Source organism: Humulus lupulus, chromosome 1 (genome assembly GCF_963169125.1).
Source record: "Humulus lupulus chromosome 1, drHumLupu1.1, whole genome shotgun sequence".
Lineage (NCBI taxonomy): Eukaryota > Viridiplantae > Streptophyta > Magnoliopsida > Rosales > Cannabaceae > Humulus > Humulus lupulus.
Genome location: NC_084793.1, coordinates 51,468,088 through 51,540,176, shown reverse-complemented (window position 1 = coordinate 51,540,176; position 72,089 = coordinate 51,468,088). Strand labels below are relative to the sequence as shown.

Here is a 72,089-nt window from a genome sequence, read left to right as displayed (position 1 = left end):
AGCGTTTTGGTTGATGACATTGAATCAATTTGAATGACAGTAAATCATTTAAAGAACTGAATTCAAGTAAAACACATAAAAAATTTAAAGTAGTTCAGCCTCAATAGTTGGTAATGGTATACGCCTACTTGCGCTTTTATTAAAAAAAAAATATCTCAGATTTAAGATCAAGAAGAATAAGGTTCAATTGAGTTTCCTAAGTTTGAGAGAGAATACAACTCAATAGAGATTTTTTATGTAAAGTGCGCATAAGAAAATTATGACTATGAGAGATCTCTATTTATAGAGTCCCTTAGTGGGCCATGAGTCTTACAAACATGATCTAGGCCCTACACGGGTAGTGTGAGATTGTAATAATACAAAATATACATTTAAATATCAGTTACATAAATATCTCTCGAAATTAGGATCAATCTTATTCTCTGTCATGTCCTACGAGCAGGATCCATCTTCGAGTAGCCTTAAGTGGTCAGTAGACATTTAAGCAAGCTATAATGTTCGACCAACAATGTTTGTGTAATTTCAATCTTCTCAAGGTGGATAGCTCCCTTCTTGTTGATAGAGCACACTCGAGCAACTCCTGTATTTCGACCAGTCATTGCCAATTCCATACTGCCACATGTCCTCTTTATACGCCACGTCATCATGTCCAATTTTGGGTTAAACATTTTCCTCCGAAGTTTATCTTAGTGCGACCAACACTAGATAAACTTGCATGCTTCGACCAGTGCTGGTACCTTTTCACATTCTTACATACCAAAAAATGAAATAGCTCTTTTATAAACAATGATGATTCTTTTTGATAAAGTATGTGGCAGTTTTAGGTTTCCAAGGCAGACTGATACCTTGTTTTAGGCAATAATGATGGTCTTTTCATTTCCCCACGTTGCTGACATCACATCATTCAAAAACCATGATGAATTTTTTCTTGATGACGTTAGCTGCTCGCATGCGGGCAGGGGCTATATATAACCTTGCATTTTCCCATTCCTTTTCACCTTCTTCAGATTTTTCAAGCTCCCTCTCTCTTCAAAAACCTTCTCAAACCCGAAACTTTTGTCTTCCAATCTCTGATTCCTCAATCCGATTTTGCATCAAGATTTTCTTTAAGATCATCATACAAGTGAGTTTTTCGACCTCTCTCTTGCGATTTTTTTGCTGTAATTTTTTGCAAAATCGTGGTTGTTTTGAATTTTTCATCTTCGAATTCTTGGAGTTCTTTATTAAACCTTGAAAACTTTGGGTTTTTTCTTGAAAAATTGTAGATTTTCTAGGAAAAGTAAATGTTTGGGGAGTAGGGAAATGAACTCTAGGCTTCATGCATGTTTGATTGTGTATTGGATGTTAGGAAAATTTGTAGAATTGAAGAAAATTTCGATTTTCAACTTCTGGAAAAATAGTGAGAATTTTCCCTCCAAAAGGTAAGTGGACAAGTTTGAGAAAAAGCTTTTAAACTGCCTTTTGGATCCATTTTTATGCCTAATCGAATAAAAATTGTATTTATTCGAGCAACATACTCTATTTACGCATACATATGTTGGTCGAATAATTCACTTCCCATTTCCTTGTTACCAGATGTATGCATGTGATCACTGGGGAAGTGATTATTCAATTGATCCAGATTTACTCCAAATGCTGGTCAATGATGTGGATTAGAATCGACCAGATATTGATCTCCACCACGATGCTCCTGAAACCATTGCTCAACCTTGGGAGCAATCCCACTAATATGATTTTCAATTTTTCCCCGACCAGGAGTATCACCTTAAGGTTGATGAGTTGCACCAATGAATGAGGAAATTCCATCCAAGAGATTGGACCTATGTTGTCCATTCTGGCTGTTGATACTCTCCCAGTCAGAATCCTGACTAGTGGGAGGGCAACGAGCAGGATTTCTCCAAATATGGCCAGAGTAAAGCAAACAACTAGGAAACAAACAACTATAAACCCCCATGTCGCAAGGCAAGCAACCAATGGGAATAATGCCCAACAGCAAGGGCAAAAAAAGCAACCTGACATGGTTGCACCAGCTGTGGAGGTGACCAACACTCTTAGACTCTGGGCAAAGCTCAAGCCTCTAAAGAAGAAAAACGTTGCGTGGCATGTTGTTCCAGCAAGCACTCTTTTGAGCAAAGCTATTGGAGGTTACCCCGAGAAATACGACATCTGGGGGATTAACATGGTGACTCCTCAAGTCGACCAACGCACCAACTTGCCTGGTGGAGCTTTTAGCGCATGGTCGCGCTTCCACATACAAGCTAGCACCACACTGGTGCTCCACAAGTACTTCAGAGGCATATCTGAATACTTCGGTATTGCCCCTTTCCAAATTACTCCAAACATATACTTATTGCTTTCATCATTATATATCCTCTACCACCTCTGTAAGTGGGAATCTCCAACTCCCCACAAAGCCCATTACTTGTTTGATCTTAAGTACAATCTAGGTCAGTATGGTACTAGATTTTTCTATCTTTGCCACAGGGACATGGCCAAAGTGTTCCCTACTTAGCCCACATTTAGGACCAATGTGAGCACATACTTCAAGGAGTATTTTCTAACGACCGATCTGGTCTCAGAAAATATATCCTTTCAACAAGGAGGTAATGAGCTTTTCTTATTTATCATTTTTATTTTTCTTTTATAAGTCGATACTTAGCTTATTTTCCCTTTATTGTTTTAGGCCCATGGGAACGACCTTCTCCTACTTTGGGCATGATCAGCCAAGAAGCTTTGCTAGACAACCTTACACACGGCGAGAAAAATTGTAGGTTGTTAATGAATAATGTCAACCTTAGGTTGGTTGACCTGCTTGAGTACCACCAAACTACCAAGGATGCCACCACTGAAAGTGCTACTGGTGGAAGAGCCCCCGAGCAAGGATCCTATGAAGAGATGGAGCAGAACGAGCAGCCCTAGGCGACCCCTACTCCTACGAGGAGGAGAACAAGGGGAGTAATTATAAGGGAGCAGGAAGATGCTCCTCGTGCCAGAGTCCCATCACTTAATGAGGTTACAGGTAAGGGGAAACAAGTGCTGGTCGAGGATGAAAATCTTCTAAACATCTCATTTTCTTCTTCTGATGACGAGGAGGATATCCCAAGTAATAAATTACAGTATAACTTCACCAGTAGCTTATGTAGACGTAGGCTTTTTTATTCACCCTGCTCGAACAGTAGTGTAGATATGTGTACCATGCTTACTTTATAAATGTTCTGCTCGTTTTTCTTTTATATTTCCCTGAATTTTTCTGACATATATGCTCTTGATTACAATCATGTCAGACTCTGAGATGTTCGAGCTATACGTTTCAGCCTCTCCTCCTGCCTCGCTCACGAGAGCGTCAAAAAGAAAAAACCTCTACTAACGTCGGGTCGAGCAGAAACCAGCCTTCGGCCAAGCAGCCTAGGCAGGATCCTCCTGCTCCATCATTTTTTCTTTCAACAAGCCAAGCTCCTCTTCCTACCGATCAAACGCCTCCACCTGCGAGCAAATCTCCTACTCGCTCAACAGTTGATCCCGCCACCTCTCTGGTCATACTTGAGAAGCTTAAGACCGCGACTAACTAAATTGGCAATCGCACCACAAATTTGTCTCAGCATCACTTAAGTGCTGAGGCCTTCGCTACCCTCGAGAAGACCTCCGTGGATGCAGCCTTTGGTCGGGCTATCTCGAAGGTGTAGTCGGTAAGCACTTTGATTATTATTTCTCATGTTTTTGATCAAAGTTTGTTGCTCGCATCTAATTCTTTTAATTTTGTAGGGTGTGATGACACTCACCCACACTCGTCCTCGAGCAAGGGGAGTTGTCAATGAGCTAAAGAAGACCAAGGCCACTTCAGAGAAATTCAAAGAGGCCAATAAAAAGAACCATGAAGTCGCTAAGGAGCTCGAGAAGGATCTACATGAGAAGATGTTAGGATTAATGCCATAAAATAATGTAAAGACATTTTATTGATTTAAATAAAAGTACATTTTTATTATATTTGAATATTATACTTATTGTTTGAAAAAATTATATAATAATATCAAGAAAATTCCATATTCATTCATGAGAATATGATCTTGTATTAGTACGAGAGAATTAAGATTATACATAATGAATAAAATAGTCAGTAACATTTTAAAGTAAGGAATCTTCAATGAATGGTGACTAGTACGGTATACTAAGCATACAGGATGCAAGTGATCTAGATTGGGATTACTGGTGTGGATAGACATCTTAGTAAATGTGTTGTATATAATAGAGATTATATATGATAGTGTAACACCCTACTAATCCAGGACCGTTACACTGTGTGTTAAAAAATAGTGTTTAACTCGTTAAGCGAATCATTTAGAATTAAAAGTGTAATTAAGGTTAAACGACAGTTTAGGTTTTAAAAGTTTTTGGTCGATAAGTTGAACTTTTTATTAAAAAGGGTTGAATAGTTACAATGGATCCCCAAAAGTTTCTAAATAAAATACAAGTTTATCAAAATTACAGACTTAGCTGATCTAAGCAGAAAATTTCAACTAATGACTCCTACTCCTCAAAGTATCTCAACCATGGCAGTCGAGCAGGATGAGTATGTACACGCCGCCCCTACAACTCTCCAACTTATGGCAGGTCCAGCTTTCCTTTGCCCTTACCTGCACCACGAAGCACCTGTGAGCCAAGGTGATTGGTGTCGTATGCCGTATCAAATTTAAATGTTTATTTTATCAATCACTTATACCGGCTACTTCAGTATAGCGGTAAATAAGGGTCGAACCCATGAGGACTATGTTCAAATTATTATTCAAAATAAGAATTAAAATGAAATAATGATCAAGGATTAAATAACTAATGATAAAACAATATTAAAGAAATAGTCAAGAATTACTCTCCACCTTCGTTAATCAATCTATCCACAATCACAAATAATATTTCATATTCCCAATTAAACTATTAACCTCGCAGATAACACTTAAACAGTCAATTATCCCAGTTTCCCTATTATAATTAATTAAAGCTAAGTGCTCTTGATTAATCTTTTTTACCAAGCAATAAACCCATTAAGCATGCAATTCATTTAACCTAGGTTCTATTATTAATCACAATTAAAATACCTGTCACAATACCTAATTGCAATTTATCACTCTATCTAGAATCCTAAACTATTAGGTAAATAACAATCCTAAGGTGATAGTAGAACAATGAAAAACCTAATTAGTTGCCATCTAAACAAAATTTTACAATATTCATAGCATTAAATTAGAAAAATAGAAACACTTTAATATAAGGGATTAGAAGAATAAAATTTATGATTGCATTCAAGATCTCATGTCTAGGGTTTTGAAATAACCCTCAACTACAAAGAAAACTACTCAATAATCACAAACATAAATATTCAATAAAAATAAAGGATTTTTGTGAAGAAAAAAAAAACTAGATTGAAGAATGTAGATGTTGATGTATTTTCTCCTCCTCTACTGCTCTACCCTCTAAAATTCGCAATCCCAAGTTATTATAAAAGTTAACCCTAATCCCTTTTATAGCCCATTAAAAATTACATTCAAAATTCAAAATTTAAGAAAATAATATCGCAGGCAGCGGCCATTGATTCCTGGTGGTCACGGCCACGGGACTTTTCTGGACATACTACGTGTGGAGACTGCGGCCACTAGTCTCTGACTCCCAGGTCGCGGGCACAACCCAAATTCTGCTTGAGTGATTTTTCTTCGTAATCTTCAACTTTAAGCTCGAACCTCGGGTGTAGGGACTTCTAAAACACTTCAAACTCGTCCCAAAATTTATTTTCTCGAGCCATATCATTGCACATCAATTCCTAACCAAAAAAATACATCAAATTCATCAATAATACCTTATAAAATATTTTATGGCTTAAAAATTAAAGACTCATAAAACAAAGCTAAGAACACCTAAGAACACTAGAAATTAACATTATCTAAATGCGAAAGGATAACAAATATAATACCCAAAATGTCCTTATCAAATTCTCTCACACTTAGACTTTTCTAGTCCCTTAGCAAAACAACTAATAAAAACTAAACAAATAAAAACATAAGTAATGGTTTTGTCGAAAGCGTTAGTTGTCTCAAAAAATGATCAAACAAATACGCATAAGAAAAATTTGAATTCCGAGGATTATGCACAATAAACCTACCAAAACACAAACATTCGAATCAATTTATACATGCAAAAGTTTGTTTTAAAGTCTCATATATAAAAATATTTTCATGAAAAACATCCACTCCATAGACATTAACCAATTGTTCCCACTAATGTAAACACACATAATCAAGAATCAAAATGTCTTTAAAATCTTGTAATGTAAGGCTAAGGTTGAAGGTAGATGAAAAATGAATATTTAAGATTAAATCACACCGTAGACTATATTCATTCTATTCTTTAGATCTTCCACAAACTTCCCATACACTTCAAATATACATAATCTCTCCCTTTCCTTCTTTTCACAATGATCTTACTATTTCCCCCGCACTTATACTTTTGCAACCCCTTTTTTTTTTAATGCAGAATTTCTTTTTTTTTTTCAACTTCATTGGGAGAAATAGTATATCGTATACATTCACGTTACAATCCAACAAACCAATCCAAATTTTCCCTTCTTAAAATCCATAACCCAACCCACCAAATCAAACATTCATATAAAATTATGGTGTAATGGGTCACAAAAAGGATAAAAAATTTAAGCTGCAAAATTTTTAGAAATTGGCTTATAAAAGAAAAAGATTAGTCATTACGACTCAAAAATGGGAAACTAGGATATTCAATTTCATAGGTAAGCTTGAAAGGCCCAAACGATCCAAAGAACATGCCTTAATCATCTTCCTAATTATGTGTAATATCTGCCGTTGCATTTTAAGGGTATTTTGGTAATCTGGCATGGGTCAGGGTATTATGGTAAATTGTATGATATTATGTGTTTAATTATATGAACTATGATATGCATGAGTATGATGTATGCTTATTTTATGTGTTCTGTCAAGCAATCCACACACATTAGTTTCTTCAAGTGTTAGGGGCCAAAGTGTAATAGAAGTTATGTATTGGGGGCCAAAGTAGAATTATGAGTTTTATGATAGAAAGCGTAATTATAAAAAGTTAAAACTATTAGTTTTGGTTGGAAATTACAATAAGGGTCTTAAGTTATAATTAAGGATGAATTTGAGGTTTGCGATAGAAAGGTCAATTGGTTTTTCACGAATTAAGTCAAATTGAATAAATCAAATAATTAGTAAAATAGGTTTAGAAGTCGTATCTTTTCAGACTCTGGTTTTGCGATAGACTAAAGGGGAGACAAACCAAGAACAATCTCTCATTCTTGATCTGAGTTTTTGAGGGCTTGAGGTTTGAAGGAGATCATCAATCTAGGCTATTGAAGGGTTAGGAATCTCATAGGTGGCAAGGGTCTGAGTTTTGGTGGCTGGATCTTGATCTGTAAGTGTTCAACTTCCATTTTAAGTTTTTTTGTCAATCTAAGTTTTTGAATTTCTGAGACTGTTGTTATTGTTTTTGGGTTGATCAATGTCTAATATAGGTTTAGAGATGTTAATATCTGGATTCATGGGGTTTGAAACATGTTAGGATACCTATTTTGGGGGTTTGGACTCGAGATTTTACGTTTTGACTCGAGTTTCAAGTTTAGAAATCGCAATTGCGATCTCTGAAAGTAGAGACCTAATGCGAACGCACTACTAGACTAGTTTGCCTGGCACTCTGTGAGCGCGACCGCGCCCTGCCTAGAAATGTATATTTTTTTGAGGTTTTGATGCACCCATTTGATACAATTGGAACCTTTTTCGATTGTGGTTTTATGCAGTAGAGTTTTAAGACCTTCTTAAGAATATTTTGAGTATGAGTTATCTTTTAGAGGGACATGGGTGTATTTTAATATGGTTTTTGGTTTGGCTTGAGTTTTAAGCTTTCAATGTTATATGATATAATAGGCTCGCTAAGGATACTTGAAGGGACAAGTTAATGTGTGTGGAGCGCTACTGGACCTGAGGTAAGAAGAGTGGACACCTGCACGCAGGGTGTATGCTTAACGCACTTAAGTGTGGTAACTTTGTATGATATATTATATATTATGTTATAAGCTATACTATGAATTATGTTAGAAATTTTGTTACTAATTATATTGTGAATTGTGTTAAGAACTATGGTATGAATCATGTTATGAATTATGTTAGGAGCTATGTTATAAGTGATGCATGTTGTGTGTGACTGAAATATGTATGAATATGTGGTACGTTTGTGTGTCATGCTTATGATATGAAAATGCATGCTCACGTTACGATAAATTGCATGCTTATGTTACGAAAAATGCATGCTTATGTTAATCTGTGCTCGGTTTCACAACTAACCAGATCAGCACTGGTTTACGGCCGGAACGACACCGATAATACTTGTTATGGATTGAATATGCTATGCTAGGATAGGTTATTTTATGCTATGTTTACGCTGCACTATGGTTTGGTTGATAGATTACATTATATTATGGTTATGTTACTGGCAATATGATTGAATATGGAACTCTGTGTGATAAGGTATCGACTAGTAGTTGTTTGTTTTAGGTTGAGAAGATATGTGTTAGTTTATGTTTATGTTTTACGTTTAATGTCTTATCACTACAAGAAAAAATGCTTTTAATAACACCGAAAATGTGTTATCAAAACATACGATAACACTTTCTGATGTGTTAAGACCGACTATGTTATTGTAGGTCAGGGTACTTTACATAACACTTTATCAGTGTTATACAGATATGTTATTGTACTGTCAACGATAACACAATTTCTGTGTTATTTTAATATATAGATAAGTGTTTAATTATGTTATTTATAGTCGATTATATAACACTTTTTTTGTGTTATACTACACTTTAGTATAACACATTTTTTGTGTTATACTACACTTTAGTATAACACATGTGTTATATTAGCTTAGAGAAACATAATCTTTTTTTACTTACACAAAACTAGGAAAACAAATATGAAAGTTGAAGCCAAATAAGGTAACATAAATAGATTTTTATTAATTACTCAAATGTAATTACAATATTTAGTCTACTAGTCTAGGCTTAAGAAATCATATTACAACATAATTTATGCCCAATTCAGATTCCTTTATCACTAACTACAAAACAAGAAATGTATACAAAAATTAGTGAAATACATTCTTCCATTCTAAAGGCCTCAACTACAAATGTTGTCAAGAATTGCTCCAAAGAAATCATCTCAATATACCTGCACATTGTAAAAAAAAGTCCTTTTATTATTAAGAACATAAGACTTAAGCTAGTTTCCACCTGTAAGCATATAAAGTTTAAATTAAATTTGTAATAACTCCAAAACTTGACGAAACAGCAGGGTATAGCAAGATGTACTACTATGCAAAACAACGACTGAAGCAACAAAACATGCAACTTAAAACAAGGCTTGTGAAATGTATCAAGATAACAAATATATCACTCTCAATGATCAAAAAGTATGTGAGGAAGAATTGATTCCAGAACTCTAAATTCTGTCAATATATCCCCAAAAAAATTAAAGAATAAAAACAGAATCACACTTTGACTTCTTATACAACAAAATCATAAAGAAAAACAATAAAATAAAAAATCAAACATGACAAGAATCGATGTTTTGAGGAGACGGTTTCTGGTATGTCTTAAATTTCTGTTTCCTGTTTGTGTTCTAAACTCTTGGCCTTAGTGTCAAGTTTATGATTTTTGAAGAAAAGGTCTATATATGATATAGAAGAACTCAATCATACTTTATGCTTAATCATTCAACTTTAGTTGCAAGCCAGAAGCAAAAGAAAATCTATTTCATTTTCTGCCATCTGTTTCTTATATGCATAATGTTATGTGCTATACTAATTTAGGCATATAAGGTCTAGTACCAAGCTATAAAAACAGAGGAAACCAAAACACATGCATATCTAGAATTATCAAAGGAAGTACAACATCATAAGCAAACCTAAATGTACCAACAGAAGCAAGAGAAATGGTAGACATAACAACATCAATAAAACTAGAAGCAGAACAGAACAAGTCTGGCTTTCCTTTTCTAGCTAATTACTGCAACAAGCTATGAATTCAATTGTTCACATGCTTAATAGCCACTCTATCAGTACTCTTGCAATACCCTCAAAACCAAAGTGTAGGAAGTCATAAGACTAATAACAACCTGTTGGGTTCTTTGATCTCACTCCAACCCCCATGACAAAAATATGCTCCACATTTTTCTTCAAATGTGGATTTCTCATAAGGAAAATGGCTAAGTTTGTAAATGCTCCTATAACCATAACAGTTATAGGACCTGCAGATATTTTCTCATACATTACCTGCTGAGTAGTTGGTTGTTTAATAGGTCTATATCTCCTGCTTCCCTAAGTCATAACAAAATATTTGAGATTCATTTATGTTAGTAAATAATTTTAACAATTCATTGAGATTCAAATTTACAATGCAAAAAGATTGATTCTCCACTTCTAATAACTAATAAACCACATTCTATTCTCCTTGGAAGATAGCCAATTACCAACTCAACTCAAGAAAACATCTCTTTTATCATACATAGAATAAGCATAACAGATCAGTGGAAATAAAAGTTTATATATACCTGAGGAAGAAAAGCTTTTCTAATGCCAAAATTTGTATCAACATCCAGACGACCTCCAATACCTACTGGGATAGCTTGTCTATATCTACATCCCCCAGTGGTTGTAACACCCTGACATACATAAACTAAACACAAATTAGAGTGGCTTTTAACTGAGATTGTATGATATACATGTTATGGCAATGTACTAAGTTTTTTTATGAGGAAAAACAAAAATCAAACATGTAGAAGGCAATCAATGAGCTCATGCCTGTTCTATTATGGGAAGATATCCACCAACATTAGGAAGAATGGTACCATCTTTTAGTATTCCACCTTCGCCGCCAACTCCAACAGCGATATCATCGCGCCCCATCATGTAAAGGATGTCATAGATTTGATTCACAGAATGTCTAACATCAGTCCAGGAATTTGTGTTGATAGTCACACCCTAATAAAAAAGAAAAAGAAAATTCTTATGTGTCACTATGTTGTAAGTTGGTTATGTACTATATATGGTTCGAAAATAAATTAGCTTTTGAGGAGAGAGATTTTTTAATGAGAATTAAGAGAGCTCAAAAAATTGGAGACTTTGGGAACTAAAGTCAGAAAAAGCAAAGCAAGAAGCTTTTAAAAGTAAAAGATGTTATTATAGTAATTGGTAAAACACTAGGACCAAGTTAACTGCCAGCATTGAATTATTTGATCCGACATTATGGTCCTAAGGCCAAGAGTTCTTTTATCCTTTGACCATATATACATAAATATTAGTAGGACCAAATATTTGAGAGATTAAGGTCCAAAAAAAAGCAGGGTTTTTTATTTTACTACTTATCATCATCAATACCAGAAGAAAAGAAAAAAAAAAAAAAAAAAAAAGAAAGAAAACTCAATGACTTGTTATCAAGGATTAAAATACGTAACTGTCAATATGAAATAATCTACTCGTAATTTACTCATTGAATCAATATAGAAAGGGAAAAAAGATGTACTTTTTCATATTTGTGCTGCTGTCCAACCTTCAAGTGGCTAAAATTGAGTTGGATATACTATATTCAACTTTGTAATAGACAAATCGTGAAGACTGAAAATATTATTGTTACCAAAAGAAGACTTAAATTACCTCTAACTCAAACTCTGATCTGTTAAGCTTTAAGAGGTAGAGCAGAGTAAAGAAATCATCCGTATCAACATCTGTATCCAAGAGAATCCGGCGAGGCCTAGGCCGAGGAGCGCGTTTTGCAGTGTGCAAATTAGCTACAAATCCTAAAAGGAGTAGAACAAAAATAACCCAGCAGTTTTTTTTCAACACCATTTTCACTGTGATCATTTACACCCCAGAAAAGTATGCAGTCCTCACCAAACTTGATGAAAGCTATCAAATTCTGCTTGAGAAAAGGTTTGTGTTTAATCCATGGAACAAATAAACAAACAAACTTTCAAACCAATAAACATTACAATACAATACCTTGAATCAGATTCAATACATATGAGAAGACGAAGAAGAAGAAGAAGAAGAAGAAGAAGAAGAAGAAGAAGAAGAAGAAGAAGAAGACTGAATAGTGATTACCTTCAGTTAAAGCAAGAAAGTAGCATCCCCAGTTTGAAAGAAAGTAGCACCACCACCAGGGAATCCCCCTGCTGCATCAGGGGGTGGCACTTGTCCTTTGAGACCTTCTTCAGCATATTGATCGTATATGGCTCTCTTTTGAGGATCACTTAAAACCTACAACAAAAACCACAGAAAGAATCATATCAACAAAACCAGAAAACTCATAACAGAGCATAAGATACTGAGGCAAACATATACCAAGTGTTAGCAACTGTTCTTGAACATAGCTTTTTAACATATGGATACTTATTCAAACCCTCATTTACTTCTGGCCTAATGATTGAGATCACATCTATACACACCACTCTTCTATTATGATACAATGAAGAAAACTAAAACTTTCTAGAATTTTCCAAGTCATTAACTAGTTTCTACTATTCTCTAAATAATTCTATAATAATCTATATCATAGTCTAATTAATTCTAGGTTTCTCCCAGAACATTCTAGAATACTTTTAACAGAAGAACATCATAATAAGTGAAGCACGTTTGCATATGAGAACATCCAAATAATTTTAGAAAGGGGACCAAAAACACATTCGAAGCTTTAGTTTATTTCTTGCAATTAAGGAAAGAAATTTAAACAGCCAAAAAAAGAAAGAAAAAAAGAAAATCCAGGAAAGAATAAAGAAAATGATTAAAAGGGGTGTGAATTATTTGTAAAACGATAGAATAAAAAAAAAATAGATTTGTCTCTCAATAAAACTGTTATCATTCTCTCTAGTTCTTTGTCATTTCTGTCAATGTCTATGTCTCTCATTCTTTTTTCTTTCTTGGTTCTACATCAATAAGGAGGTTTAATTCCAATGTCAAATTCAATTAAAATGTTCAAAAAAACTGATCTATGGGTTATTACTTGATATTTTATATAGGAAATTCTAGAATGTGCTCATAGAATCAAGCATACAAAACAGAGAACTTGTGCTAGTAACAGGAAAATAAAACGCAGCCAATTTATACATAAAGAAAGCACTTTAAAAAAAAATCGACATGTCCTCCATAAGAAATCAAAAAACAATTTACAAGTCCTCTAAAGCAAACCACAGAGACATACCTACTAGCACGAACATAGATGACATACATTTTAAAAGAAATCATAAACAATATCACAAGCTATTTAACTGTAGAGTCCAAGAACTTTACTTAGCTAATTATTTAGTAGTATTATAGTATGTATAGTATTATCTTTGTTACTGTGGATTTTTGGTTCAGACCGGGAATTATTTGGACACTCATAGTAGTACTTGTAGATTTTCTAAGTTTAACCTATAGTTTAAGAATATTAATTTTAACCTAAGGTTGATTAATATGACTGATATTAAGGATTTTATTTATTGTACTATAAGGTTTAGATATCAACCAATAGGATTTTAAGCACATGTTATGAATGGTGATTAAGGATTAAGTATTTTTTAGGATTAAATTTAATAAGGAGTAAATTTTGAATGTTATAGGGTCAGTCAGCAGCTTTGAATACGTTGAGGGCTTAGTCAAGGCTGTTTACTCCATTCAAACTTAGCTAAAATTGTGTAATTTCGTGTTTAAATATTCAGCGTGTGCCGATATATCGCAGCTATAGGGGGCGATATGTCGCAGCACGTAGATACGGAAAACACGAAACGATGCACGGTCGCCTCAGGCATACTGGCCCAGGCGATATATCGCCTACAGGGGGCGATATATCGCCTCCTCCAGCATATGTTCAAACGTTTTTGAATTCTTTTCCTTTCAGCCATTCAAACTTCTTCATAAGTCCAGCATCTTTTGAACGAGTCTTCAGCCTCTGCTGAACGATTATTCAAATATTTTTCACCTAAAAAGCCATTATTTTTATTCAAGTAAAATTAAGATACTTTCATTCCCAAGCTCTATAAATAGGACCTAGTACCCAGCCATTATTCACCTTTTGCTCTAAGTTCAGAAGCTGCTAGTGTTAAGTGAGTGTGAGAGTGTAAACACCTGGTTTGGGAGAATCATAAGCTTAAACATCATAAGCTTATCAAACACTTTGGGAAGTGAGGTTCGTTAGTATTTCGGTTGTGGTTAGATTGGTCTTGCAAGTCTTTGAGGTAAACCCGAAACTCTATTTCATTTGTTTCATGTTATTTTCTTTCTCAAAGCCTTCTACTCAGTCCCCTAACCACATTTTTATTTTGGTTAGGGAATCCAAGTTCTTAAGCACATAAGTTGTGGTAAGCGTATTTCTCAATGGTTTAGTCTTCCTATTCATTTTCAATTCTTCTTCTTAAGACTCACTCTTTCTCATATGGTTTTAGGAGTGTTCCAAAAGTCCCAACTCAGTCCATCATATCCCGGTAACTTTGGTAAGGAAAATAGGATAGAATCTATATGTGTATTGCTTATGTTATCTTATGTGTTATGTTATGAAATATGATATGTTATGAATATGTTATGAATGTGTATGTTTGTAGGCTTGGGCTTATGCCCTATTTGACTAACAAGACCCCAAAAAGATTATGGGCATATGCCTACTTAGCTAGTAGGACCCCACTAATCTCATGGGCATAAGCTTGTTTAGTCTATGGGACCCCAAGTAATAATGGCCATTATAATAAGTGTATGTATTAAGTGTTATGATATGTCTTTACGTTTATTATGAAATTTATGTGTATGACTATGTGTTAGATTTTCCTTGCTGGGCATTAGGCTCATTCCTTTCTGTTTTATGTGCAGGAAAATAAGCTTTAGAGGCGGTAAGATTCGTGACGCTTAGAGGATGTGTATCGATGGTGAAGGGAGTCAAGGGGCCAAGCGTTATTCGATTCGAGGATGTAGTCTCATTTTATCTTTTTATGGTTTTATATGTACTTTCCGCATTTCTTATGTAATTCTTCTCATTTAAATCATGTTTTTTTTTAAAGACAATGGGATCCCATATCCTTCTTAGTATTTATTTGTAAGTAACTCTTATTTTACAAGTTACTCAATAAAATTATGGTATTTTCGTAAAAATGTAAGTTTATGTATAGTTTCGTTAATGGTCCAAAAAGTCTAGATTAGTGGGTCATTACATTAACTTAAGAGACGATTCATCAAAACTGTCAATCATAAGATTCCATTTTCTAAAGATCATAATCATCAACAATTATGCTAATTGATTTATTAATTAAACCCAATAGCTCATAACCAATGTAGTTTAAAGTAGTTAGCAAAATAAGAATAAAAGTGTGTTTAATTATTAGATATTTAATCTACAAAACTAGGCACTAATATTGGTATTAAAAATAAATAATTACTAGTCACTACTACTAGCATCAATTCGTAGCCTAGATGCTTAATAACTAATAGGCACTGATATTAATATTAAAAGTCAATAAACAACTTAATTAAATTATACCAATCTGAACCAAAAACCCTTCTTGCATATTTTTCTGATTTAAATATTTGGACACCTCTGTCATACCAAGACTTAGTATAATTTGGATCCAATTTCAATTTCCTCTCAAGTTTCAAACTCTAACAATAAGTTAGAAAGGAACAATGCTGCATAAATATACAGTTTAGACATTCGACTCTCACAAAAATAATTTAGCAATCTCAGAAATTTAAAGCTTACTGGTTCTCAAAAATGACATATAGAGGAATATGAAAGTTAATCTCTTTGCCATCTTCATCAACCTCTGTTGGTGCAAGCCCAGATTTACGAGCCTTCTCCAATTCAAGTTGTTTTCTACGATCCTCCCAAGATTTAAATGCCACTGAAAAACCCAATACAGTAAGACTAACAATTCATGCCAGCACATCCAAAACATCAACAATAAAATATCTTAAAATCAATTCGTAAAAAAAAATATTAAGACAATTGTGTTGTACAGTCAGACATTTCCTTGAACACCTCATATACATTTGGCTATGCCTACTCTGTTTTAAAATATGAAATGAGCATTTGTACATACTCACTACATGGATCCAGTAGCTTATAACAGATAGAAAATCTACAATTATATCCAAATATATATGTATGAATGCAGTAGCTTATAACATAAGGTCTAAAATTATGTATATATATATATCTATGTATGGATACGGCTAAACAATAATCTGGCAGCCATGGAGATGAACCATAACAGTACAACCTGGCATCATAAAGATTACTAAAGGCTCACTGCAAGTTATGAAATGGAATAAAGTAAATGGATTGTATGTGTTAGATGGGTAAATTGTATCTATTGCTGAAGCTGATGCTATTAAAGTTCAAGAAAATGAGATGCAACTATGGCACCAAAGGATGGGTCATATAAGTGAACAAGGCTTGAGGGAACTACACAACCAGAGAATTATAGACAAGATAAAATAAAATAACAAAATAAAGACAAGCATGTTGGAAATGTGCCCTGAAAGCATATGTAGTAGACATTGTTTTTTTTTTAAATAAACAAATAAATTGAATTTGTTATGCATATATTTTATGGACTATATTATTCTATGATAATATTATGTAAATATCAGGAAAATTCCTAAGTTCATGTATGTAATCTCAAACACGTATTAGTACGAGAGGATTGTGTTTGAGATAAATGAACTTGAATAGTTCGCAGTAAAATAAAGTTATGGAATCTTTAGATTAATTACTGCAAGTACGGTCCATTAGTATTATGAATACATGTGATCTAGATCCGGATCACTAGTGTGGAAGGACACTTTAGTGGAGGTGCTTTATATATTAGAGAATATATAGAACTGGACCAGATATGTTTATTAATACTTAGTTAAATACCGTTTCGAAGTATTAATTAAATATATCAACTGATAATCATATACAAATAGATCTTAATCCTGAAGTTACTATGAACTCCTGTTTATGTTATATGAGTTCTTTGATTCACTTGTTAGGGTCTGTCAAATGATCAGGCTAAAACTTTTGTTTTGGGAACTCATTAATATAGATGGCTGGGGACATAGTATACAGATATGGAATCTATACCTTCTCGCAAGAGATTGAATGATGGTTCTCTTAAGGGTTGACTTTTGGGACTGAAAGGTTATTGAGCTCAAATTCATAATTTAGTTATGAATTAACCTTCACTAGTAGAGTCAATGGTACTTAAGGAAACAAGAGATAATTAAAAGGGTAAAACGGTAATTTTATTCCCGATTAATTATGAACCATTATTAGAGGGTCAAGTTGTATGCAATTATTATATCAATGGACGCTTTATGATTATAAAGTACTCAGTAAATGAAATGTCTATAATTACAAGAGTGCAGTCTCATATTTATAGTGGAATAATCATGAGATTAATAAATTAAGATTATTTAATTAAAGAGTTTAATTAATAATCTCAAATTTATTGGAGCTTGGAATTATAGGTCCATAGGTCCCCATAGTGGGTCTATCAACACTGTTCAAGGTAAGAGTTGATATGAAGGGAAAATAGTTTAAAGACATATTTAGGAAGAAATTTGTTCTTCAGGCCAAATATGCAATTATATGATAATAGTGATTAATTAATTAATTACAAATTAGTTGTAGTTAACAAAATTAATTAATATTTAATTATTATATAATTTTCGAAATTATATTAAATAATTAAATTAAATTTCGAATTTTAATTAAATAATTAATTAATTGTAATTTTCGAAATTATGATTAATTAAATATTTATTTTCGAAAATTTGGGTTTAATTAATTAGTAGAATTAATTAAATATCTTTATTTGAGTGGGAGAAAATAATCTGATAAGTTCAAATTGAATTTGAATTTAAAAGATTGATATTTATTCAAATAATTAATTAAAAAGATAATTAATTTGAATTCAAATTTGAATTAGCTATCAGGTTGTTAGATCTTATCTGACAAAGAAATTTGAATAAATAAAATTTAAAAAACCAATATCCCTAGTGTACGCCCTAGTTTTCCCACGGGCTGTTTAGTAGGGCGAGCCTCGGACTAAACCTGATTTAGTCCGAGGCTCCCACAGGCCGGAGGCTTTATTTCTAGGACGGGCCCTTGTTAGCTCGAGGGGGTCCTGTTTCCAGCTCGCATTTGTTGCCCCAGGAGCTGAGAATGACATCCGAAGGCCACGGACGGAGCAGCTCGGGTTATGAACTGCTCCGGTCGCGAGCTTCTCAGGAAGCTCCGACCCTATGGGAAGTCAACACGCAAGATAAAGGTGCATATTCCTGCCATCACGTGTCCGATATCCCCCTGACTTCTCGGACACGCAGCAGGAACGTGCGTATTCAGACACCCACGGACGGGTTGGGCCGTGCGGCCCATCATCTCCTTCCATACTGATTAGACCACACTTGTGTGTCAGGTTTAGGAATTAATCATGAATGTCACAGATTTGATATGACAAATGGTAAGGTCACGGGATGACCTCCCTACCAACTTCCAGGTGCCCTCTCCTATAAATAAGGAGACCTTGGGAGTTGATAGGGTTTGGAAAAAATAGTCTTTGAAGAACTATATACTTTGTAAACCAAATACCTAGAGAATATCAATAATATTGACTAGTGGAGTAGAGGGATTTTAACCTTCGAACCACTTAAAAACGTGTCTTGGGTCACCTAGTTCTTTCCCAAAGATTTCATATCTGTGACGGTTCTACTTTTAGTACTAATCTCTTTCTCTTCTTCTCTTAATTATCTGTTGCCGAAGAACCGCGTCAACACCTAGAAATTAGGAAGCTACACGTTCACACACAGTCCAGGACTGTGTGTGGCGTGTAAGGGCTGGCATTTTCAGGGATGGGATTTTCAATTTTATTTGTTTAATTAATTAATTAATGGATAATTCAAAAAAATTGGTTTTTTGGATTTTTTTCATTAATGGAATAATTAATTAATTAAAAATTAAATTGTAAAATGGTTACAAATTTATTTTTTAAATTTTGAATATTTTCTGTTAAGTGAGACTGATCAGATTATTATTCAAAATAAGAGAAGTGAGTGTAAGACAACTCAGAATTTTCGCTCTGTGAAAAATAGAACGATAGTTTTCTCTCTCCCAAAAAATAAAGAACCAATTCTCAGGCCTATTCTCTTGATCTCATGAGTTGAGTACATCAAGAAGAATCACAAATAAACTATCCTTCATTCTCTAAGTGCCCACACATTTCTTGAGGTGTAGAGAACGCTTTGGAAGATCTTGGTGTGAGTGCGTGGGAGCGGCTTGGATAGGAAGATCGTTCTATATACAAAAAGATAGCAAGGACACTTGATAGGCTTCAAGAGGTATGATTTCTATTAGTATCTTATTTATGATTAATGTATGTATATTAATGGATCCGCATATTTAAAGGTAGTTTAAATATGTTACAAAAAATTTTGTTGTACACTGGGCCAACCACACCACCTTTCCGCTGCGTATTAGGAAACTCGTTCCTAACAAAACAAAGCAATAACAAATTAAGACAAAGCTTTTACTAACAAACTTTTGGATTATCAACACTAATACAATCTAATCTAAAGGAAAATTTTGTTAATTTAAGAGATGAACTCTATCTCTAAACAGAGAGATACACCACAAAATGTAAGAAACCTATCATAACTTAAAAAAACTTTCAAAAAGATCACTCATGCAACTAAGAAGTTTATGCTCAGTCTAATTTAAATTAAAATACTAAATAAGAGGAACACCTCATGTAGTTAATGACCATTAAACAAATAAGCTCCAAAGCTTTTTCAGAAGTTCAATAATGGTATCATGAATCAATATGCTTTGATTTACAACAAAAATGAATTTAATACCTATAATCGCTCTGTGAATATTGGGCTAACAATTCAGAGAAAGCAGAATGACTTTTAAGCTGCAAATGGAATTAAAAAAAATAGAGATATTATGCTACCTAAAATTTATAAAAAACTGAAAGAAAGTGAACAAGTTCCAGTTAAGATTTTAGTTAAAATGAGCCCTCAAAGAGCTTAATATATAAGTTTATACCCAAAAGTAGGAAAAAAAATGCAATATGGATTAGCGCTAGACTTGAACGCTGAAAATGGAGACAGCTAACCTCATTTTGGCATGTTGAAGTTAATATGTTAGATACTGATACAAGGCAGTACTTATAAACTAGAGCAACTAGATCCAAGGCTTTTTTACTTGCCTGAGAAACAAAAACAGGGCAGTACTCATATATTTCAGTTGAGGAAACAAAACTAAGTAGACTAGCAGAAACAGAGGACAAATATCATCATCAAGCCAAAAAAAAAAGTTCATAATCTAAGAAGCAAAGATGGGCCAAAATAGATATCGACAAAATCAAATCCAATGTAAACAAGAATGCACTGCAAACAGGTTCAAGTTACTTGATACAAAAGCATCAAAGGCATTGTCAAGTAGTGTTAAAAAACATGCATTATAAAACAGATTAATAATAAAAGTAATCTTTAAATAATTCTTCCTCTAATCTATTAACAGGTGATAAAGCAAATAAAGCATTATAAAACAAAGAATAACAAACTTAGATATTCAAAAGCCCTCAGATCTCATAAGCTAATATGTTCATTAACAGTGTACATGAGAATTCTCATTATAAGCCTTAAGAGCACTCACAATAGATTCTGTAAAATAGACTTTTTCTGGTGAAAAAGTAGAGAGAGAAAGAGAGAGAGAGAGAGAGAGAGAGAGAGAAGGCTTATAATGCAAAACCATGAAACTGCTTTTGAAATTAGATTTTCCATCACAGGGCAAATAAGCATGCAAAGAAAGTGAAAACTAACAAAAAAAAATGACAATATCTTCATATTATTACATAAGGCAATAAAATATATATTTTGTAGCTGTAAAAAGAGACCATTTTAATATATAAATGCCCTCAAAGATTAATGCTAGAAATTTCATGAACATTGAAAATTCATTAAGAACCAATCACATCTTCAAGGTTTAAACACCACCACTTCAACCATCACCTTTGGCATTCACCACCACCAACAACAAACACAGATCATCATCACCACAGCCAACATGAGAAAATAGTAATAAATAAATAAAATAATGGATCATGGTGAGTACCAAAGATGGTGAGAGCAGAAAAGATGGAGGCTCAAAATGAAATCAATGCACTTATCAATACAAAAATAAAAGTTTTCATCATCAGGCACAAAGTAATCTAGAAACAAACTAAAGAACCGTGGAAAAAAAAAATGAAAGTAATCATCAGGCCAAGGCATTGTTTCCAACATTGAGTTTTTCCATCACAGGGCAAAGGATACTACCATTTGTAAAACCCACTAACATTAAAAAGGAAAATACAGTAAAATCAACTTTACAGCTTACAAATAAAAAATCAAAGAAGAATTATCACATTTTCTAATGCTATTCTTCTTACTATGCTTTATGTCTTCCCTTTATTTTATTATGCAAAAAACACAGACCAGCTGAAAAAAACAATTTGAAAACAATACTTTTGTGTAAAGTTTCAAGAGAAACATGTACATAAAGGTAAGAAAAACGAGACAACTTCCTTGCTCAATGGAATTCAGAAAAGTAGATAGAATCAAACTTAGTGACTGAATTAATAGAATCAATTCTCATTAAAGAAGTAATGATACAAAAGAGTATATATACAGAAAAGACAAAAACAAATTACACCAACTATTAAAGCATAAACTACACAAATAGGTAAACAAAAATAACAAATAAGAGCCTACCTTTTAACTGATGTAACAACATCTCCAGATGCACTGCCTTCTGGATCCAAGACCCCGCTTACCCAACTGGTAAATGCATCAAGAAAAAAAAAAGAAAAAACAACCTCTTAGTACTTGGTGAGAATGATCAAGAAACAAAAATACTGTATCATTATTTTGCAACTTCAGAAGTTCAATCTTCCAACTTCTAGATAGCCATAAGTTATCCACCACCCAGTAAAATCCCCATCCTAAGAGAAACCAGTAAAATCCAGTAATAAAAAAGATAGAAGCAACTAGCATGAGTATCACATAAACAACCAAGTAAAGTGAACATCAAACTAAACTAAACCAAAGACAGCAATAAGCAAAGGCATTTGACATATAAAAGTACTGAAATTGAAAAGCTCCATTCAGAAAGCATCAATTTTTAAAGCTACTTACTGGGTTAGGAAGATGTTCTGTTTTGTTTTTGGTCTCACACGACCAGCTACCATCCACATTGATCAGCACAAATCCAACAAGATTCTTGACAGATACAACCACTGCCCCTCTGCACTAAAAACAGAAAAGTAACAAGTTAGTGAGCATATTTCACAATCAGAATACTAATCTGTGATTGTATATAGCTAAAGTATCTTGAAGGGATCTTGACTATATACCTCCAAAACTATATCTACATATTTCACAATTAGAATACTAAAATCTAAAATTTCTGGTAAGGAACGGTAAACTATTCACTCAAGCATCATTCAAGACAAAAAAATCCAAATATACCCCTCAACGGCGTAAGCCTTATACCCAGCCACCATTTTCTTCCTCTGCAACTCAGGATCGTTCAAGCTCCAGCTTGGTGCACACTCGGGGCTCTACAGCGGAACGGGTGTAGAATCGCGCCTGGTGGTGGCTCGCGGATGGAAGTCGCATTGGGTCAAAGGCACGCAGAAATGGGCTACCACCTGGGGTCACTTGGTTTGGGGGTTGGGTTCACGGGTGCTTGAGATTTAGAGCTTGGCTCGAAGAAAAATGGTTGTGAGGATGGTGGTTAGGTGGTTGGAGTTGAAGCATGGATTGACTTCGGAGACGGAAGAAAACGGGGGAGTTTTTCTGAAAAAGAAGAAGGAATTAGTAAAAAAGTATAAGGCACGCGGGTTCCCAAAATAAATTACCGCCCTTTTTTTCCCACACATATATATATAAATATACCATAACTCTTTTTAAATAGTATTATAATGATGTGTTATGGTAATGGGTGTTTGGTGTAGTGTATACTGTTGGGCTTTGGGGATAGGGTCCTATATGGCTCTTCTTGTTGTGCGTTAGCTCACGGGTACTCTGTGTTGCAGGTAAAGGCATAAGCATAGTGATGAGGCGATGAGTTGGAGCAGGCTCGGTCAGATGTGTGCATGTCGTGATCAGTAGACCTAAGGGTCAAAGGGTTTGCTATGTATGCATTGTTTTAAAAGTCTTCAAGTCATTGTTATATGTTAAGTTTTAATAACTTGTATTTTACCTATTGTTTACCGAGATTTTCAGAAACTATAATAATAAAAGATCAGAGAGATTAAGAGAAAGGGCTTAGGAGTTATAAGCAAGATTTTTACGTGGTTGGGGCGTTAACGAGCCTTAGTCCACGAGAAAGTTGTATTAGAACTTAGAGAGTCTACAACAATGGAGTTTTTTCTGAGTTTTAGCAAAATAACAGTATATATGCCCCAAAAGTCCCTTCTCCAGTGTTCTGTTACATGCATTTATAGGTTTACAGGAGCACTGGGCGTGGACCGGGTTGACCTGGGCCCAGTAAAGGTATAAATATTGCTGGCTTCTCTATCGGAAGCCCAATACAGAAGAATTAAAACATCAAAGAAAAATGTTAACTTTAGCCCATTGGGCCAGCCCAAACCGTAACTATCATCCGACAAACTGGAGCTTTTGGTCTGGGCATCTCGAATTGCGAGACAGATTCAGGGGACAAGATCGGTCAGAGCAGTGGCAGCACAGGTCTGAACTAGCGGCGTACAATCCCGAGGTGGCCTTTTCCGTAGGTGAAACGTGGGGGGGACAACTCCCACACTTCGCAGGGCGGAGTCAGGGTCATGGACGCTTTATCCTGCCAACCTTGAGGACTCGATCCAGGTCCATTTACCTCTGTCCCTCTTCGTTTACCATGAGCCCAGATCATCCACCAGGAGCCTGGATCGTTTACCAGGCTTCCGGATCGTTTGTACCGATCCCGACTATTATCCCCAGCCAGTTGAACCGTCTCCCGGATGACCGTCCCGGACAATTCTTCTCGGACGCCTTCCAGGCCTCGCCTAGAATTGGGCTGTCGATATCTACCCTGTTCCTTGCCAAACGGGCCTGGACTAGGCCCATCCTCAATTGGGAAGTTAGTGGGCCTGGAACGCGGTCCCAGGCACACGGCAGGAAATGAGGATAACATTTACCCCCTAAGCCTTCATCTGGGGCTGCCCGGTGGAGGCTTGCCTTGGTCCCGGATACTTTCGGCTATCTTCCCGGTTCCTTCTTAGAATAGTTGGTCCGTGGCAAGGGGGCTTCACGTGTCAGGCGACTGCGGAGCCCAGACCGTCTACCAAGGTCCGGGTTCGTTTACTGAAGTCCCGGTTCGTGATGAGGGGTACATGTGTCGCCTAGCAACTGCTGCATCGATGGCACTTGACCTTGAAAGGTCATCAACCACCTCAAGGGTCACTAGGCCTAGGCTATTGCGTCAGCTCGGACTTCGAAGCGTCCCATCCGCGTGGGGGCTTTTCATTAATGCTTCTGCGCTGAGGTGGACCGTAGGATGGGGCGAATTTGAAGAGCCTCCTACTCTAGGACGTTGGATCGAAATAGAGCGGATCCAGAACTTGAGTTGACTCATTGATGCCTTTGCACGATCCTGGACCGTCCGATGGGGGATCGATCCTATCCGCTGGATCAAAGATCAGGATCTGGGTCCTTATAAATACCCCTCAGGCATTCATTTGAAACCTTTACACTCTTGAGCCATTCTAAGAACTTGGAGGACTCTTTTATGTCCGAGCTTGCCGACGAACTCTTCCACCGTCTGCTCAGTCTGCGCCGTTGCCTTTTCCCAACAGTTCCGGCATCTGCACCTTTGCCTGAGCACACGTCTTCAGCCTGTCCGGTCAATGAGTTGTTGAACTGCCTTAGTCAGTTCAAGACTGAGATTTTGCCGTCCTTATCACCGGACAACCACCATTTTTCATGACCAGCAGTTCACAGTAAGTTCCTCTGCCATTTGCCTTTATAGAGATACAAACGTAGGTTTCCTGTCATTTTGCTTATCTGGTTAGGCTGCTAGAACTTGTTTGTGCTTAGAATTAGTGCTAGGGAGACTGCCTGGTCTGGGCCGCTCTGGGCCCTTCCGGGTCTGGATGCTTCCCGGACAAGTGGTGATGAACTGATCTAGGAGTAGCCTACCTTTTGTTCCCGATCAGGGCCTTGTGGTTCCCTGGTGAACCCGGGCCCGATCTAGAGGGGACTCCAAGCAGTTCATAAGAGACCCGCTGTACCTTAACCGACTTTCTTGGGTTTCGGTACTGACTGCTTGGTTTGTTTTTACTTTGCTCCCAGATCACAAGCCATGACATCGGGCATCACCCTTTACTCGGAGGAGGAAGTCAACAAGGCCCCTATCCTTCTTCCCAGGTCCCGGACCCCTAAAGGCAACAAATGGGAGATGAACGCAGTACCGAACCTGTTCTGGAACTACCGGATGTTGTACGTCCTGGAGAAACGCCTGGGCATAGAGTCAACTCCCAGACTCTTCCACAACCGCCTAACCAGGAAAGAGGAGCGGGCGCACACCTCCGTGAACGGGTTCAGGGCCTGGAGCGTAGGCCACATCAGTGCAGGAGCTACACTCCCGCTTCATGATTACTTCGTGCAGTTCCTAACGTTCGTGGGGATCGCACCCTTCTAGCTTCTGGCCCAAGCCTACCGATTTCTTGTGGGATGGCGCGTCTTCTACGCCGCGAAGGAGATCGTGGAGCTGACCCCCGCAGAAATCTTGTACTTCTACAAGATGGAGCTGCAGATCAACACCAAGGACAAAACCTTGGACGGCTTCTATAGGTTCAAGCCGCGGGGCAACTACCTTGCTCCTACTAGCACCTGGAAGCACCCCCCGGATGTCCGACACTACTGGTTCATGACTTCCAGGTTCCTCGTAGAGAAGAACCCCACGCTGATGCTGGATTTCCAGCGAGTGGGTAAGTGTTTTCCCGATTCTCTACATTTCCTGTCTCCCTTTTTTTTTTATTCTCACTGTATTACCTCGGGTGGCAGGACCTTTTGCCCAGACTCCTCTCACCCAGTTCATTTTGGATTGGAAGAAACTCTACTCCGAGCTGAGCATGGAGGATCTGGACGTAGGGGGTTACGTCAAAACCGAAAACCTCCGATTGATCGGACTGCTTGCGGCCCACCAAACGATCAACTCCCTGAGCCTCCAGGGAATACAATGCGAGAGAGATCCCGCTATAAGGGAGCAGCTGGCCCTGGAGCACATCAGGGACGTAGAGGCCGCGACACTCGCAGACGCAGCCAAGCAGAAGAGGGACTTGGCCCAGTCGAAGGAGGCGACCACTTTCGAGGAGCTGGAAGCCCTCTTCGAGGAGGTACTGCCGAACACGGGGACCCCTGGGGCTAGCGCATCAGGGCGAGGTAACTCACCTATCCTTTTGACTTACGATCCCTAAGTTGGGGACTTAGCTAGGGATAGGCTAGCATTTCGAGGCCTCGCGTTCGGGGCTGACGGGGAGATGAGACCTTCGTCTCCCATTCTCGCAGGCTCGGAAATTCTCATGTACCTGTCCGGGTTCCTCCAGTACGAGAATTTCCTAAACCTGGATGACATGGGGGACCAAGTCTGCTCTTTCGCGCTAGATGAATTGAGTCATGTCCGGGGCTTAGATAAGGGTTCGTCCCGGACCACTCTTAGTTTTGACTTCTTTGTTTGCATGTTAATTGTACTGACTCCTTTTCATTTGTGTTTGTTTCAGGAGATTCTGACATGTCCGATCCTGTGGACGAGATGAGGCGACTCCTTGAGATCCGGGCTGCCAAGGTAGTCAAGACCGTGGCAAACAAGGCTGCCAAGAAAAAATCCGAGGCGCTAGGCCCGGAACTCCCTCACAGCAAGGAGACGCCAGGGGTGGATCCTCGACCTGGCCAGGTTGCATTTGCCGTGGTTCCTATTACGGCCGTGGACCCAGCCACCGTCCCCAACCTTCTCGTTCAGCCCCCGGTGATCGATCTGGAGTTGGAACCTGCAGTAAGCCAGAGTTTCGGGAAGAGGGCCGCGGAGTTAGGCGCGGCGGAGGCGAAAACTGGGAACAAGAGGCCCCGGACGAGGCGAGCTGGCTCGGCTGGAGAGTCCTTCGGGGAAAGTCGCCTCGTCGCGAAGGACCTTTCGGCAACACCGGCCCTTCCCATCCATCCGGCCTTACCTGAGGAGGGGGAAGCCGTCTTGCAGGACGAGCAGTCCAAGCTTATTTCCCGGACCAGAGAGAGTGGCCGGGAAAGGAGGGATGAGACCTACAAGGCCCTGACGATTAGTCGTCAGGTTGAATTCGCTGAGCTCCCGGCGGCTTTCAGTGCCCCCCAGCCGATCGTGGATCGGCCAGCCGCCAAGACGGGCTTTCGCCCTAAGCTGGGCCAAGACACAGCCCCATTTGCGGTGGACCTACGGGATCAGGTGGGGAACACCATGTCCAATCTCCAATGGAAGCGATATGCCACCATCGCCAACCCGGACATGCTGTTCATTTCCCAAGCTCTCCGCCATCAAGCCACCGCTATAAGTTTGCTTTGCATCTTCTTTCTCCTTTTTCTTGTTCAGTAAGGACTCTTCTAACTTTGCTTTGTTCCAGGATGCTCTATTATCCCACCAGAATGCTGACTTGGTGGTCGAGGCAGCCATGAAGATGGAGACGCTCCAGCTAGAGCTGGAGGCGGCCGTGAACCAAAGGGAAGCCGCCAAGGAGGCCTTGGCCAGGGAGACAGCCCAGGCAATGGAGTCCCTGGCCAAAGCGGTTGCTCAGGCCGAAGTAGACCGCGCGGAGTTCAATCGGGTCACTTTCCGGCTTGAAGAGGCCATGTCCCAGAAAGAAGCCGAGGATGATGAGAAGATGGCCCTTCTGGAGGCGGAGCTTCTCCGAGTAAAGGCCGCAGAGGAGGCAGCCGCGACTTAGTCTATCCAGGACCGAGAGAGGGTCAAAGGTTTGGAGGCCTGGATCCATGAGCTGGACGGCTCGCTTCGCTAGGAGGTGAAGGCGCATGAGGAGACCCGCCGCGCAAAAGAGCAAATGGACGACATGATGCGCGTCATCTTCGAGGAGGCGATCTACATGGCCTGGTGCAAGGACAAGAGCATGAACCTCTTGATCTTTCTTGACCCGGACTCAAAGAGAGCCGAATTTGAGGCCAAGGAGAAAGCTGACGCGGAGCTCCTGGATGATGAAGCCAGACCCGGATCTTCACCTCGCCTTTTTTCCATTATTTTGTAATAACATTTTTACGGACGCGTATGTGTCCAAGATAATTTGTAGTGTTTTATCCAGTTTATGTTATTTTTGTTGCTTTTGCTTTTATTATCTTTTTTTTTTTTTATCACCGTGCTGAGCGTTTGATCTTGGTTCCAAAGGCCTGGACTAGATTATTCCTGAATTTAACTTGTCAACTTACTTTAATCCCGTTATCTAGGACCCAACGGCCTGGGCCATTGGGGAGTTGATAGTCATTACTGAATCTACCTGTCCAGTCTTCAACTTCAAAAATCTGATGGCCTTGGCCATCGGGGTTTGATTAGTTTATTTTGAAACCTAGACTAGGACCCGCACTCTAATAGTCGCGGGTGATGTCCTTGCCCTGGGGCATACCAGATACTTTTATCCCCCGGACAGTGTTCGTCCGGGGCAGGACCAGCCTGAGGCTTGGTCCTCTTTTTTACACCCCCGGACGTCGTTCTTCCGGGGCGGGGACAGCCTGAGGCTTGGTCCTCTTTATCATACCCCCGGACATCGTTCTTCCGGGGCAGGACCAGCCTGAGGCTTGGTCCTCTTTATCATACCCCCGGACATCGTTCGTCCAGGGCGAGACCAGCCTGAGGCTTGGTCCTCTTTATCATACCCCCGAACATCGTTCGTCCAGGGCGGGACCAGCCTGAGGCTTGGTCCTCTTTATTATATCCCCGGACATCGTTCGTCCAGGGCGGGACCAACCTGAGACTTGGTCCTCTTTATCATACCCCTGGACATTGTTCGTCCGGGGCGGGACCAGCCTGAGGCTTGGTCCTCTTTATTATACCCCCGGACATCGTTCGTCTGGGGAAGGACCAACCTGAGGCTTGGTCATCTTTATCATACCCCCGGGCATCGCTCGTCCGGGGTGGGACTAGCCTGAGCCTTGGTCCTCTTTATTATACCCCCAGACATCATTCGTCCGGGGCGGGACCAGCCTAAGGCTTGGTCCTCTTTATCATACCCCCGGACATCGTTCCTCCGGGGCGGGACCAGCCTGAGGCTTGGTCCTCTTTATTATACCCCCGGACATCGTTCGCCTGGGGTGGGACCAGCCTGAGGATTTGTCTAACGGGGTTTGTACCCCCCAGACCTTTCCGGCTGGGTCGGGACTAGGCCTGAGCCTTGCGCCTTGCCTGGTATTTGTTCATACCGGGGATACCCCCCAAGTGAGTAGAGACTGGTCTGGGGTCACTTGAGTAGAATTTTCATTGCTTAATAACATTTCTTTATGGCATTTTGTACACACCATTTTTATTATTCAAGGAATATCCCTGAGGCGTACATTATTTACAACGAAAATATAAAAATGGAACATGTTCCCCTGACTACTAATAGTATTTACGGAGATGATCCGCGTTCCAGGTTCTTGGGACTTCCGTTCCATCAAGCTGCTTTAAACGGTACGTTCCGAGGCACACTTTGTGCTGGATCTCGTACAACCCCTCCCAATTCGGGCCCAAAACCCCCACTCCAGGATCTTGGGTGGCAGGGAAGACTCTTCGCAGGACCATATCACTGGTTTCGAACCTTCGGCTTTTTACTTCAGAGTTGAAATGCGGGGCGATCTTGCCTTGGTACATCTTCAGCTGCACTTGTGACTCTTCCCGGATCTCCTCCATGAGATCTAGGGATTCCTGGAGTAAGGAGTGATTCTGGGTGGGATCGTACGTGTCTCTTCGGTGAGACGGGATGGTCGTTTCAACGGGGTTGACGGCTTCGCATCCGTAGACCATGGAGTAAGGAGTGTGCCTGGTGGATGTCCTTTCGGTGGTCCGGTAAGCCCATAACACGCGGGGCAGCTGTTCGGGCCACTTACTCTTGCATGCTTGGAGTTTTTTCTTTAACGTCCCTTTCAAGATTTTGTTGACGGCCTCTGCCTGCCCGTTTACTTGGGGCCTGGCGACCGCGGCGAAGCTTTTGATGATACCATGTCTTTCACAGAAATCTGTGAAGTGGATGTTGTCGAACTGCTTCCTGTTGTCGAATACAATCTTGTAGGGGAGCCCGTACCGATACACGATATTGCTGATGATGAAATCCAGGGCCTTCTTCAAGGTGATTGTACTCATGGGTTCCGCCTCAACCCACTTGGCATAATAGTCGATGACCATGATGGCGTATTTCACCCCTCCCTTCCCGATTGGGAGCGATCCTACCAGATCAATTCCCCACACCGCGAAAGGCCAGGGGCTTGTCATCAGGGTTATTTCTGTTGACAGGGCTTGCGGAACCTTCGCGTACCTTTGGCATTGCTCGCACTTGCGGACGTAGTCAATACAGTCTTTCTTCATGGTTGGCCAGAAATATCCTTGACGCAGGATCTTTTTGGATAGACTGAGTTCGGCTGTATGGTCTCCGCAGAAGCCTTCGTGCACTTCATGCAGGATGGCGCTTAGTTCGGTCCCGGACACGCACCTGAGGTATGGCATGGACAACCCCCTACGGTAGAGTTTTCTGTCCATCATGACATACCTGTGGACCTGGTATTGAAGCTTCCTGGCTGCGGCCCTGTCTGCTGGCAACCCACCAGCTGTCAAATAGTGGATAAGGGGTCCCATCCAGGACGCGGAGTGGTCATTAGCGTTGATCGCGGAGACTTGAATGCTTGGCATGGGGAGATGGTTAACGGGGACCAGTCTGGACAGCTCCACTTCAACATCGGTGGCTAATTTTCCTAGCGTGTCCGCGAACACGCTTTGCTATCTAGGGATCTGGCGGATGGTGTGTCTCTTGAACGCTTGCAGCATTTCTCTCGTCTGAGTCACATAAGCCGCCATTCTCTCCCCTTTGGTTTGATATTCTCCCGAGACCTGCCTGACAACCAGCTGGGAATCGCTGTAGATCTCTAGGTTCGTGGCCCCTACTTCCCAGGCCAAACGCAACCCCGCCAGCAATGCCTCATGCTCGGCCTCGTTGTTCGATGCTTTGAAATGGAAACGGAGTGCATTTTGCAACTAGTGTCCCTGTGGCGACACTAGGATGATTCTGGCCCCTACTTCATTCTCGTTCGAGGCCCCGTCCACGAACACCTTCCATATGAGCCTCGCGGGATCCGCGGGGTCATCCGCCTGGGTGATCCTGGAACATTCCATGATGAAGTCGGCTAGGGATTGCCCCTTGATTGAAACTCTAGGAACGTAGGCTATATCGAACTGACTTAGCTCCATGGCCCACTTAAGAGTCTCCCTGACGACATGGGCTTCTACAACACTTGCTGCAAGGGGTGGTTGGTCAGAACTTTTATGGTGTGGGCCTGGAAGTAAGGCTGGAGTTTCCGGGATGCCATTAGTAGACAAAATGTTAATTTTTCAATCAACGGATACCATGACTCAGCCTTCAACAACCTTTTACTCACGTAGTAGACTGGGAGCTGGGCTTTTTCCTCCTCCCGCACTAGTGCGGCGCTGATCGCGTGCTTGGAGATATAGAGGCTCGACGTCCACCAGTTTCGCCAAGATCGGCGCTCGGGCCAGGTGCTCTTTCAGCTTTTGAAAAGCCTCTTCGCACTCGGCTGATCACTCGAAGCGTTGGCTTCCCCGAAGAACATTGAAGAACAGGATGCATTTGTCCGTGGCCTTAGAGACGAAACGGCTTAGGGCGGCTATCCGCCCGGTCAGACTTTGCACGTCTTTATGCTTCTGGGGATAGGGCATATCAATCAGTGCCTTGATCTTGTTTGGATTGGCTTCTATTCCCCGGAAGCTCACTATGAACCCCAAGAACTTCCCAGAGGTCACGCCGAAAGTGCATTTCTTGGGATTCAGCTTCATCCCATACTTTCGAATGACCGCGAAAGCCTTGGCCATGTCGTCCGAATGTTTCCCGGATGTCTTGGACTTGACCAGCATATCGTCGATGTAGACTTCCATGTTTCGCCCCAGCTGGGCTCGGAACATTCGGTTGACGAGCCTCTGATAGGTGGCCCCGACGTTTTTGAGCCCGAAGGGCATGACAATGTAGCAGTATATTCCCTTGTCGGTTTGGAAACTGGTGTGCTCCTGGTCTGCTACATGCATGGAAATCTGATTGTAGCCGGAGTAGGCATCCATGAAGCTTAAGATCTCGTACCCGGATGTCGCATCCACCATCTGGTCGATCTGCAGAAGCGGGAAGCAATCCTTCGGAAAAGCCTTGTTGAGATATGTGAAATCGATGCATGTCCTCCATGTCCCGTTCGGCTTCGGCACCAGAACGGGGTTGGCCAGCAACACGGGGTACACAGCCTTGCGGATGAAGTTGATCAATGACAGCTTCTCTATCTCCAGGTTGAGGGCCTCGGCCCTCTTCGTTCCCAAGGGCCTTCATTTTTGTCGGACCGGGGTCGTGTTCGAGTCGATGTTCAATGCATGGCAGATGATGTTACTGTCGATCCCCGTCATATCTGAATGAGACCAGGCCACGATATCCTGGTTCTCCTTTACTTGGGCGATTATGGCGGCTTGGACCTCTGCCGACAGATTTTTCCTGACTTGGATTATCCTAGTCGGATCGGTGTCACTAATGCACACCTCCTCAGTCTCGTCCATGGGCTCCAGGACGCGGTCGTCTCCTATCCTCGGGTCCAGCTCATCTTCCTCCCGGACCACTCTTCCAGCGGGGGGAGGAGGAATTGAGCCGATGAATTCCTCGAAGGGTTCCTCCCGGACCATGTAGATTGGTCGGGCGGACATGTGGTAACACTTCCGGGCGCTATTCTGATCTCCCCGGACTGTCCCCACCCCTCCGTTTTCGCAAGGGAACTTCATGCAAAGATGATGGATGGAGGTGATCGCCCCGAACTCGACTAGTGCGGGCCGGCCGAAAATGACATTGTAAGCAGTGGGGCAATTCACCACCACTAATGTGCAGAACTTGAACGAGTGCTGCAACTCTCTCCCCAATGTTACGGGCAACTGTATCTTTCCCATGGGGAGTAACGCGTCTCCATTGAAGCCGTAGATCTGGGTTGGGCACGATGCCAGATCCGCTTCGGTCAAGCCAATCGCGGCAAAGGCGGGCTTGAACAAGATGTTGACGGAGCTTCCGTCGTCCACCAGCACCTGGGACACCAGCTTGTTGGCGATCTGGGCGTCTATGACCAGCGGGTCATGGTGTGGGAAATGGACGTTACGGGCGTCGTCCTCCGTGAAGGTGATAGGGAGGTTCATCAGTTTCGGGCACTGAGTCGGGGCCTGGACCAGAGCGCACACCTCCTAATCGTGGTCGAGCTCACTTAGGTAGCGTTTCTGATCTTTCCTGGATGGCCCTCCCAGGTGAGGCCCGCCCGAAATGGTGGCCACATGCCCGTCCACGCGAGGGGGTGCCGTCTTGGATGGATAAGGAATTCCAGGGCCGGGTGTTTGCGCTTCGGGGACCCCCTGAGGGGTCTGCGCCGCCTGGCCCTGTGCATATCCTCCCGGAGGCGGATATGCTCTGGGCGCACTTGGGGCTGCGGGTTGTCCGGGACCTGCCGGCAGGCCTGGGACTCCCACGAGCATCCTGTCCCACTGGTGGAGATGCCCCAGCTTGATCAGATTCTCGATCTCATCCTTGAGCTGTTGGCACTCTTCAGTCGTGTGGCCCACGTCCTTATGGTAGGCGCACCGTTTTTTGGTATCTCTTGGATTCCACCCTCCTTTGAACATGAGGGCAGGCTTCTGGTAGTGAACCGCCCTTTCTGTGGCCAGGAAGATGTTCTCCCTGGTGTCCACCAAATTGGTGTATTCCGAATAATGGGGCTCGTAGCCCCTCTTGCCTTTCTTAGCCAGCTCAGACCGATTTTGGCCCTTGTCGGACCTCTTCCCCTGGGAGGGGTTTGCACTTGCCTCAGTTCCCCCCACTTGGGACTGCTGGGCCCCGACGGGGGCAGCGCTGTAACCCACTGGTGCAGCTCCATATCCGGAAAAGGGGGCAGACTGGATCGGGGCATATCCTGAAGAGGCAGGACCGTACACTGTAGGCGTGGTGTAGGTAACCTTGGGCGTAGCCGCCAAACCTGGAGCAATCGGGGGAGTGACGTAGGCTGTGCCGAGAACTGCACCCTGATTCCTGGGAACGCCGGGGAACTGGGCTGAGGCGTCGGCGGCCATCCGAACGCCTGGATCTGAGCCTCCTCCCAGTTGATGAACCCTTGGGCCCTCCTGATGAATTCTTCTAAGGTAGTAGCCTTGCTACGCTGCATGTCATCCCAGAGGGGGGGCCTGGCCTGGATCCCGGATTCCAATGCCACCAGGCGTTTCCCATCGTCCACCTTGGTCTTGGAGGCCCCCTCGGTGAAACGTTGGATGTAGGCCCGAAGTGTCTCCGCGGGGAGCTGTTTGAGATTGGTGAGGGCACTGGTTTGCATGTCCATCCTCATGGCGGCCACGAACTGTTTGCGAAACGCCGATTGTAGCCCCGACCAGGATTGGATGGATCCTGGCTTAAGTCTCTTCCATCATTCCTCGGCGAGACCACCTAGAGTGATCGAAAAACAAAGACACTTGTCGTCATCACTAACGTGGGCCACGATCATAAGTCGGTTGTACCGGGACAAATGATCCCTGGGGTCGGTGTTCCCGGTATAGGCAGTGAGACTCGGCATCTTGAACCCCTTGGGGAGTACAGCGTCCAGGATGTGCGTCGCACAGGGCTCTTTGCCCTCCTCATCGGAGTCGGTGTCCGCTCATTCCTGCTTGCGGACCAAGCAGTCCATGACTTTTTTCAAAGCGGCCAGTTGCTCCATGAGCTGCCTGGCCATGCCATATTCTAGGGGAACTCTCTCGTTCCTCCTGTAGTTGATGTTGTTCCTAAGGTCGCCACCTCGGGGGCGGATCTTTTCCTTACGGGCTCGTTCTTTCCGAGCGTTCAGCCCATCGCGTAGGTCCACCTGGGACGTGTCATCCCCAGAACTAAGGGCGTGATGGTCCCCTCTATGCGGGCGTTCCAGGGGATTCCCGTTCACCGAAGCACTGGGGTGCAAAGACCTTTCCCGTCCGGCTTGCCCTAGGGCATACTGGGGCCTAGCATCCCACGGTCGCGTCCCTTGCGGATTGGTCGGGTGGCCCTATCCTGGGACGGGGCCCACCTTCTCTTTCCTAGGGAGCGGCCGGGGACGGGTCCCGGCTCTCGAGACGGGGGTATTTTTCCCTTGGGTTTTTTTTCCGGCCTTATTTTTCTCCCGGTCTGGGTTTCCTGGGCCTGGCTCAGGAAACTGCTCTGGGGGAGGGGTCGGCCTCACATCTTCGGGGGCTCCGGTTCTGGCCTGCGGAGCGGGCTATTGCGCTCTCGTAGGCGGGTCAGCTGGGAGATTGGTCACCGGACCCTGCATGGCTATGAATGCATGTAGGGTTTGGAGGGACTCTTGCATCCGCCGAGATGCCTCCACCTGCTCAGCAGTCCTGGCTTCCTGGTCTAGGACTTGCTGCCTCAGTCTAGTCACCTCCAGATCCTCCTGGTTAGGGTCCACTCCTGGGATCTCGGGATCCTCAGCTTCGTCATGGTATTCCCCCTCATTCCCCTCCTCTTCCTCGTAATAGCCTTCCTCGTACTCCGTTCCACCTTCGTATTCTTGTGACTCGTCAGGGTGGGATGTTTGATGAGGAGCGTCCTCAGGTGGACTTTGAGGAAGAGGTTGGGTGGGCAGTGGCTCTCCATTGCCCTATTCTGGGTTAGTAGGGTCGAAAGTGGTGTGTATTGTATTCACCATTGTTGTAGAGGTTTGATGTCAACACTAGCTTTCTCAGGCTCTCAATGAAAGCACCAAAATGTTTACCGAGATTTTTGGAAACTATAATAATAAAAGATCAGAAACATTAAGAGAAAGGGCTTAGGGGTTATAAGCAAGATTTTTACGTGGTTGGGGCGTTAACTTGCCTTAGTCCACGAGATAGTTGAATTAGAACTTAGAGAGTCTACAACAATGGAGTTTTTTTTAGTTTTAGCAGAATAACAGTATATATGCCCCAAAAGTCCCTTCTCCAGTGCTCTGTTACATGCATTTATAGGTTCACAGGAGCACTGGGCGTGGGCCGGGCTGACCTGGGCCCAATAAAGGTATAAATATTGCTAGCTTCTCTATCGGAAGCCCAATACAGAAGAATTAAAACATCAAAGAAAAATGCTAACTTGAGCCCATTGGGCCAGCCTAAACCGTAACTATCATCCGACAAACTTGAGCTTTTGGTCTGGGCATCTCGAATTGCGAGACAGATTCAGGGGATAAGATTGGTCAGAGCAGTGGCGGCACAGGTCTAAACCAGCGGCGTACAATCCCGAGGTGGCCTTTTCCGTAGGTGAAACGTGGGGACAACTCCCACACTTCGCAGGGCGAAGTCAAAGTCATGGACGGTTTATCCTGCCAACCTTGGGGACTCGACCCGGGTCCGTTTACCTCTGTCCCTCTCCGTTTACCATGAGCCCGAATCATCCACCAGGAGCCTGGATCGTTTACCAGGCTTCCGGACCGTTCGTACCGATCCCGACTGTTATCCCCAGCCAGTTGAACCGTCTCCCGGATAACCGTCCCAGACAATACTTCCCGGACGCCTTCTGGGCCTCGCCCAGAATTGGGCTGTCGATATCCACCATGCTCCTTGCCAAACAGGCCTAAACTGGGCCCATCCTCAATTAGGCAGTTAATGGGCCTTGAACGCGGTCCCGAGCCCACGGCAGAAAAAGGGGATAACACCTATGATATGCATGTAAGGAAACCGTTTATTTTTAAATAATGAGATCTCGAGTTGCATATTTTGTAAAAGATATTTAATTCATGTTTTTTTTCAAATGAGTTTCGATAAATGTTTTGTAGTAAATTATTTGCATTTTGTCAGGTCGTTACATTTGGTATCAGATCAAATGGTTTAAAGTTCCTGTACACCCTCACGATATGCATATGAAAATCGAGAAGACTCGACTCATCGCACTGTAAGTTTTAGTTCTTAATTTTGTTGTTTTCTTTAGTTTTTTTTTTATGCTTTGTCGCTGCCAGACAACACAAATTTAGTTAGGGTAGACTCAAAAATTTGTATGAGTTTTATGATGTCTTGGGATTGGTGTGATTAGAAGCCACAAGTGAGAAATATTTGGTATTGTGACTATGCAATAGGGTTGAGTGGCGATGTGTTAAGGCATCATGCTACGTTTATCGTGTTATGCTATGTTTAACGTGTCATCTTACGTTCAACGCTCCACGCTACATTTAACGCGTCACGCTATGTGTTCTTTTTAGGCATGATCGTGATGGTTTGATGTTTTATTAGAGTTATGTTGTATCAATTAGTGAGATAAGAATTTATGTTCTGTAGTTTAGATGATATAGTTAAGCTAAAATTCAAAATGAGGTAAAAGTATGGTATTAAAACGGCGTGTTGTCATGAGGTGGTTGTGGTAGCAAGTGTATGTGAGTGGTTAGACTTTACGAGATTGTTCTAAGGATAAGAATTTTATTTGTTTATGAGATTAAGTTTGATTATGTACATGAGGAAAGATAACAAAAAGGTATTAGGCTACTGGTAGACTGAGGATAGACGATAAGAAAAGACTTGTTACAGTAGTTCATTGTCTTTGGCTTGGGAGTTAGTAAAAGCCAACTTGTAGGAATTTAATGGATAAAAATGCGTTAGGTGACGTTAAGAGGAGGTTAGACGTATGTATTTGTGTGGTGAGGCCACTAGGTCCCCCGTTGACCGAAATGGTTTTAGGATGGGTGTAATCCTTTATCACCCTACACTTATGGTGTGCTTTAGTATGTGTGTTATATGTGTTATATATGGTTTGGCATGTATGCTTATTGATGTTGTACCACTAGCTTTTGTTCGGTTAGTTGTAGATTATTTTGTATGCCTGATTGTTGGTTGTCAACAATTTATGAAGTTATGCTATGTTCAGTTAAGCATGTCTTGGTTAAAAAGAGTTTGCCGAGGAAGATAAGGCGATTAGTCAGATCTTGCTACCTAAGGACAATGGGGATGTTGTTCTGACGCTGAGGAATTGTAGCACTCAAGATGAGAGGTGGAATCATCTATGACAAGTTACTCCTCAAGCGGAGGTAGAGCACGACTGAAATGCCCTTAATATTATCCTAGCCACATGGACTATTGAATGTTACTTTTTACGGTTTTAGATTCAATGATCTCCAACAATAAAGAAGATGTCGAGTTGTTGGGAGATGAGGGATTGGTTAACTAGATGGAAACCATGAACTAGTTAAATAAGAGCTTGCTGATAGGAGAAGGAAATCCTAATCGCGCTTATGATAGACACATAGGTTTTATTTATAAAGGATTTTGGTTCACGCTGTGATGCAACACAGAAAGTGGATGGGAAGCCAACAAGTACTTGGTATAAGCTTTTTCATGTGGATTTTAGGATGTATTAATTAGCAAGCTCGGAGCTTTAGTTGGAAGGTTTCCAAAGAAAGTTGGATGAACTCATCGAGTAGGACTGCCAGAGCTGGTTGACTCAAGACAGGTAGCGAGCCAAGAATCAAAAAGGATTTGATGACAATAAGGAACAAAGTTATGGATTAAGTTTAGCTCCGTAGAAGAAGCTGAAAACTAGGATGTTGGAAGAAGGATGTAATGGGAGGCAGTGGAAAGAATCCCAAAACGATGGTAAATCTTCATAGTGAGAAGGTTCACGTGGTGAAAAGCAAGACTATTAACCAGCGCATAATGACATTAAGTATGAAAGAGGATTGGACACCACTATTTTAGAAAGGATATACGAACAAGGTAGAAGTTGAAACTTATAAAGAATGACAGATATAAAGTTAGATTGATGAATATTATATTTGGAGAGTACACCGACGAAGTTTACCTACTATAAGCTCATCAATAAGGACAATATATGTATAGACGAACGTTACGAGTTTTTATAAAGAAATTGGGCATATGGTATCTTGAAATAAAGGGTAAGAATGACAAGAAGGGAGAAACACTCTGTAACACCCCAACTCCAGGGACCGCTACAGTGCACATTGCAAACAGTGCTAAACTCGCTAACCGAGTCATTTGGCCATAAATGTGTAACTAAGTATGATTAGCGGTTTAGGGTTAAAAACTTTAGTTAAGGTATAACGTTTCACTAGAACGTTTACTGTATACATTGGGATCCCAAAAATATAATTTCAGAGTTTATCATAAGAAAGTGTTTACAACAGGCCGTTCTAAGCGGCAAAACAGGGTTCAGCCCTAGTTCCACTTTCAAACCTCGCCCAAGTATTGGTCGAGCAGCTGCATATGTACACGTCATCACCTAAGCTCTCCAACTCAAGGATGGCCCAGCTTTCTTTTGCCTTTACCTGCACCACAAAGCACTCGTGAGCCGAAGCCCAGCAAGAAAACTCATATGCTCATAAACAGTCATATCATGATATCGAATCATATCTGGCATGCCTAGCTATCATAGCTCTATTCAGCATGCAAATGAGTTCAAACAGATGCTGGGGTATCCAGGATAAGAAATCCTGGCCTTCTGATTGGAGGACTATCAAGTCACTCCTAATCAGATGAGTGACTGCCAAACAAGTCACTAACCAAATGGAAGAGTGGCTGCTAGGTAAGCCACTAGCCTTCAAGCGCTTATAATATTCATCAAGTGAGTGTCGCAACACCTGAGATTCCGATAAACCATGCTGAGTGACCGACAAGCGAGTCACTAACTCAAATGGAAGGGTGGCTGTTGGGTAAGCCTCTAACCTTCAATAGGTTCTGGTAAACCATACTGAGTTACTGACAAGCAAGTCACTAATTCAAGTGGAAGGCTGGCTGTTGGGTAAGCCTCTAACCTTCAATAGGTTCTAGTAAACCATACTGAGTGACTGTCAAGCATGTCACTAATTCAAATGGAAGGGTGGCTGTTGAGTAAGCCTCTAACCTTCAATAGGTTCTGGTAAACCATACTGAGTGACTGACAAGCACGTCACTAATTCAAATGGGAGAGTGGCTGCTGAGCAAGCCACTAGCCTCCAAGCGCTTATTTCATTCATCGACCCTTGGGGTCGGTCTGGCATTAATGCTCTTTGAGTCATTCAATGCTGATAGTCAAATAGACCTCATCTTTGATGGCTTGCGTGATACACGCTAAGACCATTCTGACTAATGAGTCAGTACAACATGACTAGTGCCCAGTACCACTGCCGAACCTGACTAATGAGTCACAGCTTCACAATTGATACTAGCACCCTTGCCAAATCTGACTAATTAGTCAGTACCATGCACAGGTAAGCAATGCTATCAATGTGTATCATATGCCAATTATCCAAGAATAGGGCATTCAGCATGCTTACTAAACAGTTACTGGCATAATTATGATCATGCACAAACTCAGAGACTCAAACTCTGACCAATCTCATACTCATCATTCATGGCATGCCCTAATCACATGTTTCTCGTGCATCACATGCATCACATTTAATCATCCAGCATGCCTTAACAATAATCATATGCAAATGGGCAAGATTGCCAAGCATTCATTATGCTATCAATGTTTACATTTAAACATTCAACATGCATCAATCATAACCATGCATGTCACATATGGGGTGCAGTTTTCTTACCTTTGGTCCAAGCACAGGTTACCAACGAATGAGCCACAAGCACGATCCTGATCCAAGCCTCTAGTGTAAACCTAGTCACAACCACAAATGGTGATCCAATGAGTTCAAGTTCTAAAACCAACCCTTGAACTAAAACATAGCCTCCAAGACATCAATCCTCACTAATCCGGGTAGTAAGAATGATCCTGAGGCCTAAAACCATGTTCCCGGGGTCATAACATCCAAACGGGCTCAAAAGCCTGCCTGAGCCGCGGCCCTGGCACCCTGAGCTGTGGCCCCCAGCACCACCAGAAGCAAGCGCCGCGGCGCCCAACACCAAGGGTCGCGGCTCCCAGCAAGGCAAAACTGGGGCACCTGCTTCATCGAGCAAGGGCCGCGGCGCCCAAGAACAGGGCCGCGGCCCAACTTCGGGGCAGCCATTTTCCCTTCGTTTTAACCTTTTAAAACCTCCCAAAAACATGTCTAAACATTCCCAAATCATTAAATCAAAGTTCCCAAACTCCCCAATGGTCCAAAACCCAAGGTTCAAACAAACTAGAAACCCAACGATTCACAAAGTCCAATTCAAGCTTAAAGACTTTTAAAAACTTAAAACTTAAACTTGAATTACCTCCGATTGAGTTGTTTCCAACTAAATCCTCCGGCTAATAAGCTTCTAATTCTCCTTAGGATTGCTATGCCTCGATCCTCGCTCGATTCTGAGTCCTAGAACTCAAGATACCTTCGAAAATGCGATCGGGAACGAAAAGGGAACTTTAGGGAGAGAGAACGTACAGAACGTTCTTTTTATTTTCTTAAAAGGTTACTTCAAGCTTAAGTAGCTTCCAATAAAACCTAATGCTCGGGGTCCCGAAAACACCCCCGGGGACATTATAGTCAAAACTTCCAGAATTTCCCCCTAGTCTTACTAACTCCCAATTTATCACCAAATGTTAATTCCCATTACCCAATAACCCGGTAATGCTATAAATACCCCTTGACTTACTCCAAGTCAAGCTTAAATCCCGTTGTGACTTTCCCACTAGCTTACCTCCTAGGATCGTCTTGTGCTGGGTAACCCTGGCATAACCAGATAATAACAAAGCACCACGCCCATTTCACATATATGCCAAAAATGCCCGAAATGGCCAAAATATGAAAATCACCCAATTAATCACAAATGGGTTCACATGCATATTTAATACACCTAAACATGCATAATATCATTAAATAGCATAATAAAGCAATTATGGCCCTCCCGGCCTCCTAACCAAGGTCCTAAACCTTATTAGGGAATTTGGGGCATTACACACTCACTACAGAGAAGACGATGGACAACCACATGCGAATAAAATGGAATAGACGAGGACAACAGTGGATTGACACCAGAGGAGAGATCACTACGTAAAGCACAATGTAACAGCCTACTACATGACTCGATTGATACGGCCATATGAAGATTGCTCAAGATGGGAGGCATTATATTTTTTTTTCACATGGCATGACAGAGGCTACAAACAAATGGAATGCATGAGATCATGAAGATCTTACTTCTGACGACAAATATGAGGAGCACATAACCAGAAGGATCAAACAAGAACAGAGGAGAATGCAACATGAACACAAAAGTAATGGACAAAGAGTTTTAGGAAGACAAATTATGGATTAAGACTGCGGTGATTGCACCTATTTTGGAAGAATCTGAGGCATTAGAAATATGCACAGGCTATGATAGAGTGAAAGGAACTATGATTACAAGAAATGACATATGTGTAAGTAAACCATGTTATATGAAGGAAAATATTTTGGAAACAGTTTATACTTGGATGGTAATGACCTTCAAGACGAACTATCTCAACATTAAAGCTTGTAGTTTATTGATTTGATGGATGACAGTGCGCATTTCCAATGCGCGAAGGTATTCTATCATTGCAAAGGAGGAAAACCCAGTGTGGGGAAATTTTCATTTTTGAGTAACATGTAGGGATGTTAAGACTCAGGGAAGTATGAAAGTAAGATCAATATGGAAGATGTGTAATAATTTTCCGAAGGATTCAGATAACAAAATTTGTTAGTGATAAGAATGGATTGATTTACGGAATATGTGAATTATTTTGTAAAAGATGATTGTTATATATTGATCTCTGAATTGGAAGCATAAGAAGATTTGATAGCTTCACGGACTGCATACTTGGATAAGATATGTAAAAGGTTTATGACTATTTTCTCGAATTGTAGAAAATTTTAGAAGTCAATGGCTATAAAGATAAAGGGTGGCTTAGACCCTTGATGTCAGACGAAAATGATAAGTGAATGATAAACTCACGTTCTAAGAAACACAATATGGATTCAGTTTTGGATTGTACCGAAATTTAATGTATGTATGAGTTTCAGGCCATTGTTGTAGCTAATAAGTGATAAACTTTGGACACACATCTTAAGCGGTGGGGTAAAGGAGGAAGTGACCCACTTATTCAATAGGATACATCAAAAGCAAGGAATTTAGAAGGGTCAAAAGTGAATGATGTTAATAGAAAGCTAGATACATGGATAAAAGTAATTGTAAGAGTACAGTTGAATGGATAAAATAAAGGATTGGAAACATGATTAAGTGTTGCTCTAAGTGCCTCTAAGGGAAGCTATTATAAGAACTAGCTGAAAGGCGTTTAAGATGGAACCTATAGAAATTTGTACCAAATGTATGTTGCACGATTGCATGATCTAATTATTAAGGGAGGAGGAATTAAGAGGAGATACATTGCAAGCCAACAAGGATCCTAGACAAAGATGAAAGTATGAAGTATATATGTAAATGTTATGAATACTAAGGATCTGTAAAGAAAACTTCATGGATTATGAAATTGGAAATATGACGTAGAACCACTATGGATGGGTTACTACTAGAACAAACATTAAAATGGCAGAAATATCAAGTGGAAAATAAGTTGAAAATTTTGTAAAGAATAAGTGATACAGTGAACAGAACCAGATTGTGGGTGATGTAAACCTGACAATGTATATGGGTATATGTTGGCTATAATTGAACGTGGCTACAGTACTCAGCCAAGTGTATCGTTACGATCCTGAGTAGTGAAAATTAGTTACGATAGAAAGATTATTTACAATTTTGAGATGACAACAAAAGGCTAAGTTGTTAGATACTTTCAAGGATGATAGAATCTTGAGATGTTATGGCATAGGAATTTCGAGGATGAAATCCTTTTTTTAAGGATATCCACCTTTGCATTTTAAGGGTATTTTGGTAATCTGGCTTGGGTTAGGGTATTATGGTAAATTTTATGATGTTATGTGTTTAATTATATGAACTATGATATGCATGAGTATGATGTATGCTTATTTTATGTGTTCTGTCAAGCAATCCACACACATTAGTTTCTTCAAGTGTTAGGGGCCAAAGTTTAATAGAAGTTATGTATTGGGGGCCAAAGTAGAATTATGAGTTTTATGATAGAAGGCGTAATTATCAAAAGTTAAAACTATTAGTTTTGGTTGGAAATTACAATAAGAGTCTTAAGTTATAATTAAGGATGAATTTGAGGTTGGGAACAGAAAGGTCAATTGGTTTTTCACGAATTAAGTCAAATTGAATAAATCAAATAATAAGTCAAATAGGTTTAGAAGTCGTATCTTTTCAGACTCTGGTTTTGCGATAGAATAAAAGTGAGACAGACCAAGAACAATATCTTGTTCTTGATCTGAGTTTTTGAGGGCTTGAGGTTTGAAGGAGATCACCAATCTGGGCTATTGAAGGGCTAGGAATCTCATAGGCGGCAAGGGTCTGAGTTTTGATGGGTGGATCTTGATCTGTAAGTGTTCAACTTCCATTTTAAGTTTTTTGTCAATCTAAGTTTTTGAAATTCTGAGACTGTTGTTATTATTTCTGGGTTGATGAATGTCTAATATAGGTTTAGAGATGTTAATATCTGGATTCACGGGGCTAGAAACATGTTAGGATACCTGTTTTGGGGGTTTGGACTTGAGATTTTACGTTTTGGCTCGAGTTTCAGGTTTAGGAATCGCAACTGCGATCTATGAAAGTAGAGACCTAATGCAACTGCGCTACTCGTCTAGTTTGGTCTGGCGCTCTATGAGCACGACCACGCCCAAGCACTGGCGTGACCGCACTAGCTGCCCAAAAATGTATATTTTTTAGGTTTTGATGCACCCATTTGATACAATTGGAACCTTTTTCGATTGGGGTTTTATGCAGTAGAGTTTTAAGATTTTCTTAAGAATATTTTGAGTATGAGTTATCTTTAAGAGAGACATGGGTGTATTTTAATATGGTTTTTGGTTTGGCTTGAGTTTTAAGCTTTCAATGTTATATGATATGGTAGGCTCACTAAGGACACTTGAAGGGACGTGTTAATGTGTGTGGAGCGCTACTGGAGAAGAGTGGACACCTGCACGCAGGGTGTACACTCGACATACTAAAGTGTGGTAACTTTGTATGATATATTACAGATTATGTTATAAGCTATACTATGAATTATGTTAGAAATTTTGTTACTAATTATATTGTGAATTATGTTAAAAACTATGGTATGAATTATATTATGTAACGCCCTGGATAGCCAGGACTGTTACACTGTGTGTTTATAAAAGTGCTAGACTTGCTAATCAAGTCATTTAATTAAAAACATGTTACTGAAGCTATATTGGTACTAGGGTTAAAAGATTTTGGTCTTAAAAGTCGCATTTCTTTTAAATATCAATTCATGTTTACACAGGATCCCAAAAATGATCAGATTAAAATCACTTACAAAAGATTTACAACTTAAATACAATATTAGCCATACTAAGGCAAAATAGACAGTTCAGCGATCCTTGTCCTGATCCACTCCTCGACCCAGGCGACCGAACAGCTGACTATGTACATTCAGCGCCACAACTCTCCATCTCAGGATTGGTCCAACTTTCCTTTGCCTTTACCTGCACCACGTAGCACTCGTGAGCCAAGGCCCAGCAAGAAAACACAACAACAGAGCATAAGCAATCAACAGACAATTCAATATCACATATTCCATAAACATGTTCTCAACCATTTAGATATTCAGGATAACCAAGTATTCAGCATACCAAACATATCAACTCATATCATACATCAATTACAATGATAACTAGGGTTAGCGCCCTCAGACCGCACCCTCCGTTATCCCACTGACTCCGGCCCGCTTAAACCGAGCTCAGTGAATATTAAGCTGTCCTCGGCTACCAATGGCCAAGCCGCGCCCTGTGCGCAAATATTGTGTACGGCACCCTTAGGCCGCTATCACATGTCCCATGGCATGATACCATCATTGACATTATACAGATATCGGGAGCTCTTAGTCCCATCACAAACATATAACCGGGTGCAGTTTTCTTACCTTAGATTCACTAGCTTTGTTCACTTGATTCCTTGAGCACGATCCCTCTCGAGCCCTAGCGCTCACCTAATCACAACCACAGATCAAAGTCATCGCCAAACCTCAAGTCCAAAACCTAGCCTCGGGACCAATCCCGAGCCCCCGGGAAGTCCTAATTCCACCAAACAGGGTGGTGGAATCGAACCCCGAACCCTTGGTCAAAAACCCTTGTAAATAATCCTAAAATCCCTTTCTGAAGACAGGGTAGCGCTACAGTGCTCATTGGAGGGTGCTACAACGCTACAAACAGAAACAAAATGCCCTCAGCAAGCTTGGCCTAGCGCTACGGCGCCCAAAGGCTAGCGCTGTAGCGCTAGTCACAAACTGCCAACACCCCATTTTCCCTTCCTGCGATTTCCCCGAGCCAAACTTAACCAAAACTTCTCCAAACCTTCACCAAACTCAAAATCAAGCACACCAACATGTCTAACTCATCCCAAGCATCATAATCATGCAAAACCTAACCACATGCACCCCTAATCCCAAAATTCACCATAGTTGCTCCTAGACTTCAGAAACTCAACAAAACAGTCAGAATTTCAAAGTTTAAAGCTTAGAATTTTATACCTTTGATGGAAATTCGATTTCAAGTTAACTTCTTGACCTCCTTAGCTTGTTCTTCCCCAATTCCTTGGCTTGAATTCCCTTAAAATTCCCATCAACTCAGCTTAGACACCATAGTTTAAACTAACCAAACCAGAAACTGAAAACTCTAAAGGCTTACCTCAAATATTGATGTGTTCCTGCTAATCCCTTGCCAACCTTTCAAGTTTAGCTCAATACTCTTGTTTCTCAGCCTAATCTAGCTCCCTTCTGAGTCTTGCTCCAAGAAAATTGAAGAGAAATGGTGAGAGAACCACAAACCGACCCTTTGGAAAAACTACTATGTTTTCTCCCTTTTCTTTGTCTTCCTTTTCCTTCTTTTCTTTCTTTCCTTAGCCTTCTATCTTTTTCTACAATTTCCACTAAGTATAAAGCCTCAACATACTTATCTCTTGTAATCCAATTGACCTTAATGCCCTCCCTTTTAATCCTAAGTCTTTTAATCCACTTAGGGGCATTTTGGTCATTTTACCCAATTCTCGCTAATTCCTCAAGTGTCTCTAATATTTCCCGCTTACTTCCCGATACCTAATTAATCACCAATTATATTCCTCGACGTCAAAATAGACTCCAATATACTCACTAAATTCCCATTTATACCCCCAGGTTCACCCCGAGCCGGGTAGAAATCTCCGCCATGACTTTTTCGCTAATCTGCTCACTAGGATCGTCTCGAATCACAGTTCACAGATATATCAACATAATAATGTGGTCTCAACAATTATCGCATATATATACAGTTATGCCCTCAACGGGCCAAAACTACGGAAATGCCCTTCTAACCTATTCAGGGCCTACATGCATACTAATACACATAGTCATGCATCTCAAGTATTCAACTAGTCATATAACATGCTTTTAAGTAATTAAATCACATATATTCCAATTATGCCCTCCCGACACACTAATCAAGGCCCTTAAGCCTTATTAGTAAATTTGGGTCGTTACATATTAGGAGCTATTTTATAAGTGATGCATGTTGTGTGTGACTAAAATACGTAAGAATATGTGGTATGTTTGCGTGTCATGCTTACGATATGAAAATGCATGCTCACGTTACGATAAATTGCATGCTTATGTAACGAAAAATGCATGCTTATGTTAATTTATGCTCGGTTGAACAACTAACCAGATCAACACTGGTTTACGGCCAGAACGATATCGGTAATACTTGTTATGGATTAAATATGCTATGCTAGGATAGGTTATTTTATGCTATGTTTACGTTATGCTATGTTTACGCTAGACTATGGTTTGGTTGATAGATTACATTATATTATAGTTATGTTACTGGCAATATGATTGATTATGGAACTTTGTGTGATAAGGTGTCGACTAGGAGTTGTTTATGTTTTAGGTTGTGAAGATACGAGTTAGTTTATGTTTATGTTTTACGTTTTATGTTTTATGTCCTGTACTGTTGGGCTTTGGGGATAGTGTCCTATATGGCTCTTCTTGCTGGGTGTTAGCTCACGGGTACTCTGTGTTGCAGGTAAAGGCATAAGCGTAGTGATGAGGCGATGAGTTGGAGCAATCTCAGTCAGATGTGTGCATGTCGTGATCAGTAGACCTGAGGGTCAAAGGGATTGCTATGTATGCATTGTTTTAAAAGTCTTCAAGTCATGGTTATATGTTAAGTTTTAATAACTTGTATTTTACCTACGATATGCATGTAAGGAAACAATTTATTTTTAAATAAAGAGATCTTGAGTTTCATATTTTGCAAAAGATGTTTAATTCATGTTTGTTTTCAAATGAGTTTCGATAAATGTTTTGTGGTAAATTATTTAGTTTATGCCGGGTCATTACATTATGTGTACTTAGGATTTCACCTCAAACAATTAATCAATGGTTTCTAGAGTGATCGAGACTATATATAAGTAATAGCGTGCATAAATATCTTCAAACAATAGTGAAAAGGTAAATCTAATTGTACACACATTATGTTTTAAAATTAAAGACAAGCTTAAATAACAACCACACAAGAGTTAAGCACACAAGTCATGCAAAATTCATCAATTTCCTAGAAGTAGTTTCATCTCAATCAAAAGTTTTATCATCGACAAACAACTTTCAACACAACTATGCTTATGAAAACCTAAAACAAACTAAAAATGAAAAAAAAAACATAAAAACAACGCAAAATAATAAAAATAAAAACAAATCAGTTCAATTTCAGTTTTTTCCTTCCCCCACACTTAAACAGTACATTGTCCTCAATGGAAAATAAAAGAAAATATAAAGAAAAAGAAAAACTCCCTCAACCGAAGTAATTGCTCACTCATCAAGCATATCTGCCTGATCATCTTCAGCTTCCTCCTCATTGTCGTCATCTTGCTTCATTGGAATAGGTGGTGGATACAACTGAAACCAATGTAGTGCAGGTGGATAGTTCGCCATCTCCATACCAAGGTGCATGGCATTCATCTTGAAACAGACATCCTGGTAGCTGGCTCACTCAATCATGCGTTGTTGGTGTGCTTGGAATTCAGTATGGTGAGCATGCAGATCTTGAGAGGTATTGTACAGAGTTTCCTCCACAAGTGTCATACAGTCCACCAATGTCATATTTTTGGTTGATGGCGGTGGCCTAGCCTGAGTTTGAGAAGATAAGCTTACCCCAGCAGTATCAGTGACCTTGAAGCAAGTGATGGAGGATCTATTCAGCACATGCATAGGCTACAACAAAGGCTCAGAAGGATCCCATGTCACACCAGCTTATGCACACATGGCGGTAATGAGATGGGGATGATAGAACCCCTTAGACACATGTCTGAAGCTGCTCTGAATGGATAACTTGATTATGCGCCCCACATCAACTGTTTTACCCTTCAAGATGGCATATAGAAGTATGGCAGTATCCATATTCACATCACTGACATGTTTAGTTGGAAAGAACTTCACATTGATAAACTTGTGCCATGCTTTTTCAATGACCCTCATCGTCTCTCGCTTAAACTTAATAGGATGACATGTTTCAGTTAAGATCCATTGAGTGTTCGGTTTGCACAGAAATTGGATGATCTCATCAAAGTCGAGATTATCTACTATTTGGCTATACTCATCATTTTCTATGTTAGGAAGCCCATAAAACTGATTTATTGTCACACTTGAAAAATTCACATTGACCCGTCTCACTGTAGCCATAGACGTGACTTGAGAAATTCCATTGGCATAAAACTCTCTTACTATAGGGATCACTGCAGCATCGAGTTGAGAACAAAATTTCTTCCAATTTCTTTTCTCAATCTACTCCATAATGGATGGGTACCCATGATGAACTTCCATATCAAACCCCCTCTATTCAATCATTGTTTTTTGTTTTACTACCGCATCTTGATAGTATTTAAATGCCTCCTCGGAAATAAATTTGTTGGCATCAAATTAAGCCCCAGATGAGGAAGCACATTTGATATTCTTTCTAAATCTCTTTGGTTTCATTCTTCACTTCAAAACTCAGTAACAAGCTTCCTTAAAAAAAATCAAGCACTAAGAGAACAATTGAAGATACCCCAAAAATATCAATTCAAACTCCTTTAACTACACCAACCAAGTATCAACTAAGCAATTAAATGCTTTCTCTTAAAAAATATTCAACCAATTCCCTTGAAAACTCAATCACACTTCTCTTAGAACTTCTATCAAACACTTAGTAGGCATAATCTAAACCAAGAGTTGAAAATATTGTTCAAGTAATCCAATCTCCCCAAAATTCATATTATCACCAATACAACAACATAAACACTCAATCCATGCCAATGATCACAATAAATAAGCAATTCATCCACCAAAAATCATAAAATCCAAAATGCTCCTATTCTTGTTCTTCAATATTCAAAACCCACAAATCAAACAATGAAGAGAAACTACTTACTTGTAATTGACAATATAGAGTCTTGGAAACGTGATTGTGCCAATGAATTACCTTGAAACTACTTGCAGAACCTCAATTGTCAACTTCAAAATTATGGGGTTTTAGGTTTTAAAATGGGAAATGTGATAGCTGATGGGGATTTTTGTGAGAATAGGTACAAAATGGGAGAAAATGGAGATTGAGGGTTGGCATTGTGATGGTTTTGGGAAATAATTTGAGTGAAAATGGGTTGGAAATTATGGAATTTGGTGAAAAAGGGAGAGTATATTCGGTTTGGGAGGCTTTGTTTTTGTGGGAACCGGGGAAAAATGACTTGGGGGGTTTTTAAAAAAACAAGTGTTGAAATCGTGCAGTGGCCACAGCCTGGGGTTATTGGTGGTGATCGGTAAAATATTATGTGCAATTATACATAATTGATTCAAGTAATAAAATAGTAAGTAAATGATAACTCTACAAAATAGAGTTATTTTACCATGTTTTACATGCTAATTGTTGCTTAGTTCATGAGTTTTTAATTAACTTATTAAGTTTTTATGTAATTTTTAATTTATTAGTCTTATTGTAGTTTTCTAGATTTTTATATGTTTTTATAGATATGTTATTATAATATGTTGTAGTTTAATTATTTAAAATTAGTATTGTTAGTTTGAATGCTAAAAATATGATTTTATTGAAATTAAATGTTATGTAAATTAATGTTTTCATGGGAGTTATATGATATATTTTATTAATGAAAATATTTAATTTTAATTTAGTTTATAATTTATTGTGTAGGAAAATTATTGCCCTTGAAAAGCAAGAAAATCAAAGGGAAGATGGTAATTTTGAAAGAAAGTAACAAGAAAAATGGTGTTTCTCCAAAAGCCCAACCACGTGAGGCCCACTCTAGGCCCAACCCATGGCCCCCCCTCCAACACCCAGCCACCACATTGCTGCCATTTCCCTTATTGAGCCCAACAAAAATGCATTTTGTCCCTTTGTCCCCTATGACAAAAATGCCAACTTTTTACCCTTTTTCCTACACATTTTCACCACAACATCATCATTACACCCTATAATTTACCTCTACATACCATATTTATTTTATTTAATTAATCTAATCAATTTAATTAATTTAAATTGATTATTTTAATAAACTCACTTTGGCTATAAATATGGACTTTCAAGACCATTTTTGAGGTGCTTAATGTTTTTGGTTACCATCTTTTTCTCTCATTTTCTCTCTACCATTCTCTCTTCCATTTGGGTTTTTCAAGAGCATTTTGCAAGTATGTATGTCTTTTATTTTGTAATTTCTACTCTAGTTATGTGCTTCTAATCTTTTTCATAAGATTATTAAGATCATGATGAAGCAACTTGTAACTAAGTAATATTTATGTTGTATGTTGATTTCCCTTGTAATGCAACAAAGTCTATGGATTTTTCTTCTTCATATATTTCTTTCATCTTAAATATCTTGTATTTTAGATTGTTAGAACATATTTACACTTTGTACTTCATTAGTGCATAAACATAATATTCTTTGTATAAGATGTGTCATTAAATTGTACACATCCATGCTTAGAACAAAAATATTATGTTTTGCCTTATAAATAATGTTCATTGATTTATTTGTTATTTCATTAGATTGATTTACACTAAATGCTTTGAAATTATAATTTTGAAAAGTGAAGAAAAATCCTATCTTTTTATAAGAAATTTGTGTTTAAAATTATAAATCTTTTTGAAAAATGATAGTTTAAATTATTTTAACTATCACTAACACTTGGGAATCAATATACTAATAAATATTATTAAACTTACATTTTGTGGATTCTAGTATCTTAATAATCTTTTCTTTTAACACTTATTTTCAACTCATTATTGGTTTATTTTCATTATCTTAAATAGCTTTATTTTTCAATCTTTTATTTTATGTTCATAATATTAAAATTTATCAATCTTTGGAACTAGGTTAGAATTTATTACTTTTGATTTAAAATAGTTTCATTTTCGATTTTAGACAACTCCTTTGGGTTCGACATCCTTGCTTACGATCACTATTCTATATGGACGATTCGTGCGCTTGCGATATATAAATTTTTAAACATACCCGTTTTGGGTCCATCAGTAAAGTATTGTTCTCACAAGGACTATCAACCAATTACCAATAATTACTTTTAAATTTCTATTTGGCTGTCGAAAATAGAGTGATTTTTAAACTAAGACTTAAAATTGAAATAAACTTTGCAATAATAAAGATTAATTCAAGAATTTAAAAACCTAGGGTATTAACTTCATCAACTTTTCAACCTATTAATCTTACTAATCAGTGCATATCATTCTTCAATTTCTATCCTAGTAGCAGGTTAACTAAAACAATCCTAATTATTTTTCAAGACAAAAATATCTCAACATATATGCAAACTTTCTACATATATGTGATAAATTTTAACATATAGAAGACATGAAGCATAGAAACCCTAAACGCTACACAAACCATATAGGAACTATCGTCCTATATGCAATTTATGTCTATATGATTATAGAATATTCAACTTTCCCTTCTCAGATCTCGAATCAAAATCATAAATCATGTAAATAGTGATCAATTATCCACACACATTAAGCAGAAATCATATAGATAAAGGGTAAAAGAATAAGAAATTATAACAAATATCCAAGTGACTACATTAAACCCTAGATAAAAAATTTTAGGTCATGACAAACATAGCTAACACAATAAAAATAAATGTTATCATCTTTAATATCCAAAACTTGAAAAGAAGTAAAGAAGAAAAATGCAGAAAATAAGCTTAGCCGTCAAGAACTCTCTAAAAATTCATCATTAAAAACCCTAATCAATCTCTTAATTTATAATGTTTTAAACCTAAATAAGATGTTTTTTTCTCTTCAAGGAGGCACACCACGGCCCGTGTCTTCGAAATGCCCAGGAGGTTTGCGCCTCTGTCTTCAAGCGTCGCGACCCTTAGGAGACCATGCCGCGGCCCATGTGAAAACCCAGATTTTCTTTGCTCTCTGCCACTCATCATGCCGCGGCCCTAAAGAGCATGTCGCGACATTAATTCTTGCCAGATTTGGGTAGTTTCTGACTTTGCTAAGGACGCGGCCCTTAACCCCATGCCACGACTCTAATTCTATTTTTTTTTTTTCAAAACTTGACCATTTTAAGTCCGACCTTCATCAAAACTTCTTCTAACTCCTCATTGATGCCAATTTGACTTGAAAAACCACCAAAAGTTCCAATTTTCCACCATTTCTTCTTATTTCCGTGTTTAGCTCATAATTCATAACACCATCCTAATACAAAGACAAACACGAGCGCAATCTTGCACCAAATAAACATAAAGACTCAAGATTACCACAAAAACACATCCTAAAATGACACTAAAATTGAGTTATCAGGTGGCTACGGTCGTTGCTCTCTATTCTCCAGGTCGTGGCCTGGAATAGAGCTGGTCGTGGCCACAAGGAATTTGGCCCAAATTTTCAATTTTTTTTCACGATTTTCACGGTTCTTAAATACATAAAAAAAAATTAAAATTAAAACTGTGTTCAAAAAGAAAAAAATTACAGAGAAAAATAAATTACATGAACATGTCTTAAAAATAAAATAAAATACATTTGCTAAGTTTAACGTCGCTAGCTCAACATAAAACCTTTTCATACTTCATCAACATATTCTGGATCGAAGAGATGAATTACAGTAGCTTGTTCCTCCTCGATAGACTCATAATAAGGCTTCAATCTTTGACCATTAACCTTGAGTATTTTTCCTGTTGATGGACTTGTAATTTCTACCGCTCCATAAGGATAATGGTGTACCACTATAAAAGGTCCAACCCATCAGAAGTTCAACTTACCCGGAAAGAGTTTAAGGCTTGAATGATACAATAATACTTTATGTCCCGCGTCAAATGTCTTCCAAATAATTCTATTTTGATCATGAAAGGTCTTGATCTAGCGATGATAACCAGGGTCAGGGTCTGAGATACAATAATATTTCTCATTGAACAAATCCCAGAACTCATCCCAACTCAGTGCAGCGACATTCCGGGTCTGAGATACAACCTCCCACCAGATACGGGCATCCTCCCGAAACATGTACGTGGCGCAGGCCACCCTCTCATTACCTACCACCCTCATAAAGTTCAGGATGGAGGTGTTCATACTCGTCCACTGCTTAACTTGCAGTGGGTCTAGTCCTCCCTCAAAGGTCGGAGGGTGTTGTTTCCTAAACTGCTCATAAAAAGGCTCCCATCTGTTCAATACTTTTGGCTATCCCATAACTTGTACCTCCACAGGTGGTTGAACCGGTGCAGCGTTCCTTGATGGAACCTACTGCTGTCTCAAAAGCCTGACCTCTTCCTCTAGTCTCTGTAGTCTGGCTTGAATTTCAGCAAACATCTGCTACCAGTTCTCAGGAGCTGGCAGAGGGTCCTGACCCTGGTTATCATCTCTAGCCTGGATTTTAGCGCTGACTAGTCTGTTTGTTCGTCTTGGAGTTCCAGCAATCAATGTGATCAATACTATACTCAACAGGCATTTGCTCTCTTGCTTTGCTTGTTTAACTAATCAAAAAAATTGTTGTCATTTTGTGCATGCAAAAATCATGCACAAAAAAAACTATTCAACTTTTGATATAAATATCTAAAACGCATGGTTGACTGAAAGGAAAGAGCATAGGGTGAAAATAAAAAACTTCATATGAACCATCAGTAACATAACCCACTAATAAACCCCCCAAGTCAAACAAAAGATTACTCTCAAAATCCAATCACTTCCATCCATTACGTCTCTCAAAAGAATTCAAGAAGACAACCAGAAACTTATGCAGTATAAGATCATATTTCTCATGTTTACTCGTAAACAAAGGACCCTCACCTTAAAAATTAATCGCTCAGATGCAAACTTCTTCTAAAGCTTGAAATTACAACATTTAACTTCAAGTTTTCTTTTCCTTTTTTGTTTCTTTCTTTCTCCCATATTAAATATTAATTATAATAATTGACAGAACTTTTCCTTTAATTACTACAAGATATAGTATTAAATATATAGTTTAATAACATAAATATTATATTTACTTATTTTTGGGATAAGAATGAATATAGAAATAGACGTTTAAATTTGTCACACCAAATTTAGTTGTTTTACTGATACTTTTAACTGAACCAAAAATACACTTTTTATACATAAAAATAAAGATATTCATTCAATGAAATGGAGGACTGCATTCAATCCATACAACGTTGGCCAATATGATAAATGTCACGCATACGTAATTGATTTTAAGGATAATTTCATATGGAACTAGAAGCACCCCCGAGAAATAAACATGTATAACCTGAACCTGATTAAAATTTACATGAGCTAAATTTTCGACAAAAATAAGAAGAGCCTAAGGATATAACAAAGCAAACTACACATACGTGTTAATAAAATCAATGTTTCATGCTATATAGGCCACCGTCCATCTAAGCTCAAAAGTCGCTCTCAACAATCAGTTCAGCTGCAGCCCCCATTGCTCCAACACCGCCCAGTCCCAACACAGCCAAAGCCAATTCTTCCTCATTCCATTGTCTCAATCCCTTGCTTAGCCTCTTCAGTATATCCACATCGATTTCCATCATCCAATTCTTTGTGCACCCCACCATTAAACTCAGCAACCCTGACACATATGCTCGCCAAGTAGCCCAATCACAACCCAATGAGATTTTCCCAGCTAGCGCGCTTGCGAGAAAATCTAAGTGGGCTCCGAGAATCTTTGATCTTCGTTTTGACGTGGGTGATGCTGGGTCAACTCCCCATGCAAATGTCCCAGAGAGCACAGCAAAATATGCAAGTGCATATCCCCCAAGAACAGATAATGTGCATCCTGTTTCTCGGCCTTCTGGCTCTGATCCATGAGATGCTATAAACCATGAGGGTAGGGTTTCTTTGATCAAACATTGAATTAAGCTTGGTCCGCCAGTGATCCAAACCAATGAAGCTCCAAGAGATGCTGCAAGCTTGATACGTGACATAGCTGTGGCTAAAGAAACCTGCCCGTATCTCAACCCACGTTTGGTCTTCTTCAACTTTTCCATTTTTTCTTTTGGTAGCCCACAACTTACAATTTCTCTAACAGAGAGCATGAGAAGGGAAACAATCTCTTCTGTCAAGAACATAATATCTCGAACCGAGCGGTGTACACGCAAATAGAGAAATCCGGGGGCAACTGGAGATATGCCACCGGAGAAAGAACCAAAGCCATGGCCAAGGAGGGAACCCACCCCGCCATTGCTGTGAATATGATAAGAACTTAGACCGAGCGTGGACGAAAAGCAGCTCTTAAGAAGTTGAACAACAGCATCACTGTTATGGTGGAAGACTGCTTGCGATGCAGAGAACACCAGGAAGTCACTCCAACGCTTTACCTTCTGGGCCCATAACGAGGCAATAATGGGCATGCATGGCCAAGGGCAACCTGTAGCTAGGGAATTCAAAGCTGGCCCAATTAACTGGAGGGCCCGTTCAGAAGCTTTATCGAGTTTATAAGTTATTGTAAGACTAATTAAGGCAGCTAAGGGTAAAGGAAGTGTAGCTTGAGAGCTCCCTCCTGCAAGTAATAACATGAGAAGCTTAGTGTTAGCTACTTGATTAAGACAAATTTTCAGCATTAACAGTCCAACAGACATAACTTTGCTTGAGAATGTTGGAACCTGTCCCGAGTCAGAAAATATTTATTTTCTATTTCACAAGACATTTTAAGAAAAATAAAATTGCAGGGCTCAGCTGCATGAAAATGAGGAAGTACCAACAGAAAGGCTTGGAACATCAACACCAGTGGCAGCAAGAATTTTTTTAATCTGCTGCTCTACATTGGACAAAGTTGAAGCAGGGCTTGGCCAATCAGTTCCATTCATGTAAGCTGGCTTCCATATTCCCCTTGTTACTTCAGCTGAAAAATAGCTTACTATAGTTGCCAAAGTAGCAGGAAGATAATCAGCAAGCTCTTTCAGTCCTGAGAGTTACAATAAAGTAAGAAACAAATCAAAATCCCATACAATTTAAATAAGTGTGGAGCATTCAACAAAGCAACACCTTAAAAATGCTACCAAAATTGCAATTTTGAAAGACTACTATAACCACCCCCCAATTTTTTATTTTTTGACAGACCTGTAGCTAGTTCACGGGGAGAGAGTCTTCCATGGGCACAAGCCGTAAGAGCAGCATCAAGCACAAATGGAGTTGCTTCTAAGATGTCCCATGCAGGCACTTTGAGTCTAATTGTGGAGTCATCAGTCCCTGAAATTGATGAAGTACTACTTCCTGAAGTTGTAGGAGTTAATGGTTGACTGCCTCTACTTATTTTCCTGAACATCATGCTTAGGAGAGCATCAACAATTTGATGAACAGGGGTCCCAGGCACAAGTCCAGAGAGTGTTGAACAAATACATTTTTGATGCTGCTGGTACCAGAGTTTTAATTTTGGAAAAGTGTCCAGTAGTATAGGTTCAGTAGAAAAGGTGACAAGTTTTGAAACTCTCCTGCTTTTAATTCGATCTTTGGCTGAAGTTCCAACAGATGCTAATCGAGCATTTCGGATCAATAGGAGGTATTCAGGACTCAGTTGGGATCCCACTGTCGGCCTCACATCTCCCATCACATGTTCTAGAGGTGGATGATCAAATCGCCATGATCTCAGTAGAAGTGTGAATGCATTTGAGAAAACTGCATGACAAGAAATTTCTTCCCCCGTCGGAAGAGTCCTTGAGTTGTTGGGAATACTAGACCCAAAAACCTCACAAATTGGAATCAATGCTCCTGCAAGTAATGGAACCTGACAATAAATATACATAAGTAAAATTTAAAGGCATTAAAAACTTCATTCTCAAATATACTTTATTAGTTCATTTGGCAAAAAGGACCCCTCAAGAGCAAAAAAGAACAAGTTCCTTCTGGACTCGAAGTTTCAGACGATAATTACCAAGTCAATTGAAAAAACAAGGAGTGAATTTTCTTCCAATTGCAATAGTATGAAATAAGACTAGCAAACCTACTACCCCTAATGCCAAGCAAAAGACTAAAAGCAAGTTCTTGATATCCTATGAAGAAACTAACTGTAGTTTGATTTTTTACTTATTTATATATGTATATATATATATAGAGAGAGAGAGAGGATAGTATCATTTATAAAATTGCATCCAATTAATTTGTAGCTTACGACAACATTGAAGTGTGGAAATCAGTAAGTACTAAGTAGAAGAATTTTTAACTATAACCTACCAAGCCATGCAAGGAGAAGATCTGTACACAATCTATTGATGATATCCCAACCAAAAGAACATTGAAGAGTGGGGCATAGCTGATCAAATGACTCTCACTTCCTGAGTAATCTGCAGGAACCTGAGGTGATAATAATCCAATGATAAAAAGACACGCATTTTCCTGCAAAAAAATGAGAATTATTTATAGCTTTAGAGCGACTAGCTAGTAGGTCTTAGCAACACGTAGGGTGGGAGATAGAGATTTAAGTCATCTGCCGTTTCATTCATCAACAAAATTACCCCCACCATATTACCTGAATACTCCAACCACGAACAAGAGATGCCCCACAAAGAATGTTAGCAGCAGATATCTTCTCATCATCTGAACCATTCATTGCAATCTCATATATTTTCTCGATCTCTGCTAAGCTTCCATCAAATCCATGAGCTTAAATTCAGTTGCCAAACTATTGGGTAAATTATAAAAGAAAAAAATAATCTGAAATACCTGGCTTCAATAAAAAGAAGGGTGTAATTGAAGACCAGGGTTATCATGGCCAAGAAATATTAGGGATTATTAAATGGGAAGCTATGTTTACACCCCCATATATATATATATAAATACTCCCCTTATTATATTTAGTAAATTTATTTCGGTTCTATAGCAGTGATAGAAAAAAATTACAACATAACCATTGAATCAATCTAATGGTGGTTGTTTTATTTAGTTGGATGTAACAAAAATAAATAAGGAAAATAATTGGATGGCGAATGTTTTTAATCACTACCTATATATATTTTTAGTATTTTTGGGACACGAATAAATTACAACTCTATTTAGTTTTACATGACGGTGTATCCTGGATAAAGCAACAACAAGTTTGAATCCTGCAGAATCCTAACTTATTCAGAATTTGCCGAAAGTTTGTGAGGGTTCCCCTAAATCTTACATTATTCATTGTCATGTAAAAAAAAATAAAGTTGCAACATCCATGTACTGAAAATACTAAAAGTTCAAAAATGTGTTACAGTAATTAATTCCAAAGTATTAAATATTCATTCACTTTCTCTCCTAAAAATACAATTTTTTTTAAATACTCTTTAAAAATGTCAAAATTCAAATATTAACAAAAAGCACTTAAAACTTTTAGATATATAAGAAAATAGAGAAAGTATACCTTTACTATTATTTTTTCCCCAAAATATATACATATAAATTATTTGTTTATATATATATAAATATAATTATAAAAGAAATTCTTAAGATTAGTTAAATATTAATTTCATTATATGAAATACATAATTTTTAATATAAAATATGTTATATCCATCACAGGTTTAGTTATGGGTGGTGATTAAAAAAATATATATCCATTTAATTTTATCTATTCATATAGATGAATGTCATATTCACTCCATTGACCATTGAGTCATTTATCACTCTAATGATACGAATTTTACATTTAACCTTTTAAGAGATTTAAAAAAGTCTTGTTTGCAAAATCAGCCATGTCATGCAACGTTGGTTCAAAAACATGGTATCAGCAAAATAAATTAATTACTCCACTACGATTACTCATTCTCTAGAGGAAACATTGATTTAACTAAATACAAAAGGAACATACCTAGAAGCTGGAGTTGCAATCAAAGCATTAACTAGTGGTGGAGTTAGAGGAGACCCCTTCATCACAGATCCCCAACCAGTCACTTGACTGGGCACATTTCGAGGCAATTGATTGCTGCATGCATTAACATAGCCTGGCCAGAAGTATGCTGAAGTGTCTAGTAGATTCCTAGCAATACAAGCCTCAACAATTAGATGTCGCATGTTGCCAACTGCAAGACAGAACGGTATGTTAGGATAACTCAAGGATATATAATAAACAAAAACAGCATGGCTGACAAGTGTCCAAGGAAAGAGCTTGCTGCTCTATAACCACACGGATACAAAAGGGAAAATAGAAAGAAACTCGTACAACAAATTCTAGTGATTATAAAAACTAGACTAAATAAAGCTGAGAAACTATTAGCAAATCTAAGCTGACACCTACAACAGGAAATAAAGAATAGCAGCCACTGGACAAGTAGTAACTTTGAAAATCACATCATTAGATTGATAAACAAAACATAGTAGAGAGGATAAAAGAGATACCGATTTACCAGGTGCCAAGGAAAAGCATCCACATACATGAATAGAAGTCAAAGATGTAATGTACTTCAACATGCAAATTTTATAAAACACAATGAAGATTCTAAAACAAAACCATTACTTACTACAATTTATTGGCATGTCATTCACACCACTGCATTCATAATACCCATTGCTGACAGTAAGACCTGAAATGGACATCATTGCTTTGGCCGCGGCCTGATTGGCCACCAGACTAACAGATTGAGGTGGAGTCAACAAGCCCTCATAATCACCTAGCAACTGTAAGCTGGTAACTAAATCCTTGCGTCGCTGTCCAAAAGACTGTTTGTCTATCCTTGGATTAGTAGAGCATTGTTCAGTTTCCTCCATCAGCTCACTTTCCTCTTCCTCAACAATGTTAGTGACCGCAAGTGTTGAAATAGACAATAACATGCATAAGCAGGTATCGAGGCGAGGCACAGGACCCTCTCTAGGATCCCTTTCCTAAAATATTAAAAACAAAAAAGTGATAAATACAAAGTAGATCGATGTGGTTATCTTGAAATTTGAACAAAACAAAAAAGTTCTAAAGAAAATTTATGCACTAAATTTAAAAAAACTAGACACTCCCATTTTTTTGTACGCAACAAGACACAAGTGACTGGATCATCAGGCTTAAAAAAGAATCATTAAGAATGATTTTATATATGTACATATATGAAGGGAAAAACCGTGCAAGCGACATGGGTATGGTCGTACATGAGTCAAGCCTAAAATGTTTCTTCACTTGCCTGTTTAAATAAAATGAGGGCAGGACACTTGCCTAATTAAAATTGCTATCTGTGCAAAATAAAATATTGTGTCTACAGTTCATGAGCCAAAGTTCCACCAAACTATTCATTTACAACAAACACCAAATGTGATGCTCATGTGCATGGAGACAAACTAAATAGTCTAGTCTCAAGTAAAATTTAACATCATAAATAAAATTAACATTAAAGACAACTTGCTATAATTCTCACCCTTTGGACTAGGCGAAGTGCTGAAATCCATAAACCTAAAAATGTATTATGCCATGTGGCACCATTAACTACCTGCAACGCCTTTACCAAGCCTGCAAGAAGAATATTGTTTCAACAATGCCGATTTGTATAATCAACAGCCTAATCACTCCATGAATTTACAATATGGAAAGTGTAAATTGACTCGCACCAATGAGTGTGTCAACAGCACTTGTAGCTGCCACTTGTGACCCATCCATAGCATCTTCAAGAAATAGATCAATGGGAAGCCAAAAGGAGGAAGAACTAGCTCCATGAGATTGCCGAGCAGAATATAGCGTAGTTCCAGAGGCCAAGACTGCATGAAAATCATGTTGTGATATTGTTTTGCATTCCCGAGTTAGTAACCTACGAGTATCAGATGTCAACTGTGTAAAGATATCTGGAGTTATGTGTTTTAAACTCCGCAAAACTGATGAATTTGCTTCAAAAAATTGCATGCGCTGAATGAAAGATCCCCAGTGTGATGGCCTAAAGAAAAAGTCAGGTTAGATATATATACAGATAGCTACTCAATGTAACTACAATTTTATTTACATCTACAAACATATAGCAGAATAAATTCTGGCATGCTTGGGGAGAGAAAAGAAAATGTGTAGCAAATATCTAGGGTTCTTACATGTTTCTACGAGCCAAGTACAAAAGTCTTGACGTGACTTTGTTTTTAAGAAACTCAACAATAATCTCAATAGCCATTGCAGTATTTGCTTTGTGCAAGACTTCACTGTCGCTTCTTTTCTCAACAAAGCAATCTTGAGCGTCTATTTCCATATCTTGTGGCCTGGTCGGCCATCTAGATTTCTTTTCAGGGGTGAGTTCCAGCAGCCCTTCATCATCTAATGCTGCATCGAGTAACTGCCAAACAATTGAAAAGACAAATTCAACAAGGAGAAGTCCCGGTTCAGACACTTGAAGACCAAATAACTGGGAAAGATGTAGAGCTTCATCAATGGACTTCATGATACTGCAAACACATAAAAGAAAATGAAACCAATAGAAAAGTGCCTAATTTTTTTATTTAGACAAAATAACAGTATCTTTAATGATACAAATACAAGCTTAATATTATATTTAATAAAAAAGACATACATTTAAGTTCTTTCCACATATCAAAAGAAAAAGACAATTAGGTCAATAATAAAAACAGTTCTTTTCTATTTTGCAATTAACAACAAGACGATATTCTAATCCTTACTTTTGATTATTAAGTCCACTTGTTTGAGAAGTGAATGAAAACGAATGTCTCTTAAGGAGTTCCATGTAAAGCCTGTAAGCCGTAGGATGGAGCTGTCGATTCGGAACGACCCTTTACAGAAAAAACAAGAGCACTACATATCAATACTAACCAAACAATAAAAAAAAAAAAAAAAACACCATTACAATGCATCATATTTATATATATATATATATAGATGAATTTGATGTCCTCAAAGTACAAAAGGTAACCCCTGTAAATAATTGACAAACTATGCCAAAAAAAAAAAACTCAAATCTGAGTAGTTCCATGTCAATGCAGCACAAAAACGAATTTTTTTTCCCACAAACATAAAAATAAAAAAATACATAAAAAAGCTTCATCGTCAAGTTAAACAAAGAGTCACAGACCCATTCATCAGTGGTCCCTAAAATTGGTGGAAAAGGAGAGTAGTGGGGATACCTGGCGGAGAGAAGAGCCAGGACGAGCATGGGAGGGACGATCATAGCAGTCAAGGCTTTCTCGAGGAACTTCCACGTGATGGGCACGTGATTGGCCCAGCAGATGTGAGAAACGAGGAGGTGAGCAAGTTCGACGGAGGGCAAAGGAACCCCAGCCGAGTTAAGGCTCGAACTCAGTTGCGTAGCCCAGAGCTGAGGATCGATATTCCTGTCTTGAGCTGACTTGGTGATTTCCATCACGGTGTCCCACAGATGACTCGCCGGTTTCTGTACGGACACCGCCATGGCCCGGCGTTTCTCTCTCTCTCTCTCTCTCTCTCTCTCTCTCTCACTCGATTCAAAGAACAACTTTCTAGTTCTATTACTCTCCTTCCTCCTTCAGAATCTGATAACTCGCCACTACCACTGCTCAAATGAAATGAAAGACTGAAAGAGGGAAATAGCCAATCGAATTTGCTTTATTTATGCTTTTATTTATTTATTATTATTCTTTTTTTAAAATAAATAAATAAATAGGGGAAAAATAATGAGTTTTGGATTTTGTGAGAATGAAAAGAAAATAAGAAAAAAAAAAAAGTCAGTCTAGAGGGGCGCGTTTTATTTAGTTACGCCTGAATATTGAATTGAATTGGATAGAAGAAGCCTCTAATATTATGGTTCGAGTTGACCACTAATAATAGGTGTCGTTTTCTTTACTCCCTTCCCTAGTTTTTTTCTTGTACAAAACAAACAAAGCCTAATTGATTGATTTTCTTCTTTGAAAATTTGGTGTAATTAAATGATGAGCCATTGCCGTAAATACTCCAAATATACACTACTTTCATTTATTTTATCTCCCACTTTTTTATTATGGTGTTACTTATGTATCGACATACCGGTAATTTGCATCTTAAATGTGTTTACATTATAAATCACATTTTAAAGGGTAATGAAATGTGGTCCGAAATATTAACAAACTTTTTTAATTCAATAAGTGCCCTCTTTAATAAATGTGGTTGATTCAAAGACATATGGTAATATCACACTTAATCTTAAGTTCCTTAAAAATAAAATAACCTTTTATTATTTTAAAAAAATAAGATCCTCTCTACTTACTTATGCACAAAAAAAAATTAAAAACAAATATACCCTCATTTAAAATACATTACTTAATATATTTTTAAAAAAAAATTATCAAATCCTAAACAAAACCCTAACAAATATAAAAACTTCTTTATTTTCAAATAAAAATTAGATAAATTTACATTCAGAACCTTTTTTTATCATCTTAATTATAAAATATATTGACTCATCTTAATTCCAAAAATACATTTGTTCCTGCAGGTTTTTTTCCAAACAATATAACATTATATTATTTTTTATCTTTATATTTTATTTCTCTTCTCCACAATTTTAAAATAAAATTTCTAACACATCAATGGTCGTTCTGGCTCTAAAGGGGTACTATCGCAATCTACTCTTCAAAGTAGTCATTTTGATATGCGAGAAATATATGTTTTCTCATCGTCACTGAAATCAAAAGCAACCATTTGGTTGCTTACGATACCAATTAAATATTGATTAGTTACCCTTATACAAGAAACTTTATTTTAGTTAATTAATTCCAAGCTTATTTTTGAAATTTGGTTGATAGTTTCTATTATGTAAGTAAGGTAACTTTGTAACTATTTTTTAATTTATTTAAGTAAAAGTTAAATCAAATAGTCCAAAAAATGTGCATTATTTTCTATGATTTTAAAGTAACTTGTAATTTTTTTTTTTTGCTTGGTTAATCAATATACTTTTATAATTCACATGTAAAAAGCACGAGTGACTAAAATATGTATTATATATATATATTTAAATTACTATGTAGTATACTAAAAAGAACTATTTACTAAATATGGCAATTTGGTATACTATATGTTAACTAATTATTTTGTAAAATAGGATTGAAGGTTACCAAAATATATATTAAATAATAACTTACCATAATATAACTTAAAAATAACTAATTGGTATATTAAGATATCTACAAATAAGATTTTGAGATAACCAAAATGTACATGAGTTCATATGGCGTAAAAATTAAGCTTCTTATGAACCTATCGATATCTTATTGACATTGTAAGCAACCAAAATTGTGCATTATTTTCCTATAATTTGAAAGTAACTTGTAATTTTTTTTTTTTTTTTTGTTAATCAGTATACCTCAATCATTCACATGTAAAAAACATGGGTGACTTAAGCATGTATTATTATTTTTTAAATTACTATGTAGTATACTAAATAGAACAATTTAGTAAATATGTCAACTCGGTATAATACTATATGCGTAAAATAGGCTTGAAGGTTACCAAAATATATCTTAAATAATAAGATACCATAATATAACCTAAAAAAAACTAATTGGTATATTAAAATGTCTATAAATAAGTTTTGGAGGTAACAAAAAAATATCTCACAATTTATGATATAAAAATAAAAATATATATTTATATAAAAAAAAGAGTAAGAAATCAATATCTTATCGGTATCAACTAAAAAGATACTATATGATATTCTAAACTACTTTAAAACTATTTTAGAAACATTTCAAGTAATATTTTAAAATAGATTCTTTAGTATATTGTTTGGTAACTTTTAAATAAAACATAAGAAGATCTTTATGGTAACTTACTAAGTGAGTTGGTTGCTTTAAATTTGTGTCATACCAAAAAATTTAGTTATATATCAAAAGGTAACCAATTGACATCTTAAATGATTTTAAAAACAACAAAAATGTAGCTTTTATAAAAGTAAATATATAGTATACTAAATAGTATCATTTTCTAATAAGCTATTCATGGTAACTTGTTATTATATAAGTTTTTTTTATATTATATGATAATTAATTAGTTTCTAAAATAGGCTTGAAGGTAACATAAAAGCATCTTAAATATAAGACATGTAAATTACATGAGTGACTGAAAAGTCTATTAAATTTTTTCATTCAAAAGTTATTGTGTAGTATACTAAATCAATTTTTATCAATAAGTTATTAATAACTTATTATACTATATGACAACTTATTAGTTTCTGAAATAATACTGAATGTTACCAAAATGTATCTTAAATAATAAGATGTCATAATATAATATAAAAATAACTAATTGGTATATTAAGATGTCTACAAATAAGTATTGGATGTAACCAAAAGGCATTCAAAATAATATGATCTAAAAATAAAGATTTTTAATATTAAAAAAAATAACTAATAAATATCTTATCAGTATCGTAAGCAACCAAAATATATTTTTTTACAACCAAGAAAAACAAAAAAAAACCAGAAAGCGAGATTTCCCAAAAGTTTTTAAAAATTCGGTATACCATACTGGCGTGAAATAATTTTTTAAGGTATTTTTGGAATTAGTTTACATTTTTAAGTTATTTGGGTAAATTTTCCTAAAAATTTATACATCACAATTGAAGTGGAAATGACAATAGTGCATCTTGACCCTTTTTTTTATCAAAAAGGAAAATATATTGCACCGAAACACAAATTACATCAACATGTTCTGAAACAGAGCAAAAAACAACACCAACTCACAACTTCCTAACAAACTCAGCAAGAGCTCTATTCTTGTCCATAACTTTTTGACTCAAACTACCCAAAATTCTAGCTTTCAAACTCATTTTAATCATACTATCTAAACGATGAGGAGTGAAGGAGCAATGAGCAAAAAAACAGGAATTTCTATTACACCAAATACCATAGACAGCAGCTGCCAAGGAGGCTACAGCAATGCGATGCATAATATTTTTAGGCTTCCCATCTAACCACTTCTTCCATTCAACAAATTGCTTAGGCCAAATACCAGAACCTAACCAAAGTTTAGTCAACTCCCAAACCTGATGAGAAAAGATACAGTCGAAAAACAAATGCTGATGAGTTTCCTCAACTCTCTCACAAACCGGACACAGACTAGAGTCCACATAAATCTGGCACTTAATCAAATTATCTCTAGTCAACAAATGGCCAAGAACTGACTGCCAAAGAATGAAACGATGCTTAGGGACTGTAAGTCTACACCACACTGCCTTTGCAAATGCAATCGGAACTCTCTGAAGCCAGCTACTATACAGAATCTTCAAGTTTAGCTTACCATGCACAGCCGAGTTCACTAGATTCGCTTCAGAAAACACCTCTCTCAGATAGCATAATTTACGCCAATACCAACTAACATCAGGTTTCAGATTATAAGATCAAAATGATTGACCTTTAAGATAAATCGCATCAATCCACTTCACCCACAACACATCTTTCTTAGAAGACAAAGCCCAAATAAATTTGGCCAATAACACTTTGTACCAATTAGAGCCCTCTTTAAAACCCAAACCACCTAAAGATTTAGGAAGACAAACTTGAGTCCAAGAGGAACAATGGAGTTTACTGCGATTGCCGTTGAATCCCCATAAAAAAAATACGACATAACCTATCAATTTCTTAAATGACACTGAGAGGAATCAAAAAAATATTCATCCAATAGTTGCAAATACCCAATAAAACCGAGAAAATCAGCTGAGTTCTCCCTGCAAAAGATAGGTGTCTACTCGCCCAAACATGGAGCCTTGATTGAATCTTCTTGATAATCTCACCACAATCAGCTACTTGCCATCTCGTAGGTTTCAGCGATACCCCCAGATACTTCAAGGGAAAAGACCCCTCACCAATCACAACAGAACTCAAAATACTTTCCTTCACATCAGCTGCCACACCCCCAAAATACATTTGGGATTTTTTCAGGTTAGCAGTCAGCCCTTAACACTGGCTAAACCTCAAAAAACCATCCAATAAAATTTGAACCGATCTAAAGTTCCCCTTGGAGAATAAAATCATATCATCTGCAAAACAGAGATTAACTGTAATGCCTCGAAATCCCTAATGTGGTTTAATGGCTAGATTAGTAGGGTGGGAGGGCCATAACTGTTTAATTATGCCATTAAATGAATATATGCATGTTTATGTGAATTATATTATGATATGATGTTAAATGCATGCATGTGGGTCCACATTTGATAACAGGGGGTATTTTGGTAATTTGGCCCGTTGAGGGCATAATTGTATATTTGTATGCATGTCGATGATATATTGTTGATACCACTTTATAATGTGGGTTTGTTCGAGCTATTCAGCATGAGACGATCTTGGAATATTGATTAGCGGTCTAGTCGTAACAGGTTTAAGTCTGGGGCTCGGGATGAGTCTCAGGGTGATTATAATGATTAGAACGTTGCCGGGAATTAAAGGGTAACGAGATATGAATTATTGGTGTTTGAGATTATCGAGAATAGCGGGAATTGGAGAGCGTTAATTATGATTGTTTACCGAGATTTTTGGAAACTACACTAATGAATATTAGATAAGACTAATGATATGGAATTTAGGAGATAAACACAGGATTTTTACGTGGTTGGGGCGTTAATGAGCCTTAGTCCACGAGTCAGTTGTATTAGAGCTTAGAAAGTCTTTTACAATGTAAGTTCTCTCTATGTTTTGACAGAGTAACTGTATATAAGTCGAAGAGAGATCCCTTTTTCCAGTGCTCTATCACCTGTATTTATAGGCTCATAGGAACACTGGACCTGGGCCGGGTATGACCCGGGCCCATCAAAGATGTGGATACTCTTGGCTTCTCTGGCGGAAGCCCAATACAAAAGATAAAAATACACAGGCCCAAGAACTATATGTCGCCCGACAAAATGGTGCTTTTGGTTTGGGCACTCCGAGTTACAAGGCAGATTCAGGGGACAAAACCAGTTAGTGTACTTGGCAGCACAGGTCTGAAACAGCGGCGTGCAATCCAGAGGTGGCATTTTCCGCAGGTGAAAAGTGGGGACAACCCCCACGCGTCGTGGGGCGGCTTCAGGGTCACGGATGCTTTTCCTTCCCAACCGGGAGGAATTGATCCGGGTTCGTTTACCTCTGTCCCTCTTCGTTTACCAGGGGCCCAGACCGTTACCAGGCTCCAGGGTCGTCTTCGCATATACTCCGACCGTAATCCCAGCTGGCCATACATTTCCTGGGAGACTGTCCCGGATCACCTTCCCGGACACCAACCGGATCCGGAACTACACTTGGGCCGTAGCCCTTGATTACTCTCGTACCAAGCGGGCCTTGGCGGGGCCCATATCCAAACGCCCAGACCATGGGTCCTGGACCATCGTCCAGGGCCCACGACAGAAAATGGGGATAACATTTACCCCCCAAGCCTTCGCCTGGGTCCGCGAGGTGGAGGCTTGCCTTGTTCCCGGATGCTCCACGATTGCCTTCCCAATTCCTGCTTGGAATCGTGGGTCCGTGACAAAGGGCAACGACGCTGGCCGCATACTGGGCTTCGGACCATTTACCAGTGTCCGGGTACGTTTACCTAAGTCTCGCTTCGAGGCAAGGGAACACATTTCGCCAAGCGACTGCTGCATGGATGGATCTCAACCTCGAAAGGTCACCTAGCCACCTCAAGGGTCACTAGGCCTAGGCTAGTGCGTCAGCACAGATTCTGAAGCGTCCCATCCGCATGGGGGTCCTTCATTAATGCTCCTATGCTGATGTGGACCGTCGGATGGGGCGACCTTTGACATTCGCCTCTCCTGGGCCGTTAGATCTAAGATGGTGAGGATCTAGCTTTAGAGTGCTCATAAATGCCCCTGCACGATCTTGGACCGTTCGATGGGGATATTTCTATCCGTTGGATCAGAGACCAGGATTCGGGCCTTTATAAATACTCCTCAGACATTCATTTGACACTTTTACACTCTCGAGCCATTTCAAGAACTGATAAGCTTTGCATGTCCGATATCACCGACGACATCCTTCATCGCTTGCTTACACTATGCCATCGACTGTTTCCGACAGCCCCAGCGTCTGCCCATCCGCCTGAGAGCACGTCCTGAGTCTGCCCTATCGACGAGTTGCTGAACCGGCTCCACCAGTTCAAGAACAAAGTTCTGCCGCTCTTACCGTCGAACAACCACCATCCTCTACGGCCAACAACTCACAGTAAGTCCTTCTGACCTTCTTGATGAATATACGAACTTAGGCTGTTCTTTTAATTCGTATGCTTAGGCTGCTAGAATCTGATTACACTTAGGAACTGTTAGGAAGGCCGCCTGGTTCGGGTTGCTCTGGGTCTGGATGCTTCCCGGACAGATGGTGGAGCCTTAGTAGCCCTTTTTCCATCCCTGATCTGGGTCTCGTGGTTCCCTGGTGATCCCGGACCCGATCCGAAGGGGACTCCAAGCAGTCCTTAGGAGACCCCCCGTACCTTAACCAACTTTCTTGGGTTTAGGTACTGACTGCTTGGCTTCTTTTCTTTGTTCCCAGATCATCAATTATGGCAACGGGCGTCACCCTTCACTCAGAGGAGGAAGTCAATAAGGCCCCCATCGTCCTCTCCGGGTCCCGGACCCCCACGGGCAACAGATGGGAGATGGATGTGCTGACCAACCTGTTCCAGAACTACTGGATGATGTACATCTTGGAGAAGCGCCTGGGCATAGAGTCTACTCCCGGACTCTTCCACAACCGCCTGGCCAGGATCGAAGAGCGGGCACACACGTCCGTAGAAGGGTTCGGGGCATGGAGCGCCGGCCATATCAGTGCGGGAGCCACACTCCCGCTTCACGATTACTTTGTGCGGTTCCTGACGTAAATGGGGATTGCACCGTTCCAGCTCCTGCCACAAGCATACCGGCTGCTCGCGGGATGGCGAGTGTTCTGCACCGCGAAGGAGATCGCGGAGCCGACCCCTGCCGAAATCTTGTATTTCTACAAGATGGAGCCCCAGGTCAACGCCAAGGACAAAACCTTGGACGGCTTCTACAAACTGAAGTCACGAGGTAACTATCCCGCTCCCACCAGCTCTTGGAAGCATCCCTCGGACGTCCATCACTACTGGTTCATGACGTCCGGGTTCCTCGTGGAGAAGAACCCTACGCTGCTGCTGGACTTTCCAGCGAGTGGGTAAGTGCTTCCCCGATCCTTTTCCTCTTTTTTCTTTTATTTTTTCTTTCTTTCTCTCTGTTTCTCATCATGTTACTCCGGGTGGCAGGACCTTTCACCCAGACTCCTCTCACCCAGTTCATCCTGGAAAGGAGGAGGTACTACTCCGGGCTGAGTGCGGATGACCTGGACATAGGAGGCTACGTCACCACGGACAACCTCCGACTGGTCGGGATGCTTACGGCCACCCAAACTATTGT

The 72,089-nt window shown here is 39.2% G+C and overlaps 2 protein-coding genes across 4 annotated transcripts; both read right to left on the bottom strand.

Annotated features, from left to right (window-relative positions):
• Positions 1 to 10,003: 10,003 nt before the first annotated feature.
• LOC133792376 (nucleoside hydrolase 5-like) lies at positions 10,004 to 22,447 on the bottom strand. Of its 2 annotated transcripts, XM_062230276.1 has the most exons (6): positions 22,264 to 22,447; positions 21,841 to 21,906; positions 11,734 to 11,995; positions 10,882 to 11,061; positions 10,632 to 10,742; positions 10,004 to 10,398 (listed from the first exon to the last, which is right to left on the bottom strand). In XM_062230276.1, the coding sequence occupies exons 3-6, from the start codon at positions 11,938 to 11,940 to the stop codon at positions 10,186 to 10,188; spliced, it is 711 nt and encodes a 236-aa protein (XP_062086260.1). In that variant the 5' UTR covers positions 11,941 to 11,995; positions 21,841 to 21,906; positions 22,264 to 22,447; the 3' UTR covers positions 10,004 to 10,185. The 2 variants fall into 2 exon arrangements, with proteins under 2 accessions (XP_062086260.1, XP_062086263.1); XM_062230279.1 differs by lacking the exons at positions 21,841 to 21,906; positions 22,264 to 22,447 and adding an exon at positions 12,181 to 12,524.
• Positions 22,448 to 56,077: 33,630 nt separating this feature from the next.
• Positions 56,078 to 64,308, bottom strand: LOC133792366 (mediator of RNA polymerase II transcription subunit 33B-like). 2 transcript variants are annotated; one of them, XM_062230268.1, is made up of 12 exons: positions 63,871 to 64,308; positions 63,409 to 63,519; positions 62,833 to 63,177; positions 62,365 to 62,684; positions 62,175 to 62,266; positions 61,296 to 61,656; positions 60,647 to 60,857; positions 59,336 to 59,450; positions 59,041 to 59,202; positions 57,931 to 58,594; positions 57,569 to 57,775; positions 56,078 to 57,370 (listed from the first exon to the last, which is right to left on the bottom strand). In XM_062230268.1, exons 1-12 carry the CDS (start codon positions 64,152 to 64,154, stop codon positions 56,253 to 56,255), a joined length of 3,990 nt encoding a protein of 1,329 aa, XP_062086252.1. In that variant the 5' UTR covers positions 64,155 to 64,308; the 3' UTR covers positions 56,078 to 56,252. The 2 variants fall into 2 exon arrangements, with proteins under 2 accessions (XP_062086252.1, XP_062086256.1); XM_062230272.1 differs by lacking the exon at positions 63,871 to 64,308 and having other exon boundaries at positions 62,833 to 63,068; positions 63,409 to 63,518.
• Positions 64,309 to 72,089: the final 7,781 nt, after the last annotated feature.

Coding starts and splice junctions, on each gene's coding strand:
- LOC133792376 (XM_062230276.1), bottom strand. CDS start 11,940: ATGATCACAGTGAAAATGGTGTTGAAAAAAAACTGCTGGGTTATTTTT. Junction 10,743..10,881: donor ATCTTCCCATAATAGAACAG/GCATGAGCTCAT, acceptor TATGTATGTCAG/GGTGTTACAACCACTGGGGG. Junction 10,399..10,631: donor GAAAAGCTTTTCTTCCTCAG/GTATATATAAAC, acceptor GTTATGACTTAG/GGAAGCAGGAGATATAGACC.
- LOC133792366 (XM_062230268.1), bottom strand. CDS start 64,154: ATGGCGGTGTCCGTACAGAAACCGGCGAGTCATCTGTGGGACACCGTG. Junction 63,520..63,870: donor CTGGCTCTTCTCTCCGCCAG/GTATCCCCACTA, acceptor TTTTCTGTAAAG/GGTCGTTCCGAATCGACAGC. Junction 62,267..62,364: donor TGCTGTTGACACACTCATTG/GTGCGAGTCAAT, acceptor TTCTTCTTGCAG/GCTTGGTAAAGGCGTTGCAG.